The sequence below is a fragment of the Thalassophryne amazonica genome, chromosome 3, assembly GCF_902500255.1.
Source record: "Thalassophryne amazonica chromosome 3, fThaAma1.1, whole genome shotgun sequence".
In the NCBI taxonomy this organism is placed as follows: Eukaryota; Metazoa; Chordata; class Actinopteri; order Batrachoidiformes; family Batrachoididae; genus Thalassophryne; species Thalassophryne amazonica.
In genome coordinates, this window is record NC_047105.1 from 142,630,695 (window position 1) to 142,702,290 (window position 71,596).

The 71,596-nt window shown below is 43.4% G+C and overlaps 2 protein-coding genes across 2 annotated transcripts in view; one reads left to right on the forward strand and one right to left on the reverse strand.

Annotated features, from left to right (window-relative positions):
- Window positions 1-2,642: 2,642 nt before the first annotated feature.
- On the forward strand, window positions 2,643-58,704 carry ghrh (growth hormone releasing hormone). The gene is made up of 6 exons (XM_034167631.1): window positions 2,643-2,735; window positions 56,376-56,477; window positions 56,800-56,904; window positions 57,003-57,111; window positions 57,198-57,200; window positions 58,621-58,704. Exons 1-6 carry the CDS (start codon window positions 2,659-2,661, stop codon window positions 58,702-58,704), a joined length of 480 nt encoding a protein of 159 aa, XP_034023522.1. The 5' UTR covers window positions 2,643-2,658.
- Window positions 58,705-65,178: 6,474 nt separating this feature from the next.
- rpn2 (ribophorin II) overlaps window positions 65,179-71,596 on the reverse strand; it is a 34,936-nt gene continuing 28,518 nt past the window's right edge. Inside the window, exons 16-18 of the mRNA XM_034167496.1 lie at window positions 67,998-68,127; window positions 66,093-66,189; window positions 65,179-65,680 (exon numbers count right to left, since the gene is read on the reverse strand). Of these exons, the coding sequence (XP_034023387.1) occupies window positions 66,138-66,189; window positions 67,998-68,127 (182 nt within the window). The 3' untranslated portion in view covers window positions 65,179-65,680; window positions 66,093-66,137. The remainder of the gene's footprint in view (window positions 65,681-66,092; window positions 66,190-67,997; window positions 68,128-71,596) is intronic.

Sequence of the window (71,596 nt, forward strand, 5' to 3'; positions counted from 1 at the left end):
TGCGTGCTCACAGGCGAATGACGCAACCGACAGGCGTGAAAAAACTCACGCATGCGCACGAAGGTTCAAGCTTGGCTGATGCAAGCGCACATGATTCAAATCCATCTAGTTTTTGCAAAAAATAAAAAGGTCGGATAGTTTTCTAACAGACCTCGTATTTTACATTATATCTTAATCAAACATGCTCCAATCACTCTTGTATTTGAAAGTGAGGTGCAGACTGGCACTCACTGTCATCTCACAAAATTTGATTCGGTTCTGATCCAGATTATGGATTTAGCAGATATTTCATTTTAACATTAAAGCCCTTTTAAGCTATATTTTGTATTCTATTTTTGTTTTTGAAAACCCACTTCTAACAAGAATCTGATCTTGAATTTTTTTCCCCAAGTTAAAAATTTGTGGAATTGGAAACTAGTGTTGCCGGAGGTTTGTGCTCCACGAGCGCGGTACTCCTGTTGAGATAATGTAGTTGTTATTAAATACTGCAGGGTTAGTTTTGAAATATTTGTTTTAAGTTTATTTTCTGCACTTTTCAAATGCAAGATTTCAAATGTAAGCAGTCACTTTCTGTCTGTGTGTGCTGGAGTTGCGGAAGATAAGAAAATAGGCAGCCGAATAGTTCACCACGGCCGTAAAAATTCTTCTGGAGGAAAACAACGGGGCGTTTTGTCCTTCAGAGGCTGATAAGCCTGCCATGTTTATGGTTGAGCAGTGAAAACACATTTGCAGCTCTCATGAACAACCAGATCCAATTTATGAGTATTCCCTGGTTTCCGACATCTTCCTTTGCAAGGCATGCATTTGCTGCGAGATGTTATCCAACTTGCATCTGAGTTCAAGGGTTAACACAGTCTGAGAATGTATCGCCTTGCCAAACTCATTAATCATGACGGACAGGTGAGGGGTCGTAGTTCTGGTGGCAGCCGTCTTTCCAATTCTCCGGTAGGTCAGGGCAGCACATAAACCAATAAGTACCAGCCCTCCTACAGTAAAACCAAATATAAATAAATCCTTGACATCCTCCACAGAGAATGGCACAAAGCATGCAACACGCCATGTCTCCAAGGATTCAAGAACATAGCCTGCAGGGTAGGTTCCATCTGGGCATGCAGGGTCCCCCAGCCCTAATTTCCTTGTTGAAAAAATTGTGTCAATAGTGTTCAGAGACCAGCTGATCAATTCCATGGTTAATCCAATATAGTTTGAAGAATTCACAGTCTGGTGAAGTAGGGAACTTGAAGGTTGGAGCTTGGATAGAGCAGGAGGAGGAGATGCAACTGCCCTCACCGAAATACCAAGCTTTTTTTAGGGTTTTATCTGTACTCCTTGTGGTCCCCTACCACGGATGCTCTTTTACAGGGACAGGGTCTCAAGATTCCTTCCGTCCTGTTTCCTCTGCCTCCCTCCTGTGGTCATTTTGCCCATTGTGGGGTTTGGGGCGGGTTCTGTTGGCTGTTGGGGTTGGCTACTTGGGGGAAGGGTACTGTCAGGTTTCGGTCCTGTTTATGTTTCAGTCTTTGATTTTCTGTTGTCATATAATTGCCACTGGATTTGTTTTCTGTTCATCATTTATTTTTTGTGTGGTACTTTGTAGTCTCTGGTTTTGTTTTCTGTTTATTATGTTTTCTGTTTATCATACCTTAGTCATGTCTTTCTGTTTATTATACTTAGTCATGTTTATTGAGTTGTACTTTCTGTCCAGCTACTGTTTTTCCATTGTGTAATCTTTAGTCTTATTTTCTGTTACCTCTTTTGCCACTTGTGAGTTCCATTCTTGTATAGTTTTTTTTAACCTTTATTTTCATGTTGATCTTTTTCAGTTCTTATATTTGGTTTCTGTTTAATTCCTTGTTCGGGTATCTTTTCTTATGTATGAGGTCTTCAGTTTTGTCTTTGGTTTTGATGTTTTATTTTGATCAATGTGATTTTAGGTTCATCTCTTTGTCACATCCTTTTCACTTTGCATTTGTCTCACTGCACAATCCTGCACCTGCTTCCCTCAGCTTTGTTTCATCTGACCACACCACCTTACGGAATGTTCTACACACCTGTGTCTCGTTCCTCTAATTATCAACTCCCTTATTTAAGTTAGACTAACCCTCCATTACAATACTACAGTACTGTGGTACAGTATATGGTACAGTCATACAGTAATTCCTGTCAGCATTTACATACTATAATGTCAGAAAAGATAATTATCTGTTCTCTTCTCTAAATCTTGGGATTCTGGTGGACACAGTGATGTTTGGTTGGACTCTTTGTCCAGCCTCCCTCATGCTCATTTCGTGGACAAGAACATGGTCAATCACAGTAGCTCTGATTTCATCAGATATTACTGTTCTTTGTCTTTGCTGACCACCAGGAAGAGAGCGAGAGAAAGAGAGAGAGAGAAAGAAAGAGAGGAGGGGGGCTTCTCAGTTCTCTATAAAAGGTGTCCAGGTGATGTTCCTGCCGTCAGAGGTTTGGAGATGGGTAGCAACTACAGAGAAACCACACAGATGCTCTGAAGTCATACACAACATCTGGGTAACTTTCTCCTCACAGTTCTTACATCAGAATCTCACTTGAGCTGAGATCTTTCTGCAGATATGTGGATGGACAGAAGAAGTGATTTTTTTTTCTGAGGATTTGTGGTGTTTCTGCAGGATTGTGACGATGGAGAAAATTTCCCTGCTGCTGTTTTGTTGCCTGATTGTGTTGTTATCGGGATCTCCACTCTATCCATCACTTCAGTAAGTCTTCTTCTGCGTTTCTTTTCTTTTTCAGTTCTGTTTCTTTTTCAATCTGCAAGTCCCAAGTCAAGTCTCGAGTCAGCTTGGAAACAATTGGTGTTCATTATGACTTGAGACCTGACTTGGGACTTGCTGATTCATGACTTGAGAGTGACTTGATGGTGACTTCATCCCACCTCTGATTTTGGTACATAAACATAAGGTTTTTAATTTAATTTTAATTAAATAAGGAGAAATTTATAGAGGCACAGTCATAAATAAACACAGTCCTGCTCAGAAATATTCAGATCCCTAATTTTAAAATATGTTCAGAAATAAATACAGCCCAACCAAGTATCAAAAGATGACAAGAGAAAACACAGAACAGAGAAGTTCTTAAAGAGGAAAGTTTCAGCTCCTGTTGGCCAGACGACACACAGGTGAGTGGATTTGTTCTGTTTTCTTGGATGAAAACTTTTTTTTTTCCACCATTAAGTATAAAGTTTCTCCTCAGTATCTCCAGTCACAGCCACAGAAACCTGTAAGTCCTTCAGAGTTGTCTGTGTGTCTTTGGTGGCTTCCCTCACTCTTCTTCTTGTAGAGTTACTCAGTTTTTGAGGATTTCCTACTCAGACACGTTGACCGTACTGCCTACATTTCTCAATGTTTCAGGCAAATGAAGTCCAAGAAAATGTTCATGTGTCTATCACCTGACTGGAAAAGTGATAATTTCCTGTAAATTAATCAAAGGGTGCCAATAAATCACACAAGTACATATATTTTTAACTCTGCCAATGAAGTTGGAGGTTAGGTTTTTGCCCTTGTTTGTTTGTTTGATTGTCTGTGAACAGCCTGGAGCTCACAATCTTTCATACATCTTTATAATTTTTTTTTTTTTACTGAAGAAAAGTGGATTTACATACACCACCAAATTTGGATGGATGTTCCAATTTTATGCCTGTTTGCCTTCCAGTTATCAGTAGGAAACCAAGTGACAAAAGGCAACAACGGGTTGTGCACAGCAGAGATAACAATGTTCTGTGAAAATGAGCTGAAAAAGAATTCAGAAAACAGAAAACTAAAAAAAAAAAAAAAATGACACTACAAAAAACTTTGAATCGTGCATGAACTAAATATATACTAGTGATCACATCAAATTTAGTTTATGAAAAGACACTTCTAAAAGGACTTTAACCTTTAAAATTTTTCCAAGGTAAAGTTTTATGGAATTGGAAACTCGTGCTGGTGGAGGTTTGGGCTCTACGTTGGGGTGCCCAAATGTATGCACCTGCCTAATTTTGTTTAAATAATTATTGCACACTTTCTGTAAATCTGATAAACTTCATTTCACTTCTCAAATATCAGTGTGTTTGTCTGCTATATGATATATTTAACTGAAATTTTACATACTACTTTTACATACCACTGTACTTCACTTCAATTAGGTTGAACAATGTGTCCAGCAGGGTAGCACAGTGGCTTAATGATGAGCACTGCTGCCTCACAGAAAGATGGTCCTGGTCCAGACAACCAATGATTTATAAAAGGAAAATCAGGAAAATTATCAGGGGTGCCCAAACTTTTACATGTCCATGGTTTTATTTCACGATATGAAAGTCTTTCATTGTTCAATAACTTTGGATATTTTATTAAATAATCAGATTATACAAAATGATATTTATTTCTGAACGTATGGTGAATTGTGTCTTTAAAAATGGGATGTGTCTGTAATTCTGTGTGTAATTTAAAGCTAAGAACAGAAACAGCAGTGACAGAAAGTCAGAATATTAAAGTGTTCTTCTGGTGTGTTGAAGTGAGCCACGAGATGCTGAACACGCACGTACGTTCAGCTGACGGACAATAAGTTGATCTCTGTGTCACAAGTAAAAGAAGAGGGTTTTTGTGTGTCTGCTGTTTGTGCCGTGTTAGAAAGGGTCAAAATGTCTCAGTTAGTTGCCGTGTTCCAGTTCCACGGTTCCTTAATGACAGTGTTTATTATCAAAGCAGCACCTTTTACAGGAGGTGAGCAAGGACGTTTTCTCAGCCCAAAGTCTGCAGTCAACATGCAAATCTATGAAACAATTTCATGAATTTTCATACTACTGAATTTTCTGAATAATAAAATGTATTTCACCCTGAGACAGACTGGAGTCCTGTCCACTGTGAACCGAGGCTCACCCACTGACCACTGTGATCCTTCACTGGAATATCAATCAATCAATCAATCAATCAATCAATCAATCAATTTTTTTATATAGCGCCAAATCACAACAAACAGTTGCCCCAAGGCGCTTTATATTGTAAGGCAAGGCCATACAATAATTATGTAAAACCCCAACGGTCAAAACGACCCCCTGTGAGCAAGCACTTGGCTACAGTGGGAAGGAAAAACTCCCTTTTAACAGGAAGAAACCTCCAGCAGAACCAGGCTCAGGGAGGGGCAGTCTTCTGCTGGGACTGGTTGGGGCTGAGGGAGAGAACCAGGAAAAAGACATGCTGTGGAGGGGAGCAGAGATCAATCACTAATGATTAAATGCAGAGTGGTGCATACAGAGCAAAAAGAGAAAGAAACAGTGCATCATGGGAACCCCCCAGCAGTCTAAGTCTATAGCAGCATAACTAAGGGATGGTTCAGGGTCACCTGATCCAGCCCTAACTATAAGCTTTAGCAAAAAGGAAAGTTTTAAGCCTAATCTTAAAAGTAGAGAGGGTGTCTGTCTCCCTGATCTGAATTGGGAGCTGGTTCCACAGGAGAGGAGCCTGAAAGTTGAAGGCTCTGCCTCCCATTCTACTCTTACAAACCCTAGGAACTATAGAAAATGAATGAATGAATAAAAAGTATTTGTGTGTTGATAATATGTAGTACACACATACAGTCCTGCTCAGAATCACTGGCTCCCCTATTTCATATACATCATTTGAAATATGTCCAGAAATAGATGCAAACCAATTTTTGATCATCAGAATATTTCAAAATGATCCAAAGTCCCTGAACAGCAACAATGAAAAAAGACATATTTCATATTTCAAAACAAACCATCTAGAAAATTTGTCTGACTGATTGTGCAAGAAGAAGAATGGTGAGGGAAGCCACCAAGACTCACAACAACTCTGAAGGAGTTACAGGCTTCTGTATCTGACTGGAGAAACTGTCCATAGTCCAACTTTTGTCTGTTGCATTACAAGTGGCACAGCTTCAGGGCGCATTCACACCATGACATGAAGTGACGCTGGCAGACTTAGCAGGTTCTCAGAAATCTCTGTGAAATGCCAAAGACTCTCTCCAGGGGTCCAAATTTCCGGACTTCAGTGCTGCAGGGTGAAGCACTGCCAGAGCTGAACATTTGGAGACGGTCCACTGACTTACTATAGGACATACGTAATTCAGCTTTTGCTGTCAGAGGGCAGGTGCACTGATAGCACACGCCGTGGTGCAGTAACATAGCTTGGCAGAACTGAACATCAACGCAACGTTTGAGACATTACATGATGTAGCCGATATAAACTCGATGTAGCAATTGTTTCACGTACTCGTGGTGTGCCGTCGAGAGGGGTTCTGCATATTTCTTCATGCCCAAAGCATCCAGAGGGGGTGGTGCTTCCAGTCAATCAAGGGCGTAGGTTTGGTCTCAGCTTTGGTAGGGACAATACCACCCCCCCGGCCCCCCTGCCCACCACCCCCTAACCCACTCATACCATTAGACGCACAAGTACAGCATAATACATAACATATGACGACATAATGCTGAATAATTTAACACTTTATTTACAATATTAAGCGTGTAGGCAAACAAACAAATAGCTTAAATAACAAAATTGCACCCAAAATCACGAATCTATTCTATAGGCCTACACCTGAGAGAACAAGACAACAAAAAAATACTTGTGGAGCTAACAAAAAAAAAAAAAAGTTTTTGCAACCAAGATGTATAATTTATTCTCTTCATCAATAATGCAGTTGTAGGTATCTGGCAACCTAATTTAACAAAAAAAAAAGGGATTTCCAATGATATATGGTGTATTACGGTAAACGAAGCCTGTGATGTCATAACGCAGAGGAAAAACACGTAAGTTTCACACTAATGCGCTGCTGATTCTCATTACCGTAAGTTTTCATGTAAGCCCTCACTCTGAAAAATTTAACACTGACAGCAAGCTAAGAACCCGTGCTTAACAACAGCATGTGCTATATGTTGCATATATTACGGTAAAGTGCGTTCGGTGACTTTTGAAACGAGGCAAAAGTATGAAAAAGAGCGCAAAAGTGACAAAAAAGTACAGAGACAGACAGCAAACATAAATGTAGTAATTTCTGAGGAAAAGGCAGGATGTTAGTGTCATTTGTGAAGATGTGTTTGTGTGTGTGTGCAGTTTATTTTAAGTGTGGCGCACAGCATTGTTCGCAAGCCCCGCCCTTCTTGTTTTTCTGCACCGGAGCAGTGTTGCCAGATATGAAATATGAAACTATCGTACCAAAACCTCAAAATTATCGTATTTTGGGAGAAATGATCGTACACAAACAAAACGCATACAACGTAGCTATTTTAGCGTTTTGTTTTTGTTTTTTTAATTTCCAAAGAATTTTATGTCACATTTTTAAACAGTAATTATAGTAATGGGGAAACTAGAACGCACTACTAGAAAGATTTTTTTTTTCTGTGAAGGGACACAAACGTGTTAATTACCAGACTAGAAAGAGTCGAATTCAACCTCGAGGTCGCTGTCGTCATCCGATGCCACTTGTGCAGATTTTGTTGAACACAGAAAAAATGTTGACACCTCCATAAGGAACTTGAACTTTTTTTATTTTTCTTGTATATCTCTTTGCTCTTGTGTTTTGTTCGTTTGTTGTTGCATTTGTTGAAATAAAGTTAAAAAAAAAAAAGATGTTGGTTGGGGAATCTTCCTGTCACGGCAGAGATTGGATGGAACTCATTACTTTGTATGGGGAGGGGGCGGGCTTTCAAATGACGTTGTCCCGGGCGGCCAAAGCTGTGTGTGTTGTGTCTTTGATGCCGCCTGAGTGCAGCGCCTGGAAAATGATTCTTGGGTGTCAGAGAGAGATGCGTGTTTGGGCAACAACTGAAATTATCGTACATATTGGATTTTTTCCCATTATTGATCGTACATCGTACAGAGGGCAAAACTATCGTACAAATACGATAATTATCGTACATCTGGCAACACTGCACCGGAGCCACCCATCCTCTGCGCTCCGGGACCTCCCACTTTACAAATGAAGCGCTGCCTGCCACGAGATGCGCTTTGTTTATAGCCATGTGAGAAGAACGTGAGCTAATGAAATTGCAACATGGGTAACCCTGTCACTCTGGCACATCGAAAACACAAAACGTGACGACTAAAATTATAGTATCGAGTTCGCAAAAAAAAAAATAGTGAATGATTTTGTTATATAAACAAAAATGCTAAATATTGGTAGGGACTATTTTGCCATCCCAAAATAATGGTTGTGACTTGTCCATATTCAAACCTACGCCCCTGCAGTCAATCCTCCAGCATTGGCCAGCAGAGGGCAGTGGAGCTGAACAGAGCAGTAATGGTGCAGGAGTCAAAGTGACGTCGTTGTAGCGGATCTCCAACTCTTACTGGCATTTCAGGGTGAATGTTGAACATGGGACCACCCCACTAGACCTACGGTCCACTAGACGTAGTATTAAGGAGAGCATGTTGAAGTAGTTTTTATATTTATGAACTACTTTATGCACTAAAGTAGGTTAAATAATGTTACAAAAGTGTGACAGTTAAAACAAAACAACAACAACAAAAATTAATTATGGTGAATTACAATAATTTGCTGATTTTCAATTAAACAGATTTTGAGACAACAGTTCTGTTGTAATGGTGTATGTTAACAGAATAGTATGTTTTATTTTTGTAAATTGAACAAAACTGGATCTGGTTTTTTAGCCAAATATTATAATATTATATTATAATAGCTAAGTGGCCGATGTGTGTGTGCGTGCGTGCATGCGTACGTGTGTGCATGTGTATGGCTTCGATCACGCAAAAACTGGGGAGAGCTGACAATTGCTGTTTGGGTCAAGGATGAACGGTGCCAAAACTGAACGTTGATACGAGTAATATTTTTAGAGAAGCTACATATATTAGCGAACAACACTGAACAATATTTAATATTTAAATTCTGGACTCACAGGTCAATCCAACACAGGACGGTAAATTGTCTGTATTTAAAGCGTGAGTGCATGTTTGAATTTATTTAGTAAGTACAGTAGTAATTGTAAATACATTACAAATAGTACATGGATGACACAAGAAAGTGAAAACACTTGACAAATCAAATGACAACATAGAAGTATAATAATAATAATAATAGTGTATATATGGTAACAAGAACCTAAACAGTTTATAAATACATTAAGACAGTAAACTAACATTAAAAAATTACGTAATTAACAGGAAATAAAAGGGCTCAGTTCCTATTCTAAAAATTGTTTAAGGTTTAAGGTTCTAAAAACCTTCTGTACTCATGCACAAATTATTACCACCCTTGAAAAATGTCAGCTACCTATTTTATAAACACTACCTAATCTAGAACCTGTGGATTTCTGTTGGCAACACACTAGATACATGTATTTGTGAACCTTAAAATCAGCTTGGAGTTGTAATATACATAACCAAATAATATAGAGCGGTTAGGGCCATTGGACTTTGGTTAGGGCCTGTGGACTCAGGACCACTGGACCCTAGGACTAGTGGACCATAGGACCAGTGGAACCTTGGACCACTGGATGCAAGGCCAGTGGACTCTAGGACCAGTGGACCTCAGGACCACTGGATCCTACAACCAGTGGATCCTAGGACCAGTGGACCCTAGGCCAGTGGACTCTAGGACCAGTGGACTCTAGGACCAGTGGACCTCAGGACCACTGGATCCTACAACCAGTGGATCCTAGGACCAGTGGACCCTAGGCCAGTGGACTCTAGGACCAGTGGACTCTAGGACCAGTGGACCCTAGGACTAGTGGACCCTCCCCATGCACCATAATGATGGAGCGAAATAGAGAAGGACTTCATTTAAAGAAAAAAGATCAACTCTCAGCTCGGGCCCTACATGTGCTGCCTGAGAAACTAAGAGAAATCTCCCATCTTTAAAATAAAAAAAAGTCTTTCTCTGTTCCACTCCACCATGAAGCTGTGTAACTAACTGGTGATAAAATGTTCACGGAGCACAGTTTCCCCAGTCACAGCCACAGAAGCCTATAATTCCTTCAGAGCTGTCTGGGAGTCCCAGTGGCTTCCTTCACAAGTCTCCTTTTTGCAGAGTCATAGTACTGTACGTGTTTCTTCAGGACTGGTGGGAGTGAGTATGAGAGCACGCGGGCTTCTGGCCCTGACCGCTGCCCCCAAGAGGAGTTAGAGGGTGTGGCTGAGGTTAGGGAAGTGTGGGATGAGCTGCTGCTTAGTCTGCTGCCATCATGACCTGGACTCGGATACGCAACAGAAACTGAACAAGTGAATCTAAATGGAGTCAGAGACATATTCAGTGAGTTGTCCGTCCCCTGGACACTGGCTGTGAAACTGATGATTGTGTGGTACTGAAGGACGCACTGATATGAGCTTTTGTTGTTTTCACTTGGAGAGTAAATTGTAGATTCGTTTTTGTGTCATAAAAATAAAGTGTAATTGGATCATAAGTACACAAAACTTTTATATGGCAGAAGGTTAAAAAATGAAAAGGATCCAGCGATTAATATGACATCAGCCTGTGGATGAGTCCACTCGACCCTCTGAGGGAGGGGTCACAGCCAACGTCTCTGTGAGTCTGAGTCACTGTCCTCATGACGCGTCTCGCGCGCCCAATGGGAGCGCTCTCTTCTGGATGAAAATATCTCCGTCAATGGGGTTCAAGGGCTCACTGGATGTTTTGATGACCATGAAATGATGTCACTGACCCGCCCCTGACGACTCAGAGATACTCTGGACCAATGAACGCTGCCCGACAGCACATCATATAAAACACCACGTGAAGAGGAACCTCAGACTCCAGGAACCTCATGGACTGGACTGCATTTTATATGGCGTTTTTCCATCTGCATCAGATGATCAAAGCACTTTACAATGATGCCTCACATTCACCCATTCATACAAACACACTCACACCAATGTCAGGCTGCTGCCACGCAAGGTACTCATTACACACTGGGAGCAACTTGGCGATTAAGGACCTTGCCCAAGGGCCCGTAGTGATTTTCCGGTCAGGCTGGGGTTTGTGTTGGGCTTCAGACCAGAGGGTCCTCGGTTCGAACCCTTAGACCATCATCATCATTACTAATGAAGCTGTCATGCAGTTGTAACGGAAAGCTGCAGCAACCTTCAACATCCGAAGTTTGCATTAAGCAAAAGTCATGAAATTTCTTTAAAAAGGAGAAACTCAACACAGCAAGGCCTGGTGTATCTCCAGGTGTCAAAGGAAGACCTTCCGAGCTGACACGGGATGACTCAGTGTCATAAACCCCCACCCTTTCCAGGATTTAAGACTCCCCAAAGTGCAGTCCTAACGGAGCTGTGAATTACCTTATCAAGATCCCAAACCAGATGTTCTAGTTCCTCTCTCATAAAAGGAAACAGACCACAGGAAGACATACCTTCTTCCCAAAAGTCCTAAAATTATGTCTTCCCAACTAGACTCAAGAAAAAAACACTCACTAAAGAACTGCCATCAACTTGATCACAGTCCAGTTTCTCTGATTAAAATCGACCTAGTATTAACCTCGTTCACATTTTGTAAGGAAATCCAAAATCCAGTCCTTGGAACAAGAGTGACCCCTGTTGGACGAATTGGGGAAGGGCATGGGACCAATTCGTGCAGATTTAAATTGTAACCACGTTTTTTTTTTTACGTTTTTTTTTTTTTTTTTTTTTTAAAGTGCAGTGTATTGTTGTAACAGAAAAAAAAGAAAAGACAAGAAAAGAAAACAACATGTGACCATTTAACCTCATGCATGAGAGAAATATACCTGGTATGCAGTGGTGGGCACAGCTTTTTTTCCAAATTTCATTTACAAAAACTCTCAATGGGAGACATCAAAGTTTAAAAACAAAACAAAAACAACAAAAAATATTACAAGACAGGTCTGCGGTGTTTGCACATGCACAGTGCGAGTGGTTGGCGCTTGTAGCTCTTCAGCAGTGGGATACCCTCATGACGGCCGACCAGAATAATATAAATAAAAACAGGTTTGATTTTCATTCAACCATACGATCGGTGATCAGGAGGTGGTCGGGAGATGTTAAACGCAGCTCGTTACTCAGGGTCGGACTGGGAACAAATTTCGGCCCTGGCATTTTTCCTCTGGACCAGCCCACTATTGGCCCGATGAATCCACCCCCAAACACGCACACCCACCCGTCCATACCTAACCCCCAATGAACAAATACTATACACCTAAACACCATGAACACACACCTAAACACACACTTTCACTGTCATTTCACCTTGATCATAGTACAAAACGCGGACCCGGCGCCACGAGGGGGCGTCCTGATAACATTAAAGGCAATTACATATTTTGACGAAATTACAAGTTTAAATGACTATATATATATATATATATATATATATATATATATATATATATATATATATATATATATATATATATATATATATATAATAAAACATCATGAGGTTTATGTCTCAGAAATCCTACTTTACAATCACACTGCAGTCGTAAAATTATTTCCTTTTGCATTTATAATAAACACTTGTATTTATTTAGTGTTTGTTTTTCTGGTTGAAATAAGATATAAATAATCTACCAGACTTCAAAAAATATACAAGTTTCCATGTTATTTTATTTGTCTAAAAATAAATGTCTGAGGTTCCTTATGTTAAACAAGAAATTATCTAATCTGAAATAACAGGTGGTTTTAGTACAGATGAAAGGTTTCTAAAGAACCATTTATTGATTTATTTACCTGTTTTAATTACAACTGTTTACAAACTTTTTTAACAGTAATCAGAAATTTTGAGGTAACAACAACAAAAAAACATTTCCAATGATTTTTCTTCAGAAAACTGCTCTATAAATGAGCAGTCCTGTCACACGTTAATGTTTTGTACAGATCAGTTGTTTCTGCACCAATCGGATTGGTCCAATCCATTTTTTTAGAGATCAGTGGTTTCTGCCACGAGTCTTCCATGGTTTGGCCCGATGCGTCGTTCCTATTGGATAATGCCAAGGTACATCACAGCTCAGAGTGTCGAAAGTTGGCGCACCTCATCTCGACAGAACACCGGCTCTGTGGTATGCAGGAGATCACTTGACCGAGCGTCTATACGTTCAAATAATAATTTTAAAAAATACTGTCATCACTCTTCACTCTTGGTCAGTCTCTTACAACGGTGCAGCGTAAATACACGAGCTTTCCAGGAGCGCACGTCTCCTCCGGTGCGCACAATTTTTTTTGGGGGGGGGGGGCGACCCCGCCCCCTGTGATAAACTCATCACCCCCTTAATTTTTTTTTTTTTTTTTCTGGCGCCGGGTCTGACAAAACGGAAGCAAATGCACACAAGTGGAAAAAAGTTTTTGTGTCTCTAAAGTGTGTGTGTGAGTGAGTGAGTGAGAGAGAGAGAGAGAGAGAGAGAGAGGGGGGGGGGGGGGGATAATGTGTAACCACTGCTAGGATTCACACAGCAGCAAATTAAGGAGCTGAAGTCCGTAGCTGTTGCATTTAAAGATTAACAAAAGTAAAGCACAGTTAATTAAGATAAAAGAAATTATTCCAACCTTGTATCAGTAGAAGAGTGGAGAGAAGTCCAGGCGCCGAGAACTCAATCCATTCACAGGGGCGGGAGCGGCTGCCTGCTCTTCCTGCAATATGATTGGCCACCCTGTATGCTTCGCCATTGTCATTGGCTGTTGGTCATGTCAATCATTGTGCTCGATGTAAGTCTCCGTTGTGTGATCAAACGGAAACAAAACTGAAACCTAGAATAAGACTGCGCCGTGTATGAAACACTACAGAACTTTTATTTTGACACAAATTCAGGAAGTGGCTCTGCAGCTGCGCCGATTAAATGCTGTAGCTTCACCGATCACGGATTTTCCTAATGTTGACAGCAGCGCGCGGTTCGAGAACACTGTATATTTCCATAATCTCTATAAATATGGGACAGCCGGCCCACGCACGTCTAAACGTGCAGCGGCCCACCGGGCAAATGCCCAAAATCACAGATTATCAGTCCGAGCCTGTCGTTACTCCATGTACACTAAACGATGCAGGACGCGCGATTAACCTGAAACTTGGTGCGGTCCAAAACATTCTCGCACGAATGAAAAATCAGCTGAAAAAGGGCCAAAACTCACACAGTGTAAACCCAGCACTGAACGTCTGGCACCAGTAGATCATGGCAGTGTTCTATTATTTATTTTTGACACAGGTTATATCAGACGGTTATCTGATTACAACTTGGCTTTTTTTTTTTTTTGAAAATGCCTTTTTTACAAATAAAAAAATGGAATATTTTAAAAAAGCACATTTATCTGTAAACACTAACACACAGCACACGTCACATTAATGTGTTTGTTTACATAATGTGTGAGTCAAACCAATCAGTGTTAGCCGAGGCACATTTTACCCAGAATCCTTTGTGATCTGTCTGTGTTTGTTACAGAACTTCAGAATTAGTGCATTATTCAACATTAAAAGATATATGTTATATTTTAACTTTGTACAAATGACAGAATTGACAGTTATTCTATCAGTATTCATTTTATTTATACACCAAACCATAACTCAGCATTGCTTTATTTTCCAAGACCTCCGCCTGACGGAAGCATTGTGTTTGAGGAGAGAGTTGAGCTTCATAGCTTCTCTCAGCTTGCGTCTGTGCTGGAAGCCATGTAGTAAACAGGAGCTTCCAGCAGCGGGCAGGATGTTTAAAAACAGAAGTACTGACTCATTGTTTGGGTCTGTTGTCACTTCTGGAAGCAGCGATCATGGTGTTAAAATTCAAAATCAGGTTGTTGGTAGTTGCAAGTGTACCGGAGACAATACTGGAATTTATCGGTTATCTTTAACTTACGATACATTTTTGGGTGATTTATCGGTTTATCTTTATCAAAGATAACTTTTAAGTTATCTGATTATCTGTTATCAAAGTAAATTTTTTGGTTATCTGTGCCCACCACTGCTGGTATGTTATACTCTGTTCATTGTGGAAAGTTTACCTAATAATTAATATATAATTGTGTTGTCTGTGCATTTTCACGGAAAACCATTTACAAGAGTTATCCTACAGGACTTGTTTGCTTTCAAAGCGCAAATTTAGGAGCAGATGCTGATTTATATATATAAAACCAGACAAAGAAACTCAGAAAAAAACTACAGAACCCAGAATTCTTGGGGGAGGAGCTTTTAAACTTTAAAAGCCTGCGCCCCGGGAACTCTTTATTGGGGGGGCTGCTCTTTTTGCTCTTCTCTTTTGCCCTTCCCTTCTCTCTTTTTCTTGAGTCTTAAGACGCTACATAGCCGTCAAAATTTACGACTCTGAGACCACATGCTGCTTAAAACTTATTTCTTGTTTGTGCGCGCCAACAAGAAATTACTTTTCTTTTTTCGACAGATAACTTTTGCTCAACTTTTGTAAAGTTAAACGCACAGGCGCATTTAACTTCCTTTTTCGATTTTTCAAATTAAAACCTGTTTCTTCTTAAATTCCAAATTCCTCTCATGAACATTTTTCTCATAAAGTCTGCTATTTTTGTAGTGAGTTTTGATTTGACCCGGCTTCCAAAAGATGACGATGAAAGACTAATTTTTGATTTTTGATAGAGAATAAAGACGCTCAAACCCTTAATATGATGGCCCAGACAACACGTGCTGCAGAGATAAAAACACCCGGGTCAGCTGAGACGTCAACAGCGATTTGAACTGCCATCATAAGTTGCAGCATAACTGAGAGTGTCCCCGGTAACCAACGAAACCGGGCGGGTTGACCAGCAGAGTCTCTTTGTCAAAGTCCCTGAAGCAGCTGTGTGACAGACGGAGCGTCGAATGAAAGGAGACGATTCCAGCACCTGACCAACGGAGACCGAAGTAAGACTGGGCTACTATGTCAGTTAAACAGAGTGGCTTTATTTAACTCTATCCAACATTATTAATCTTACTAATCACGTTAATAAATACCAAAGTAAATTCCCTGCTGATTAGGACGAATTTAAATCCTAAACTCCCGCTACAAAACCAAATTCTCTGAACGTCATATTGCTCATTGAATTTGGTCATCATTAAATTGCTCACTGTGATATGTCCTGTTATTTAACTCCTGCCAGAGATAAATAAATATCTTAAACGTGTGGAGTTGTCTTTTTTGTTTTCATTTTTGTATGGTTTTATAGAGGTTGTCGGATCTGACCTGCAGAGCTTACTCCTGAAGTTTGAGACTGATTTTAATATTTCCTATTGACTGACCCTAAAATCAGCGATATTATAACCTTGTTCAGTCAAATAGGTGGTGCCCTTCTTTGAGGTAAAATTATCCACAAGTGATCATTTCAAATATCCTAAAACACATATTATATTCTTCCTGATTCTGCTACAGATTTATTGGAGCTGCCCATGAGAGGCGCATTTATCATGTCTGAACCTCTGTGAATCGTATAAAAAAACACAGTTAAGTTGGAAGCGTATAGAGCAACTTAATCTTTCTTTATTCTGAACTCTGTGTGTGGGTATAATAGAGAGAGAAAAAGTGCTGTGTTCTTTTCACATTAGAATTTCATGTTTAATGTGAGGCCTCTGTGACAGTTAAAATTCTGCGAGTCTCCAGGTTTAAACTGTTCACCCGGATACATACGTATTGCAAAACTGCGAGACTCCAATTTTTGTAATCACTGTATTCATGACTCCAAGGGATCTGGTTAAATTAGCTACTTAACCAGTCACAAACCTTGTGAGTCAGTCAGCACATTGTGCTTTGATTGTCCAGCCACGATTTGCGTGACCTAAGATTATGATGTTACACTGAGCCTATATTCCAGAAAAGGATTGCTAGTGGTTGCTTTCCTGACCAGGAGATGTTCTGATCAAAAGCTTGTTTGAGAGAAAATGGAGCGGAACCCCTGTGTCCACCATCTTGTGTGTTTTAAGGCGCTGTATTGTTCAAAGGATCGCCGTGTCTGCCATTTTGTGAGAAAAAGCAAGCACGTTTTTAAGAATTTATTGTTGTGAGTGGAAAGGTTTGAAGAGGAGGCGTTGCCTGCTTCAAACCCCCCTCTGTGTGCAAATTAGGTTACCACACACTGACGTCACGACGCTATCCACAGCTTGACGCACCGACGTCAACCTGCGCTACGTCACATGCTCGACGGAAACAGTTGCCATCTTGGAACTCCCACTCTGAGCTGCTTAGCGTCGACAAGCGGTGTTGAAAATCAAAACGATTTGTTTGATTAAGCATTACTTGATGAACCAAGCTGCTTCTAACAGTCACCAACTGCATGAAACCTGCATGTTAATCATTCCGTGTAATTTCGTTCAATTGATCTCAGCCGTCAGCGCTACGCATGACAGTACAGGCCTGCTAATAGAGCGCCAACATGTGCTAGCTTCTACAGCCGTGTTAACGGCCCCTTAACCCAGATTGAACACTAATCAGCCATCGGAAAGCCAGAGGCAATATCGTGCTAACAGGCCGTTAGCTGCTTTCAACCGCCGAGGCTCCGACCATTGAATTAACCCAGGTGCTTATCACCGCAACTAAAGCACCTAACCAGTTAGCCTAGCTTCCGCTAACAACCCAATAGCCTGCTACAGTAACCAGATAGCCTGTCGACTGCTGGTAGCTAGCCTGTATTGCATGCAAATAATTTCCAGGGACTTTCAACTGTTCTCTACCACTTAAAAGAATAACTACTTTTAACTGAACCATTTATTATCAAGTTTTATCTTGCATAATAATTTTTTAACTCTTTTTAATTACTTCTTTAACTACTTTTTAAATTACTAATTACTTCTCCAATTCTAATTGGAAATATTAGTCTTTTATTGTACTGTTTTGATACAAATCAAGTGTACACACATATTTAATCTTATTGTTTTCACAACTAGCTAATGAACTTTATAGTTTCAATCCTATTTAATTAGGATTAATCAGGAAATCATTTAATAATAAAGAAAAACATTTTTTATAACTCTCCTACCTCATTAAAAGAACATCTCGTTCAGGAGTGATTTCTTTTTACAGTGAAAGTGCTAAAGCTACTAAAGTGTAACCCATAGCAATTCTAAACAGAGAATATTGGTGTTACATCACAATAACTAAACCAAGAAAAGTTCAACTTGTGCGTACATAATACAAGGAATAACACTCCTCAAAAATTCCCTTTTGCATTCGTATGAATTCTCCACTGCTGATTTCACCTGCAGTTAACTCACTAATCCCTTTCACACTTCTGCAGCTGGTTCATCTGTAAATATTTTTATTATTGCTCATCTTATTATTTTGTTGTTGATTCTTTATCGTTTTGTTTCTGGTGGCCGCTGTCTAACTGCCACCCCAGAAAGCCAACTTGGCCACGCCCAGTGACAACAAACCAAGCGCTTCTACCGACCGGAAAAGCCAAAGTCGTATCGACTCAGGTGAGCTTTTAGAAGAGGTCTTATCCGACCTAATCGCCGAAATATTGCCTGGCTACTTACACAACATGCAACAAGCCACATGCAAAGGCGTAGTTGCGGAAATGTCTGAACTCCTCAGTCAGACATTAACAGCAACTGTAGAAAAGAAAACCCTGGCTACAGTGCTTTGCAAGTTAGCCATTGCCACGACCCTGAAGCTCAGACACGCAGAATCACTCATGGAGAAATCAGTTCTTTCTCTAAAGAGGCAGAAAGAAAAAAATGCAGAATTGTGTGAGGAGAATAAACTCCTGAGACAGCAATTACAAGAAAAACAACAGTCTTTGACCCTTGCTGAGGAAAAATTGAAAGAACTGCAGGAAAAGAACGGCAGGCTTCCCAAAATCAGACCTCGGAATCAAATACCACATCTGACCCCGGAGCTAAAGACCAAGCCTTACTCCTGAAAGAAACTCTTCAGGAATGTGACCATGAAACTGAGGAGTTACAAACTGAACTTAGTTCTGCGTGTCTGGAACAAGGAGAAGCTCGAGAACCTGAACCAAGAGTCATGTGGGAAAACGGAACGCAAACGTTCACCACCACAGACCGCAACAAATTGTACCCTGAACCTCTATCAGGACCCATGTCGCATCCTCGGGAGTTCCAACCTCCTTATCGTGGGTATCGAGAGACACCGTCTCTCCTTCCCACTCATATGTGTCCTACCACAGTCCTTAATGACAGAGAACTGGACAAGATCGCACAGCTTATTAGCTGTTTTGCTGTTTTGAGCCAACTCCAGGAGGCTCCCCTGACACAGGTGCGTATTTAATTGACATACACTATTACCTCAGGGATTTCACTCACGTGACCGGTGAACATTACATCTATCTCATCAAGTGGACTTCCAGCCGCGAGATTAGCCGGTTCATTGAGCGCCAGCCCATGGAGGTATGACAAGACTTTGCTAAACTTAGCATTAGAAAAAGAATATGTGGATCATTCTGTTCGGACAGGCCTAGCCGCTGCTATGGCCATCAAACAAGGCAGGCGTGAACTGCCCCAACAATATTATAACAGGCTCCTCTGTACCTATTTCGGTACCCGAAATGAAGCAGATATGGAAGAAGACCTTAATTTTAAAACCTTGTTCCTTGAGAACCTCCACCCTACCACGAGTCATCATCTGGGAATCCTGGGAGATCCCAATGAGGCTCCCATACAGTACCTGCGTGACCTTGCGGTGAAAGGTTTTGCTAAACAAATTAAGAGAGAGGGTTAAACCTGAGGACAAAATGATCCTCAGCCTTGAAGCACCTAGGCCTACCCTCGAGCTTGAAGGTCATGAAGGTCATTTAAACTCCATACCGGCTCTGTCACTACCTCCCCTTGACAGATGAAACCATCTGTTAGAGGCCGACCAAAGGATCGAGGTGGACCATGAGCAAAACCGCAGTGGTCCCCACAAAACCAAAGTGATTTCGGAACCAGAGAGGGCTCTGAAACTGGTGAAAATTGGGGTAATAAATTCAAACCCAGACAGTGGGAGAAGCCCAGCACATGGGAAGATCACCCCAATGACAAACGTGACTACCCAGGTGACCGATCCCAGGGATGGCAGTGTTCCAGACAGCCACATCAGGGACCATCTGGACGCAACAATAAGAGCACTTGGAACCATGAGTCCAGAGAAAGATACTGGTCCAAGCACTCAGGTAAGGATGTGGACTCAAGCCTCCATCAAGAAATCCTTAAGATCATGAAAGGCCTCCACCTGGAGTTTGAGGATGAAAAGGCCAAAAAGAAAGCTAATGTGCTGTGTGTAAACCACATAGCTCCAACTACCAACCTGGTGTCTTCACAAAATCCGCCAAAGGCATCTGAGGAAGACCTATACCGGAGTGTAGATAACCTGCAAGCGGCACCATCCCAGGACCCAAGTCCTGAGACGCGTACTTTTCAGATGGGGACCAAGAACCAAGAGAGACCAAGTCTGGTCCTCCCAGCACCATCTTAGTAGTCCAGGTTGATCAGGACAAGAGATCACATGCTGATCCAGTGTCCGTTATTCCTGGACAACCACCTGTATGGAAATTCTTGGGCAATCTCTCTGAGAAGGGGATTGCAAAGAAATTTTATTTGTCCCTAATCCTGGAAAACTCACTCAGACATGAGGCTCTTCTGGATACTGCTGCCGATGTCACCTTAATGTCTACCTCACTGTTTAAACAACTGCAGGTAGCAGCACGGCAGGCCAACAGAAACCTCAAACTATCGCCATGTTCGTTGGAGATCCAGCCCTACACGAACAACCTGGCAACTTTGTCCTCAATGGCTCTGGTCAACATCAGTGTCAGCCCCATGAGTCTGGTACACCCTGTGTACATATCAGCACTCGACACCATTCTCTTTCTCATAGGGAAAGATTTTCTCAACCGATTTGAACCCCTCATCAATTTCAAACGGTTAAAACTGTGGGCACAGGTCCGTCACCCTCACCCACCTGAGGTGACTCAACCAGCAGAGCCCCAATGTTATGCCATTAAGACTCTGATCCCAGATGACACAGAATCGACCCGCAACACGCTCACAGCAGACATGCCGTTGGCTGTTGACCCGCGGAATGCTTCATTGCCCCCAGATGCACTGCTGGCCGAGAAAGTCACTTTCTTCTATAAGCTATCAGAGGACACTGATGCGAGTGAGTACTGCCCTCTGGTAGTAGACGGTTTCCATTTGGAAAACACACACACTGCCGATGTAGCTCTGGCTCTTTGGGCCGAAAGATCAGCTATTAGTCAAAGTCTGTTTGACTCATTGAGCAAATCCAATCCAGACATTTTATATGTGGAGAAATCTTTTCGTTTTTCCAAAGGACCCTCTACCCCAGACCATACTCAAGGCAACTGGAATCTGCACGCTCAGAACATGCTGGAACCGATGAGAATTGAGCCACTCATTCTTAGTCGTTCCAAACTTACCACGCTCTGTCTACATAGGAGGCGACCTCCTTGTCCGATTGGAGGTACAGGTTGACAGAGTCAATCAGGTCCTCTGCTCTCTGACCAGAGCACATGACGACCCTGCTTACGCCAATCCGGAGTATCTGAAGTCTGGGCAGTTGATCCCTGATGAATGTCAGATAGTGAGTGATGGTCACATCACGATACCTGCCAATCTGAAAAATGCACCACTCCACCTCGTGATTCGTCCAGGACAATGACTCCAGCACTCGCAGGTGGCCTTCCAGCCATCCCAGCTCTTCACCAAACTGGGACTGTCTCTCGAAGCCACCCCACTACTGAGCCTAAGAAGTCGGACAACTCACTTGGCAGTGCATAACGACACTGGCAAAGACATCCTGATTCCCAAAGCCACCCCACTGGGCTGGTTAATCAGCACTGAATTCCTGGACTTTGAGCTGAACATCCCAGTTCTTAGCCAAGTCCCTCCATCGTTTCTTCCCTGTTCACATTGGGGGGTTGTCTTTTCCAAATCTTCAGGAGCGGTCGCTGTATTTCCAGCTATCATCTCTAAGGAAGACACTGTCGGCAGAATAGACCTTGATGACCCTGACCACATGGTCCTCCAGACCCTTACGGTCCTCACAGTTGACTCTCAGAACGAAACAAATGCTGGAAATTACAATAGATCTGAACCTTAACCAAGGTTCTGATTCTGAGTTTGCATCTCAGGTAGAACAAGTCTTAACACCTGCAGATGCTTGAAAGAATGATAAGGAACGAGGACGCCTAAGAGATCTACTCTATGAATACCGAGCATCCTTTGCCAATGATTCGCTGGATTGTGGACTCACACACATACAGTCACAGGATTTTCCCTCTTTTGAATCACAGTTGGTCAAGGTGGGTTTTTCAAATCCATTTTTCTGTGTGTTGGTTTATCACCCTCCTGGCCCTGCTACTGCCTTTCTTAAGGATTTCAGTGACTTTTTATCCTCTTTTATAACATTGGAATCTGTTTTAATACTTGGGGATTTTAACCTTCATGTTGATGACAAGTTATCTTGCCCTGCGATGGAGCTTTTATCATTGACTGAAGCTTTTAATTTTGTGCAACATGTTTCTGAGCCCACTCACCAAAAGGGTCACATTTTAGATTTAGTTTTTACGCTTGGCCTAGACATTTTAAACATGTCTATAAATGACGTCCACTTGAGTGATCATAGTCTCGTTTTGTTTGACCTGCATTTCAGCTCTGATCAGAAGCCCTTAGAAGTTAAGTCTCGGAGGCGTATCATCACTGCTGATACTGCAGAAAGATTTTCTTCTATGTTTAATCCTTGTATGTTCACTGATTTCCTTGATGTGGACAATTTAATTCAGTGTTTTAACCAACACTGTGAAACTATTCTTGATCAATTGGCTCCTGTTAAATACAATGTGTCTTTACAGAAAAATGAGTGCCCTTGGATAAATGAAGAGCTCTTAAGTCTTAAGAGACTGTGTCAAAGGACTGAACGCCTGTGGAAATCCTCTAAACTTGAGGTTCACAGGCTTCATCTCAGGGAGCTAGTTTCATCATATAACAAAATGGCTGAGAGTGCCCACTCTGTCTACATACATCAGCTGGTGTCTGTTAATAAGAAGAATCCCAGAGTGTTGTTTGATACAATCAACTCTCTTGTATGTCCTCTTGCTTCAGTTTCTCCTGTGTTTTCTGAAGCTGACAGCAATGCCTTTTTGAGTTTTTTCATTGACAAAATCAAGTTGATCAAGGATAAAATCCCACCCTCCCTGTGTGGTACTTCTACTGTTATTGAGCCTGTTCCCAGCATTTGGTCTTCATTTAGGGCTGTGACACTTGCTGATATTTCGGCATTGGTGAACAAGATGAAACCTTCCTCTTGCTCATTGGACATCCTTCCCTACAGGCCCTTCTCTAAAGTATTTGAGGTAATAGGTCCGTGTGTTACTAAAATGGTAAAATTTTCTCTGTCCACCGGTGTTTTTCCCAGTGCTTTCAAGCATGCCATAGTGTTACCTCTACTGAAAAAAATCAGGTTTAAATCAAATGGAGCTAAGTAGTTTTAGACCTATTTCTAAGCTCCCATTCCTGTCTAAGATCCTCGAGAGGGTTGTTTCAGACCAACTGACACTCTTCCTGGATCAGAATAACATTCACGACAGGTTTCAGTCCGGTTTTCGTAGACAACACTCTACGGAAACGGCTCTTCTGAAAGTGTCCAGCGACATGATGTCTGCTGATGCTGGGAAATGCACTGTGTTAGTACTCTTGGATTTGTCCTCTGCCTTTGATACTGTTGACCACCAGGTCCTGCTGAGTAGATTGAGGGATCATGTTGGACTGTCGGGGTCAGTTCTTCTGTGGTTTTTCTCATATCTGTCCGGGCGAAGCTTTAGCGTTTCTGCTAACCAGATAAGGTTAGAGTCTGCGGACCTGTTATGTGGAGTCCCTCAAGGTTCTGTTTTGGGCCCCATTTTGTTTTTATTGTATTTGATCCCTTTAGGGGTTTAGGGGTTTCAAAGATTCACTGATGTTTCTTACCAGTTATATGCGGATGACATCCAGCTTTACTGCTCCTTTAAGCCGTCTGAGATTAAGAAGCTTGATTCCTTCCTCCATTGTTTAGTGGAAATAAAACAATGGCTAAGGAATAACTTTCTTCAGCTCAATGCAGACAAAACAGAGACATTGGTTATTGCCCCTGATGCCCATATTCCAGGTATTCAACAGTACTTGGGTGACGTGGGCCAGTCTGCAAAATCAAGTCTTCGAAACTTGGGTGTCATCTTTGACAAAGATATGTCTTTAGTACAGCACTGTAAACAGCTGACGAGGAACTGCTTCTTTCAACTAAGAAACATCTCTAAGCTCAGGAAAATGGTGTCACAAAATGATTTAGAGCTTATTATTCATGCTTTTGTGTCAACACGTTTAGACTATTGTAACAGTTTGTTTTCATGTCTAAACAAGAAGGAGTTGCGTCGACTGCAGTTAGTACAGAACTCTGCAGCGAGAATTCTGACACAAGCCAACAGGAGGACTCACATTTCCCCAATTTTAAAGGAGCTTCATTGCCTGCCAGTGTCCTACAGGATCAAATCAAATCAAATCAATTTTATTTATATAGCACCAAATCACAACAAACAGTTGCCCCAAGGCGAGGATCAATTTTAAAATTTTGGTTTTAACCTTTAGAGCTCTACATAGTCAGGCGCCTTCCTATATCTGTGACCTCATCCAGCCTTATGCCCCTGCCAGGGCGTTGAGGTCTGTGGATCAAAATTTGTTGATGGTTCCACACACCCGTTTTTCAACCAGAGGAGAGCGATCCTTCCAGGCTGTTGCTCCCAGGCTTTGGAATGGTCTCCCACTCTCTCTGCGCTCACTGGACTCTGTTGACACTTTTAAAAGCCAACTTACGACCTTCTTTTTTATACAAGCTTTTGCTTAGGTTTTGGGCTGCTATGCTATGTTTTTAAATGTCTTGGCCACTGTGTGGTGTATTGTGTGGTGTATTGTGCTTTTTATGTTGTGAAGCACCTTGTGGCTCTTGTCTGTGAAAGGTGCTATACAAATAAAATTTACTTACTTACTTACTTACTTACATCCACTCTGTGCATATCCCAACTCCTCCAAATGCACCGCCCACCTTTGTGCGACAGTACAAATTTCCTTTGGCATCCTATGAACCTGTACAGGAAATCATAGATGACCTATTAGGAAAGGGGATCATAAGACTGTGCAAAAGCACCTATTCAGCCCCTGTATGGCTGGTAATCACACCAAACCGTAAGTGGAGACTTACCATCGATTACCGCAAGCTCAACCAACAGGTGTCGCTATCCCAATGGCTGATGACTCGGTTAGAGCAGGAACTTCCTAAAGTGAAAGACGCAAGATACTTTTCCACGTTTGACATGGCCTCCGGGTTCTGGACAATCCCTGTCCATGAAGACGATCAACACAAACTGGCATTTACCTTCGCCAACCGCCAGTACACTTTCACCAGGTGCCCATTTGGCTATGCCAACTCACCTGAAGAATTCAACATCTTCTTGAACAAGGCGTGCCGTGATGCTAACCAGTGATGCCGGTAACGCGTTACTCTAATCTGACCACTTTTTTTAGTAACGAGTAATCTAACGCGTTAATCTTTCCAAATCAGTAATCAGATTAAAGTTACTTCTCCAAGTCACTGTGCGTTACTATTATTTTTCATTGTGGGTCGATAGCAGCATTAAACTTGGTCCGTGGGCAGGAGGTCAGGGTTCGACTGAACTGCCCACTTTAAGTGAGCTGTGAGCTTTTCATCCGCGATTTTTTGCAGCTGCTCGACTCGTCCTCACCTCTTAAAGGGCGGTGATCAGCACACCTGCACTGAGCTTTACAAAGACATTTTTATACTTTTTTTCCTCCTTTATTTAGAATTCTGAGCTGAGCCACTCTGTATCTGCACGTTAAAACAGCTGATCCTCCGCGACGCGTCAACAACTAACACTATTTTCCACTCAAATGCACCTAAACTCTCTTTCTGAGGACCACATGATGTGAAAACGCAATAAAACTTTCTTACCTGTAAATCTGGTCACGTTTTCTGCATAAATAAATGTTATCCATTCTTTGTGCTCAAACGCCAAAGTAGGGGCGAATCCAGATGGAATGGGGGCGTGGGGGAGGGATGTGCCCCCCCCACAACACCCCTAGATTAAAGGTACAGTTTTGAAGCCTTTTTTTACTACAACTACTAATACTACTTAAAATAATATTAATTTTGACAAGTAAAATATTTAGAGAGAATTTAAATGTTAGAAAAATGCTAGAATGAATTTAATAGTTACATTTATAAACAATGTAGGTTCGAAATTGCAAGTTTTACTGTTACAGTGCTGTCAACAGTTAAATATGAGGTCAAGAAAGACGTCTTTATTTTACTTTTTATAAAACAAGTATTTATTTTCATTGAAGTCAAGAAAGGGTGACTATAAAGTAAGTTTTGGCAAAACAGGTATCATTGTCATGTTGAGGTGGCAGAGGGTTGTTGTCGGCAGCTGGGAAAAGTAACTAAAAAAGTAACTAGTAATCTAACTTAGTTACTTTTACAATTGAGTAATCAGTAAAGTAACTAAGTTACTTTTTCAAGGAGTAATCAGTAATCAGTAATTGGATTACTTTTTCAAAGTAACTGTGGCAACACTGATGCTAACGAGCGAGGCACCCTTATCTATGTTGACGACGTCCTAATGTGAAACCCCACATTAGACACACATTTGGAGGAGATAGATCACATTCTGGGCCAACTCACGACTGCTGGTGCTAAAATCTCACTCTCAAAGTGTCAATGGTGTCGGACCAAGGTCAACTATGTGGGCCTCCTTGTTGGACCAGATGGAGTGCAACCACAAGTTGGACAAGTCCAAGGCATTACCAACATCAAAATGCCTACGAACCTAACAGAAATGCACAGCTTTCTGGGAGTGTGCAACTACTCCCGCCAATTAATTGAAAACTATGCAGATTTAGTGAAACCACTGACAGACCTGCTCAAAAATGATACGCCGTTCCTATGGGGTGAAACCCAAGAACAGGCCATGCAGGCTCTGAAAGACAAACTCTGCTCAGCCCCATGCCTAGCATACCCCGATTGTAGCAAAGAATTCCACCTAGAGGTGGGATTCTCCAATCAATGCCTAAGCGCGGTACTGTACCAGATGTACTGATCCCTTGATCAGATCTACAAGTTGACTGAGTAGGACCCCTCACGAAGTCTGCAAGAGGAAACAAATATTTCCTCACTGTCACATGTGACTTCACCAAATGGCTGGAATGTCTACTGGCTCCAAACGATACAGCCTTGACGACAGCCTGTTTGTTGATGAATCACATCTTCTCATCATTTGGACTACCTATCCGCATAAACTCGGATAGAGGCACCCACTTCACCAGCGAAGTCATGCAACAACTCTGGCAACTGCTGGGGGTAAAGGCGAACTTCCACATCAGCCACCACCCTCAGTCGTCAGGACAGGTGGACAGGCCAAGCGAACGGTGTTGACCATCCTGCACAAGTATGTGGCAGACAACCACAGAGACTGAGATGTGAAACTTCCCTTGGTCCTCATGGCCATCCAGGCGACCCCTCAAGAATCGATGGGGTTTTCCCCTTTTCAAATGATGACAGGCCGTCAGATGACACTACCTCTCCACCTGCTGTACCAGCCAGGGGAGGCAAATATTGCGACAGCGTACATAGCTCAACAATACATGACTGACCTGACTGAACATCTGAGAGCCACTTTCTCCTTTGCTCAAAAACACTTGAACAAAAGCGCAGAAGGTCGAAAAGCCTACTATGACCAGAAGGCTTCCCACCATGAGATACAAGTGGGGGACAAGGTGTGGTACTACTCATTCGGGCAACCCAGCCAGAAAACAACCAGGTTGACTCGCAAGTTGCTACCCCGTTGGACCAGACCGTATTGACAAACTCTCTGCCATCGTATACCAAATCAAGGTCAGCAAGGGTCAAAGAGAACCAGTTTTCAAGTGGGTACACTGCAACCAAATTAAGCTTCACAAAACCCCCATGGGACTCGCTGGGGATGCCACAGTCACCGATAGAACCTAAAACCACTAATTAGGTCGAGAGGATGCAAAGAAGGAATATCAACACTTTCCGCGTCCCAAACAATTTAGTTACACCGATCGAGACAAATTAAGAAAGTAATTTTAACTTCCAACAGGACAAATAAAACAACTCAGGTGATCTCACCAACACCACCGTAGTGGGGGTGAAGCACCGCGTAACCTCAAAAGCTCTGTCCTTAACAACAACAAAAACAAGGAAAAGAGGCGATAGCCTAACGCTCTAACTGGGAATCAGTCAGATAATCTAAAATCTGTGCTATAAGCCAAGAAAGCAAAAGAAAACCTCTAACCATTTTAAGACAAACTTCTAACCATGTTTGTTGTGTTTGCCAGGATGACCTGGCTCGTGACCCTGCTGCTCCTCGGTGCAACCGTTGCCAACACCTCCCCAGACATGGTTGAATTCGGACCAGATCGGGCATCCTCCTTGAAGGACCAGCCTGGCTTATTGATAACGAACTGCCGCTTGCACACACAGAGGGTGTTCGTCAGGCTTGACCCCACAGAAGTGTACAGGGCCAACTTCACCAGCAGTACAGTGAACCTGGTCTCCTGGGCAGGTAGCCGGTGGACCAAGTCTGTCCTGAAGCATGCTGGGGCAGACATAGTCTACATGCTATGGCAGATGGAGAAGTTCACAGTAACGCAAGCAGAACTGAGTGAACTCAACAAAAGAGAGAAGAGGTTCATTGGAGGTCTGCTAATGGCAGCCTCAGCTGTAGGATCCCTCTTCAGTTTTGGCTTATCAGCAGTTAACACCGTCACAATATCAACAGTAAAGAGACACATTAGCAAGCTTCAAGAGGTAATCCCTGAAATACAGGCTCAGCTTAATGTAAAGAGAGAAGGTCTCGAGACCATCGGACAAACCGTATGAGACACCGTGGTAATTCTCAACACCCATACCAGCGTGCTCAAAAAGACTGTGGGCGTACTTGACCAACTAACGTCAGTGTTGCAGGAAGACTATGCACACACACAGATGTTGAGTATGCTCATGGCGGACATGACCAGGGACATTAGATCTTCAATTGACAGCCTCGCCATGGGTAGGATTCGACCCTACATTGTCCCTTTAATTCTGCTCCACCATCTTTTAGAGTCTGCAACCCATAGCATAGTCATGCTGCTACAAGCTCACCTCGCATACGCGCTGGCAAGCTCAAGCTTGTCACTACAGAAAACATCTACAGACTCAAAAGTGTCATGAAAGTAGGTCTCTGGCAAGGAGACAATCACCTCAAAATCCACACACCACCCGTGGTGGCTTTCAATGATGCTAACCCTAAGCTATACTTAGTGCCGAATCTCAAAATGTGCACTGTCACTAAAGCTATCCATTATTTGTGTCCCAGCAAACCTTTCATTCGAGATGACACCACCGGCATCTGCGGTCTCAAAACACTTACTGGGGCAATTTGCTGTCCAACGACTATCACACCATTCTGCCAAGTCACGGACACTCTGGTAGAGATACAGTAGTAGGACAACGCTGGTTAGTCAACACCTCTGAAAAATCAGCCCTATGAGTGTACGACCATCATGACACATCGACTCATATCAAACTCCCTCAAAAGACTTTGTGGGTCACAGTACCTGAAAACGCCCTGCTCCGCATTGGTGAGGTATCCCTCTACCACCTGCATCCCGACCAATACGAAGGAGCCATTGAAGTTTCCAATTTTTATAACCAAACCGCTATCAAACTAGACCAACAAACACTGGAGAAAATCCAGTATGAGGGCTCTCAAATCATCGACATGGTAGATAAAGTTTTGAAAGAGATTCGAGATCAAGATCTCAGACCATACCAAGCCCTATCATATGCTTGGTCTACTCCTGAAACCCTGTTGTTTGTAGCCACCATCATCGTCGGTTACTTAACTACCCTCGGCTTACCTCTGTGGGCGCGCAGATACACCAATACCCTTCAAAATGGTATTAACCAGGTGTTCTCGAGCCCTCGCCAGGCTAGCCTGAAGGAAAAGACGTGCGGCCGAACCGTCTGAAGACAAATTTAGACCGAGAACTCGAACCCGACCAGAACTCTGAGCTACTGAATTTGGATTAGCCAAACCTGCTGCGAATAGTGTAAATAAATAGGCAAATGTATGATGTGGTACCATAGTCGGACCACTTTAGTTATGTAGTAGTCACCCTAAGCCACTCTGCTAGTCTGACATTAACCCTTCTCAGCCTCACTGCCAGTGGAAGACATCACCCACCAACCTTCACAGCCTTCCTCCTCTTGGTGATTCAATGTTGGAGACCCAAAGTCGAATCGAGTGGGGGAATGTAATGGAAAGCTGCAGCAACCTTCAACATCCTCAGTTTGCATTAAGCAAAAGTCATGAAATTTCTTTAAAAAGGAGAAACTCAACTGAGCTGACACGGGATGGCTCAGTGTCATAAACCCCCACCCTTTCCAGGATTTAAGACTCCCCAAAGTGCATTCCTAACGGAGCTGTGAATTACCTTATCAAGATCCCAAATCAGATGTTCTAGTTCCTCTCTCATAAAAGGAAACAGACCACAGAAAGACATACCTTCTTCCCAAAAGTCCTAAAATTATGTCTTCCCAACTAGACTCAAGAAAAAACAGCTCACTGAAGAATTGCCATCAACTTGTTGATCACAGTCCAGTTTCTCTGGTTAAAATCGACCTAGTATTGACCTGTTCGCATTTTGTAAGGAAATCCAAAATCCAGTCCATGGAACAAGAGTGACCCCTGTTGTACGAATTGGGGAAGGGCATGGGACCAATTCATGCAGATTTAAATTGTAACAGAAAAAGAAAAGAAAAGAAAACAACATGTGACCATTTAACCTCATGCATGAGAGTAATATACTTGGGTATGTTATACTCTGTTCATTGTGGAAAGTTTACCTAATGTGTTTTCTTTCATATATAATTGTGTTGTCTGTGCATTTCCACAGAAAACCATTTACAAGAGTTATCCTACAGGACTTGTTTGGTTTCAAAGTGGAAATTTAGGCGCATATGCTGATTTATATATATAAAACCAGACAAAGAAACTCAGAAAAAACTACAGTACCCAGAATTCTTGGGGGTGGAGCTTTTATCCTTTAAAAGCCTGCGCCCTGGGACCTCGGGCTCTCTTTTTTTTGGGCTGCTCTTTTTGCTTTTCTCTTTGGCCCTTCGCTTCTCTCTTTTTCTTGAGTCTTAAGACACTGCATAGTCGCCAAGATTTACAACTCTTTTTTTGAGACCACGTGCTGCTTAAAACTTATTTCTTGTTTGTGCGCATCAACAAGAAATTACTTTTCTTTTTTTCGACATATAACTTTTGCTTTTAACTTAACTTTTTCTGTAATGGGCAGCTCTCCGTGTTATGTGGGCCGCTGAAGAGGAGGTACTGCTGGCCCACCATCACCAGAGGGCGCCCTGCTTGGAGTGCGGACTCCAAGCACGAGAGGGCGCCAGACCCAGAAGAAGTGACAGCTGTCATTCATCCCCTGCACCAGCTGTCACTCATTCATCATCATCACCATCATAAAAGCCGGACTGCAACTCCACCTCCTCGCTGATAAATCGACTACCATTAAAAAGGTAATTTCTCTGCTGACAGACACTTTGTGTGTTTAACCTGAACTTCTGTTACAGCCGTTTTCCTGGAGTGTTTCCTTATCTGAGGGATTGGCGTTTGGTGTGACAGCGACGGCTTCGCCTCACATCCCAACCCAGATAAGTGGTTAAACCAGGAGCTGTACGAGTGTGTGATTGGAGGTGGAGGAGCTCCCTCCTAACTGTGTATGGACTGTGAATTACTGAGTGTGCGGCCTCACACTCATACATCATATCTCTGCTTTCTGCCAGCAGTACCAGGGTCGACAGCCGAAGACAGAGTCCACCTGGGGACTCGGGACTTGGCGGCTCCGGTGTTCTTCAGGCCATTGGTGGTGGAAGCCATGTGGGATGCGGCTTCTCTCTCGTCAGGGGTCTTCTATCTTCGAGCCTGCCCACACGTCACCTGGTGTTTATTGACTGTGCAAATGTCTGTACATTTGGTTGTGTATTATCACAACATTAAATTGTTACTTTTTGGCTTACTCATTGTCCGTTCATTTGCGCCCCCTGTTGTGGGTCCGTGCTACGACACCTTCCCAACACTCCGCCCACTTCACGTGGAGTTTTTTCTCAATACGTAGCAGTATGTTGAGGGCTACGCGCGTAGGACGGAAGAAATTAAACCTGTTTAATTTTCTTTGGCATACGGCACAGCATGGAGCCTCCACGGGAGTCCACGCAGCGCCGTGCTACTGTCCGCTATTGTGAGGCCGCCCACGCTGCAATACGGACTGTGCACAACTTCACATCTGCCTGTTGTTCTTCTGGAGCTATAAATACTGCAAGATCATTGCTTCATTTTATCATACTGGATGAGGACTGTTTCAGTGTCGCATCATTTCATAAAACCGCTCTCTCTCTCTCTCTCTCTCTCTCTCACTCACACACACACACACACACACACACACACACACACACACACACACACACAGAGAGAGCTCGCGCTCCCCCCCCCCCCCCCTCTCTCTCTCTCTCTCTCTCTCTCTCTCTCTCTGAGAGAGAGGGGGGGACCGCGGGGGGGGGGGGGGGAGAGCGCGAGAAAATCTGTTTTATTTCATTTTAAGCAGTATGATAGGGGAGAGAGACCGCTCACCTGAACACACGTTAACACACACACTCATGATAAAATCCCACTGATTTTCAAGCGCAGCCGTCTAGAGAGAACTGAAAAAAAAGGGGAAGTGGCTTTTTATAGCGGCAAACGAAACACGTGCTGTGCACACATAAACACGCAGCTATACGAACGGAATAGACACTCGAGGTACGCGCGCACTCCAGGCGTACTAAAATAGCCACACACGCCGCAATACGAAACTCTACTAACGGAATGCACAACGGAAAAAACCGAGCACGCACGTATTTGGGGCGTATTTCAGTGACTCACAACGCCGCAATGAGCAGCTGTACGAATACGCCACTGTGAAAGCCCCTTAACCAACGAAAACGCGTGGGTTAACTGGCAGAGTCTCTTTGTCAAGGTCCCTGAAGCAGCTGTGTGACGGACGGAGTGTTGACTAAAAGGAGACGATTCCAGCACCTGACCAACGGAGACCGATCTGCACAGTGCCTCCAAAGTAAGACTGGGCTATGATTTCAGCTAAACAGAGTGGCTTTATTTAACTCTATCCAACATCATTATTCTTCTCTCACATTAATAAATACCAAAGTAAATTCCCTGCTGATTAGGACGAATTTAAACCCTAAACTCCCACTACGAAACCAAATTCTCTGAACGTCATATAATCATTGCTCATTGAATTTGGTCATCATTAAATTGCTCACTGTGATATGTCCTGTTATTTAACTCCTGCCAGAGTTAAATAAATATCTTAAACGTGTGGAGTTGTCTGTGATTTTTGTATGGTCGTATAGAGGGTGTCGGCTCTGACCTGCGGAGCTTACTCCTGAAGTTTGAGACTGATTTTAATATTTCCTATTGACTGACCCTAAAATCAGCGATATTATAACCTTGTTATAATATCATTCAGTCAAATAAGTGGTGCCCTTCTTCGAGGTAAAATTATCCACAAGTGATCATTTCAAATATCCTAAAACACATATTATATTCTTCCTGATTCTGCTACACAGTCATTCATCACTAATGTGTTTTAAAGCATTTTTTACATTATCTTTGATTTCTATACGAATGAAAATATGCGGTGTTGTGTGAAGAGGACAGACACGTTCAGAAAAACATTCACTTGGTTTCAAAGTACCAAAATCAATAAATTAGTTCAAAAATAAAACTGATAATCATATTTTGTGTAACCTGAAAAACATTCTTATGCTCACATGAGGTGGTTTTTCAACCTTATTTTACACTGTTTGAACATCGGTTCTGCTGTGAATCTGCAAAACTGTGCAAAAGTGTTGAAAGTCTGATAAGCAGTGGCAAAATGTTCAAAAGCACATAGTGTTCACACACCAGAAACACTCTTTAGTTACCAAACAAGAAAATGATGCCAAAATCAAAGTGTTTAATAAAGATTAAGATTTAGATAAAGAAAAAAAAAGATGTGTTACAGGTGCTGTAATTGATTCATTAATCTAAATAAAACACACTCACACACACACTCAGTTCATGGACTGGATGGAAATTAAATGACAACAGTTATGACGACTGATGAAGTATTGAAGTTGTTCACCTGGCAGCATGTCGTCTTTCCTTCGTGTCCTTCACTTTTTTTTTTTTTTTTTTTTTTAATATTTATTTCATTCATTTAAAAGAAAAACAGAAAAGCAAAAAACAAAAGCACCACAATACCAGAATGAAAAGGAGCAGAAAGAAGAACAAGTCTTATGATTTCTGCCCCTTTTAACAATACAATCTTTCAATATACAGCATCATAGTCAACATTATTTAACAGATTGCATTTCTTTAACTTGTCACATACCACTGACCCATTTCATAATTATGACCATTAATTAATAGATTACATCACTGACAGGTTACATTTAAACTTAAGACACTCCAAACATTATTAACAGTTTACTTTTTTTTTTTTTTGACTTTCTTGCAGCCCACTGACTTATTTCATAGTTTCATACTTACTTAATACATCTAATTTAATAGGTTTTTTAAATAATTTAAGCGACCTTAATTCTTTAATTTCTTTATTAAGATTGTTCCATAATTTGACACCATTTACTGCAATACTCCTTTCCTTTACTTTGGTTCTAAATCTTGGTTTTTTAAAGACTTCTATTCCTTTCAATTTATAACTACTTACTCTTTTTTCAAACATATTTTGAATGTTTGTTGGTAAAGTATTTTTATTAACTTGGTACATCGTTTGTAATATTTTCAAATCAACTAAATCATGAAATTTAAGTACCCTATACTTAATAAACAATGGATTAGATGAATCTCTAAAACCACTGTTACTAATCACTTTTAAAGCTCTTTTCTGCAAAATAAATAAAGGTTGTATATAGGTTGTATATGTTGATCCCCAGATTTCTACACAGTAAGTTAAATATGGGACAATCAATGAATTGTACAATGTTAATAAACCATAACTATTTAATGAATATTTTACTTTATGCAAAACAGCAATGGCTTTCGCTATTTTTCCTTTTATGTAATTTATGTGTGACTTCCATGTAAGATCTTCATCAATCATGACTCCTAAAAATTTCATTTCTTTTACCCTTTGTATATCCATTCCATCTATTTGTAATGACACATTATTTTCTTTCGCTCTATCATTAAACAATATGAAATTTGTCTTATTAATATTTAGTGACAATCTGTTTATATCAAACCAATGTTTAACTTTTTCCAACTCTGTATTTATCACTTGTGCTACTTCCTGTATATCTGATCCAGAGTAAAACAGCGTTGTATCATCAGCAAATAAAATGCTGCCAAGCACATTGGATACATTCACAAAATCATTGATATACAAAATAAACAGTTTGGGTCCAAGTACCGATCCTTGTGGTACTCCATAAATAATGTTACACAATTCTGATTTGGTATTATTTATCTGAACAAACTGTTTTCTATTTTCTAAGTAGCTTTTTACCCACTGATGTGCAACACCTCTTATTCCATATTGTTGTAACTTGTGGAGCAATCTTGAGTGGTCTATAACATCAAAAGCCTTTTTCAGGTCAATAAAAATACTTACAAAATAATCCTTATTATCTATTGTTGTTGATATTTTCTCTATTAGTTCCATAATTGCCATAGCTGTCGAATGTTTTGTTCTGAATCCATACTGAGCATTATTTAAAATATGATGTTTCTCAATAAATTTATCCAATCTTGTTACAAAAACTTTTTCCATAATTTTAGAAAACTGTGGAAGCAATGATACTGGCCTGTAATTAGAAAAATTATGTTTGTCTCCATTTTTATATAATGGGACTACCTTAGCAATTTTCATTTCATCTGGAAAAACCCCAGTTGACAGAGACAGATTACAAATATAAGTAAATGGTTCAATAACAATTTCTATTATACTTTTTACAGTCATCATGTCTAAATCTTCATGGTCAGTTGATCTTTTGCTTACACAGTTTTTTTTTACAATATTTCTTATTTCATCTTTTTCCACATTGTCCAGGAAAATACTATTGACCGTATTTACCAATGTACATAATTTATCTTCTATTATTGGTTTATTTCCCACCAGACTTGACCCTACATTTGAAAAATAATCATTAAACCCATTTGCAACTTCTTTTATATCATATATCTCTTTATTTTCCTTAACAAAGTAATTTGGAATAGTTTCTTTCGTTCCATCACTATCAATCACACTTTTTATAATTCCCCATGTTACCCTCATATTATCTTTACTCTTATTTAGTTTTTCACTGTAATAATCTTTTTTTTGTTTCCTAATTATTGTTAATAGTTTATTTTTATATTTTTTGTATTTATGTTCTGATTCCTTTGTTTGCAATTTTAAAAAGCACCTGTATAAATAGTTTTTCTTTGCACAAGCATTTTTTATTCCCTTTGTCAGCCATGGTTTATTTACTCTTTTCTTACTAATTTCAATTAATTTACAATTTTTATTGTATGATTTCATCAATATTTTCATAAATGAGTTATATGCTACATTAACATCACTGACATAAACTTCTTCCCAGTTTTGATTTTTAAGGTCATATTTTAATGCCTCTAAGGCTTTTACTGACTTATCTCTTTTAAAGTTTATATCAGTTTTTTTGTTGTACCTATTTTTATATTTAAATATTGAAAAAATTGGTAAATGATCGCTAATATCTGTCATGAAGATCCCATTCTTGATAATTTCATCTGTTCTGTTTGTAAATATATTATCAATTACCGTTGCACTTTGCGATGTAATTCTGGTTGGTTTTGTTATCAAGGGGAATAACCCCAAACTATACATTGTATTCACAAAATCACTTGATCTTTGGCAGCTGGAGCTTTCTATGTTAATATTAAAGTCCCCACACATAAAAAGCGTTTTGTTTTTAATTTGATGGAATAATTCAATTATTTTATCTGTAAATTTCACAACACAAGAATCTGGTGCTCTGTATACACAACTAACTAAAATATTCTTAGATGTTTCATGTACAAGTTCCACTGTTACAATTTCTATGACATCATTCATAATTGTCATTTCTTCAACAATTGTACACATCAGATCTGTTTTTGTATACAGAGCAATACCACCGCCTTTTTTATATCTTCTGTTTACAAAATACAGCTCATATCCCTCCATTTGAACTTCATCCATGAGATCATCTTTAAGCCAAGATTCAGTGATTGCAACAATACTAAATCTATTTTTAAACTGATTTAAATAATCTTTTATTTGTGACATTTTACAATACAAGCTTCGACTGTTTATATGTAAGAGTGACAGGGTATCTTCTGCAATTTTTTCACTATTCAGCTGTTCTACTGTATAATACTCACAACCAATCGTTTTTAAGTCAAATATACTTTCATCAATATTAGTGTCTATGTCATATATTTTATCCTCTGTTTCCATGTTTGATCTGATTTTTTGTTGGTCCAATTACCAACAGATGTTATATTTGATTGTCTATTCAGGTCTGTATTTCGTAAGGTCCTCCATGTTTTTGATTTGTATACTGTTTGTTCCTTCTTTCACTCTAATCCACACCCTACAATTCCAGACCCATGTAGCAACAATATGTTTCTGTTTTCTTAGTAGTCTTGCTTCCCTAGCAATATCTGCATTTTTTTTTGTTAGATGCTCATTTATATAGACACTCGTTCCTTTCAAATTCTTTGCCTGTCTTAATAACTCATATTTATATTTTCTGCTTGTAAATCGTATAACAATGTTAGATAGTTTATTTTTTCTATCTTTAGTTGGAATAGTATAACAGTCTGATATTGTATCTTGATGGATGACAACACCTTTTTGATATAAAAAGTTTGTAACTTGTTCCAATGATTGTCTTTCTTCAGGTGGTGCATTCTCCCCACTGGCTACACCAGAATCCACCACCCTTGCATATGTCCGATGCCTTGTTTCTAGTCCAGATATTATAACGTCATCTTTTCTAGTAAATTGTTCAAGTTCATCTACACGTTGCTCAAGTTTCTTAATGATCTTGTCCTTCTCTTTAACCAGATTTTGGAGTTCTTTAATTTCCACCATCAGTTTGTCTAGATTAGACATGTCTTTTGATATATGGTTTAATGAGGTCTTTATCTCCTCTATATCTTCCTCGAGTTTATCTGTTTTCCTGGGTGGTGCCATGCCGACTGTCGTGGCTCAGTATGGCCACTATTGATTACAAAAACAATTCTCACCAGTAGCCTCCACCACGGTGGCCGCACCCCAACCCTCCCCGTTGCTAACCTCGTTCACAGCCGCCCCAGCCACGGTCGTAGCCGCCGCCAGCCCTGGATGTAGCCGCTTTGAACGTCCACCTCCAGCCTTCTTTTCTTTTACCTCCATGCACGTCTTCTCATCATGTCCAAACCACTCCAGCCTTCATCCTCTTTCCTGCATTTCTTATTCTGTCCAGTTTTCTAACTCCACACCTTCATCGCATTTCTGTCGTTCAGCTTCTTCTCCTGCCCTCATGTCTCAGCCCCACACAGCTCACACCAGGATCAGTTCCATCATAGTCCTGAGAACCAGCAAGGTTGGGTAGGATTACTTTGAAAGAATACATGTGGATTACATGTATGTATGTACATACATTTGGATTACTTGTAATCTGATTACTTTTGGATTACATTTCAAAGTAATCCTATCCAACCCTGAGAATCAGACACGTGCTGTTTAGCCCACGTCCACATCCTCCTGTCTGCTGGGGATCAAACCCAACACCCTCCTGTCACAAGGCTGCTTGTCCAACCTTGAGGCGCCTCTGGACACTAATCCCACGGATTTAAACCCTTTTACTTTATCCTGCACACCTGAGCTGGGGCTTCACTGAACTTAATAACCACCAGCCTCCTCTGGACCTCCTCCCTCCTCCTGCCACAGTGTCATCTGCAAAAAGCTGCACCAGTGAGGCACGCACACACAAAACCAAGCATGTGTGTGCGCGCACGTGCATGAGGACATGCGCGAGTATGCACATGGGCACACGATCACATGTGCATGCGTGCACAAGGACGTGCGCACTTGTGTGTGTGTGTGTGTGTGTGTGTGTGTGCGTGTGTATGTGTGTGCGTGCACGCTTGCACGTGAGAGTGCAATGGTACCAAATTTGCACTCTAAATGCAATGCAACACAAATGGGATGAATTAATCCATGTTATGTGACATACAAAGCACCAATCAAATGACAAGGATCCACTCAGCCGTTATATAAATACCAATTAATAACAGTTTCTTAAACAGCCCGACTGTGTGCATACAATCAGTATGAATGCCCATTTAAATAATAGAAGAGAGAAAGAGAGAGACAGAGAAAGAGAGAGATAGACTTTTTGACTTTTAAAAATACATTTAATTAATTAATTAATTATTTTATACCAATTACGAGTTGAGACAATTAAATAAAAATCAACCACAACAAACTTGAAAAACTACAAATCCCAATAGTCCATAAGCAGCTGCCCCCCTTCTCATTTCACAGAGTGCTCCCCCCCTATCGTCCACACGGCCTCAAACTCCTCCAGTTCCCCCACCAATAAGCTGTATGCAAACTCCATCCTGAGGCGCGCCCTTATGAATCTCTTCAACAGGAGTTGAGGGTCTGTGCAGCCTGTGCCCACTCTCCGGTTCCTCCTTGTTATCCAAATACTCATCTTGGCCTGTCCCAAGATGAAATTGGTGACTGCTATATTCCTACACTGCACTCCTGAAAATTTTGGTCCAAGCACAAAGAGTTCTTCAGTAAAGTCTCGCCCAAGTCTCTGAAACCATAATCCCAGGGCATTAAAAAGGGATGTCAGATGAGGGCAGGTCAGCCACAAGTGCTCCAGGGTCTCCTCCGCTGAGCAGAAGTCACACTGACTGCTTGAGCCTGGGTCTCATATATCTCATATATATCTCATATATATATATATATATATATATATATATATATATATATATATATATATATATATATATATATATATATATATATATATATATATATATATATAATATGTATAATCTTGCAACAAGATTTGAGTGCAACTCCAAAAAGGTGTTTTTCCAAGGTGCGAATAATTGTTAACCAAATAAAAGATAATGAAATTTAACAAATAAATTATTTAAATATATGTACAACTAAATAAAATGTGGACCAAAGTAAAATGTAAAATAAGAATTATGTACAACTGTGGAATAATACTGCACAGGAAAATATTGCACATGGTTTACAGATATTGCACAAGAAACTTGAAAGGTGCAGATTAGAGTGATTGTTTTTGTTCAGTGCAGTGATCGCTCTGGGGAGAAAGCTGACCCTGAGTCTGTTTGTCCTAGTTTTGATTGACCTATACCGTCGGCCGGAGGGTAGTAGGCCAAACAGGTGGTTGCTGGGGTGGGATGTGTCTTTGCTGATGCTGGCAGCTCTGCTGAGGTAGCGAGAGCTGGCAATGTCCTCCAGGCTGGGCAGAGAGCAACCAGTGATCCTCTGGGCCGTTTTGATCACCCTCTGCAGCGCTCTCCTGTCTGCTGCTGAGCACCCCCCATACCATGCTGTGATGCAGTACGTCAGGATGCTCTCGATGGTGGCTCTGTAGAACAACACCAGCAGCTTCTCCTCCAGATTGTTCCTCCTGAGCACCCTCAGGAAGTGGAGTCACTGCTGGGCTTTCTTCAACATCACTGTGGTGCTGGCAGTCCAGGAGAGGCTGTCAGAGATCTGCACTCCCAGGAACCTGATGGAGCTGACCCTTTCCACACAGTCCCCCTTGGATGTAGAGCGGGGCTGGGTCAGCCCTGTTCTTCCTGAAGTCCAGGATTATTTCTTTTGTTTTTGTGGTGTTCAGCGGCAGGTTGTTAGCTGAACACCACGCTGTCAGTCGATTGACCTCGTCTCTGTAATCAGACTCATCCCCCTCAAATAGACAGCTAATTTTAAAAATTAATAAAACCATTCATTTTCACATATTTATAACAGCATAAATCTAAGTTCATTTGGGGTAAAACCCCAAATATTAACAATATTTGCATATAAAACCACTAAAAAAAAACTGATGCATTGGATGAACTCAGTTCAATTATGCATTCATCTTTCATGAATCCTGGATGAAAACCAGCTCCTCCATCTTTCATGGAGGTGATAGTCTAGTGGTTAAGGCATTGGGCTTGAGACCAGAAGATCCTCGGTTCAAATCCCAGCCTGACTGGCAAATCACGATGGGACCTTGGGCAATGTCTTTAATCCCTAGTTGCTCTCAGTGTGGCAGCACCCTCACATTGAGGTGAGCTCTGTGAACTTCAATAAGTAATAAAGCTTGTAGCAACAACGCCTAAAGCTCGTAAACTATGCACAGGTAGACCTAATAAATGTCTTAAAATAGTTCATCCAACACAAAACAACATGTTGTGTTAGTAAGCCACTTATTATTATTATTATTATTATTATTATATTTGTATACAGCTCCCCACCCGCACTGTTTACGGTGCGGGTGGGGAGCTGCAAAAACTCAGGTCTGGGAGGAATTCGGGGAGGCCATGGAGGAGGACTATCGGTCAGCCTCGAAGAAATTCTGGCAAACCGTCCGACGCCTCCGGAGGCAGAAGCAGCTCCCTGTTGACCCTGACTGGGGATGTTGTCGGGCGGTGGAAGGAGTACTTCGAGGATCTCCTCAATCCCATCGTCACGTCTTCCGAAGAGGAAGCAGAGACTGGGGACTCAGAGGCAGACTCATCCATTACCCAGGCCGAAGTCACCGAGGTGGTTAGAAAGCTCCTCGGTGGCAAGGCTCCTGGGGTGGAAGAAATCCGTCCTGAGTACCTTAAGTCTCTGGATGTTGTGGGGCTGTCTTAGCTGACGCGCCTCTGCAACATCGTGTGGCGATCGGGGACAGTGCCTCTGGATTGGGAGACCGGGGTGGTGGTCCCTCTGTTTAAGAAGGGGGATCGGAGGGTCTGTTCCAACTATAGGGGATCACACTCCTCAGCCTCCCTGGTAAGGTCTATTCCAGAGTACTGGAGAGGAGAATTCGACCAATGGTTGAACCTCGGATTCAGGAGGAGCAATGTGGTTTTCGTCCTGGTCGCGGCACACTGGACCAGCTCTACACGCTCCATCAGGTGCTCGAGGGTTCATGGGAGTTTGCCCAACCAGTCCACATGTGTTTTGTGGATCTGGAGAAGGCATTCGACCGTGTCCCTCGGCGCACCCTGTGGGGAGTGCTCCGGGAGTACAGGGTCCGGGGTCCTTTGCTAAGGGCTATCCGGTCCCTGTACGACCACAGCAGGAGCTTGGTTCGCATTGCCGGTAGTAAGTCAAACCTGTTTCCAGTGCACATTGGCCTCCGCCAGGGCTGCCCTTTGTCACCGGTTCTGTTCATTATTTTTATGGACAGAATTTCTAGGCGCAGCCAGGGTATAGAGGGGGTCTGATTTGGGAACCACAGAATCTCGTCTCTGCTGTTTGCGGACGATGTGGTTCTGTTGGCTTCGTCAAATCAGGACCTTCAGCATGCACTGGGGCGGTTTGCAGCCGAGTGTGAAGCGTCCAGGATGAAAATCAGCACCTCCAAATCCGAGGCCATGGTTCTCGACCGGAAAAAGGTGCTTTGCCCTCTTCAGGTCGGTGGAGTGTCCTTGCCTCAAGTGGAGGAGTTTAAGTATCTCGGGGTCTTGTTCACGAGTGAGGGACGGATGGAGCGTGAGATCGATAGACGGATTAGTGCAGCATCTGCAGTGATGTGGTCGCTGTATCGGACCTTCGTGGTGAAGACAGAGCTGAGTAGGGGGGCAAAGTTCTCAATTTACCGATCGATCTACGTTCCGATCCTCACCTATGGTCGTGAGATTTGGCTCATGACTGAAAGAACGAGATCGCGAGTACAAGCGGCCGAGATGAGTTTCCTCTGCAGGGTGGCTGGGCGCTCCCTTAGAGATAGGGTGAGGAGCTCGGTCACTCGGGAGGAGCTAGGAGTCGAGCCGCTGCTCCTCCACGTCGAAAGGAGTCAGTTGAGGTGGCTCGGGCATCTTTTCCGGATGCCCCCTGGACGCCTCGCTGGAGAGGTGTTCCGGGCACGTCCCACTGGGAGGAGGCCCCGGGGAAGACCCAGGACACGCTGGAGGGACTACATCTCTCGGCTGGCTTGGGAACGCCTTGGGGTTCCCCCGGAGGAGCTGGAGGAGGTGTGTGTGGATCGGGAGGTCTGGGCGGCTTTGCTTGAGCTGCTGCCCCCGCGACCCGACTCCGGATAAAGCGGAAGAAAATGGATGGATGGATGGATAGATTATTATATTTGCCTATATGCTGGAATAAGTGAGAGAACTCTTCAAATTATTGTTCATTACTTCCCATTTCAATCATACTCACAGGTGAAATGTTCGTCCACAGCCTTTGATCTGACGATTTGCACAGTTTATAGCTGCACATGAAGGTGTTTTTAACAAAATAGCAAAGAATAAAGTTATGTGCGCCTCAGGATTGGGACATTGGAGCGGTATATGGCGGCTGGTTTGCTTCAAAAATATTGGCCAATGAGCGATCTGGTGTTATATAGAGATCAGTGGCCTGGATGCTGAAGTTCTGCACAATGATTGGACAATCAGTCGAAAGGCTGAATCCCATTTTGATTGACAGTAATAGGAATGAGAATTAGTTTGCTTATTTTTGCACATTTTTGCTTATTTATGCATTTTAAATTTATGCCAAAGTGTTTTGCGAGTATTTACCGATCGATCTACGTTCCGATCCTCACCTATGGTCGTGAGATTTGGCTCATGACCAAAGAACAAGATCGCGAGTGTGGATCGGGAGGTCTGTGCGGCTTTTCTTGAGCTGCTGCCCCCGCGACCCGACTCCGGATAAAGTGGAAGAAAATGGATGGATGGAAGGAGCGAAGGAGCTGAAGAAGGAGTCCTACTTATCTTTGTTGGTAGGTGGGACCCCGGAGGCAGCTGACAGGTACCGGCAACCATAAAGCGGAAGAAAATGGATGGATGGATGGATGGATGGATGTTTTGCGTGCACTATAAATCAGTCTGTTTTAACGGTGCACAGAGAAGCATACTGGATTAGACGTTATGTGAGAAGGTCTTGGTGAGTTACTCTCTGCTTTGTTCTTCAGTAAGTGTTTAAAGTCATTGCACATTAATTAACGTCCCAGTTCGCAACACAACATCAAAGTATTCATAATTATAAGACTATCCGGGCATATGTGGTAATAATTACTGGTTTCTGATGTATTTTATTCATGAAAATTAGTGATGGTGAAACAGAAGCAATGTTTCAGTGTTTTGAACCTTTTGATACAATTAGATATGGCGAACGGGTCACGGGGACGGGTCAGACTAAGGGCAGTTCAGAAACTCCCGTGACCAGTATGAAATCAAGGACTGAGATGTCGCCCAGTACAGCGGAGCCGGGGCCCCACCCTGGAGCCAGGCCTGGTGTTGGGGCTCGCGCATGAGCACCTGGTGGTCGGGCCTTAGCCCACAGGGCCCGGCAGGGCCCAACCCGAAAGAGCGACATGGAACCGTCCTCCTTTGAGTTCACCACCTGCAGAGGGGGCCATGGGGGTTGGGTGCAGATAGGACTGCGTGGCAGTCGAGGGCGGGTGGCCCGGCAGCCTGGTCTGTGCTCACAGCCTCTGGCTGTCGGTACATGGAATGTCACCTCGCTGGGGGGGAAGGAGCCTGAGCTTGTGAGGGAGGTTGAGAGGTACCGGCTAGAGATAGTCGGGCTCACCTCCATGCACAGCTTGGGCTCTGGTACCCAATTCCTGGAGAGGGGCTGGGCGCTCCACTTTTCTGGCATTGCTCATGGGGAGAGGCGGGCTGGGGTAGCATTGCTTATTGCTCCCCAGCTCAGTCGCTATGTGTTTGAGTTCACCTCGAAGTACGAGATGCTCGCATCCCTGCCTTCGGGTTGGGGACAGGTCTCTTACTCTTGTCTCGGCCTATGGGCCGAGTGGCAGTGCAGAGTACCCAACCTTCTTGGAGTCCCTGGGAGGAGTACTAGATAGTGCTCTGACCGGGGACTCCATTGTTCTCCTGGGGGACTTCAACGCCTACGTGGGTGGCGATAGTGAGACCTGGAGGGGGGTGATGGGAAGCACGGCCTCCCCAATCTGAACCTGAGTGGTGTTCAGTTGTTGGACTTCTATGCTAGCCACAGTTTGTCCATCACGAACACTGTGTTTGAGCACAAGGGTGTCCATAAGTGCACGTGGCACCAGGACATCCTGAGCCGAAGGTCGATGATCGACTTTATAGTCGTATCATCTGACCTTCAGCCACGTGTCTCGGACACTCGAGTGAAGAGAGGGGCTGAGCTGTTGACCGATCACCACCTGGTGGTGAGTTGGATCTGCTGGCAGGGGAGGAAGCTGGTCAGACGTGGCAGGCCCAGACGTGTTGTGAGGGTCTGCTGGGAACAACTGGCGGAACCCTCTGTCAGCGAGGTCTTCAACTCCCAGCTCCAGGAGAGCTTCTCCCAGATCCCAGGGGAGGCTGGAGACATGGAGTACAAGTGGACCATGTTCTCGACCTCCATTGTCGATGCGGCCACTCGTAGCTGTGGTCGCAGGGTCTCTGGTGCCTGTCACAGCGGCAATCCCCAAACCCAGTTGTGGATGCCGGAAGTAAGGGATGCCGTCAAGCTGAAGAAGGAGTTCTACTTGTCTTTGTTGGCAGGTGAACCTCCAGAGGCAGCTGACAGGTGGCAGGCAAAGCGTGCTGCAGCCTGTATGGTTGCAGAGGCAAAAACTCAGGTCTGGGAGGAATTCGTGGAGGCCATGGAGGAGGACTATCGGTCAGCCTCGAAGAAATTCTGGCAAACCGTCCGACACCTCCGGAGGCAGAAGCAGCTCCCCACCAGCACTGTCTACAGTGTGGGTGGGGAGCTGTTGACCCTGACTGGGGATGTTGTCAGGCGGTGGAAGGATACTTCGAGGATCTCCTCAATCCCATCATCATGTCTTCCGAAGAGGAAGCAGAGACGGGGGACTCAGAGGTGGACTCATCCATTACCCAGGCCGAAGTCACCGAGGTGGTTAGAAAGCTCCTCGGTGGAAAGGCTCCTGGGGTGGATGAAATCCGTCCGGAGTACCTTAAGTCTCTGGATGTTGTGGAACTGTCTTGGTTGACACGTCTCTGCAACATCGTGTGGCGGTCAGGGACAGTGCCTCTGGATTGGCAGACCGGGGTGGTGGTCCCTCTGTTTAAGAAGGGGGACCACCAGCATGTTCTAACTACAGGGGGATCACACTCCTCAGCCTCCCCGGTAAGGCCTATTCCAGAGTACTGGAGAGGAGAATTTGACCGATAGTCGAACCTCAGATTCAGGAGGAGCAGTGTGGTTTTCGTCATGGTCGTGGCACACTGGACCAGCTCTACACCCTCCATCGGGTGCTCAAAGGTTCATGGGAGTTTGCCCAACCAGCCCACATGTGTTTTGTGGATCTGGAGAAGGCGTTTGACCGTGTCCCTCGAGGCGCCCTGTGCGGGGTTCTCCGGGAGTACGGGGTCCGGGGTTCTTTGCTAAGGGCTATCCGGTCCCTGTACGACCACAGTAGAAGCTTGGTCCGCATTGCCGGTAGTAAGTCAAGCCTGTCTCCAGTGCACGTTGGCCTCCGCCAGGGCTGCCCTTTGTCACCCGTTCTGTTCATTGCCTTTATGGACTGAATTTCTAGGTGCAGTCAGGGTGTAGAGGGGGTCTGGTTTGGGAACCACAGAATCTCGTCTCTGCTGTTTGCGGACAATGTGGTTCTGTTGGCTTCGTCAAATCAGGACCTTCAGCGTGCACTGGAGCGCGTTGCCCTCTTCAGGTTGGTGGAGTGTCCTTGCCTCAAGTGGAGGAGTTTAAGTATCTCAGGGTCTTGTTCACGAGAAGGAGACGGATGGAGCTTGAGATCGACAGACGGATCGGTGCAGCGTCTGCAGTGATGCGGTCGCTGTATTGGACCGTCGTGGTGATGAGAGAGCTGAGCAGGGGGGCAGAGATCTCGATTTACCGATCGATCTACGTTCCGACCCTCACCTATGGTCATGAGATTTGGCGAAAGAACAAGATTGCGAGTCCAAGCGGCCGAGATAAGTTTTCTCCGCAGGGTGGCTGGGTGCTCCCTTAGAGATAGGGTGAGGAGCTCAGTCACTTGGGAGGAGCTCAGAGTCGAGCCGCTGCTCCTCCATGTCAAAAGGAGCCAGCTGAGGTGGCTCGGGCATCTTTTTTGGATGCTCCCTGGATGTCTCGCTGGAGAGGTGTTCCAAGCATGTCTCATCGGGAGGAGGCCTGGGGAAGACCCAGGACACGGTGGAGGGTCTATGTCTCGCATCTGGTTTGGGAACGCCTCAGGGTTCCCCCGGAGGAGCTGGGGGAGGTGTGTGTGGATCGGGAGGTCTGGGCGGCTTTGCTTGAGCTGCTGCCCCTGCGACCCGATCTCGGATGAAGCGGAAGAAAATTGATGGAAGGTTCTATGTGCTTTTTGATGATATTTTTGTTTAAAAACATTAATAATAACCTTGTACAGGTAAGTCCCTTCAGCTGCTCCCTTGTTTTTACTCAGGGTCAGCACAGCAGATCCAAGGTGGACCTGCATGTTAAATCTGGCACAAGTTTTATGCCCTTCCTGACGTAACTCCACATTACATGGAGAAATGTGGTAGGGGTGGGGTTTGAACCGGGAACCTTCCGCACTGAAACCAAGCGCACTAACCATTTGGTAATTGTGCCATCATAAAATACTGTATGTCATAGAGATATAAATTGTGAAATGTTTGTGCAACATCATTTTGAGAACAAATAATTATCTGTACACCTGCAGTGTCTTTTGACTCATTCATTCATTCACTGAATCAGTTTACTGTCAAAATCAAAAGCAAAATGAGTATCATCATCATTGATGGATGGATGGATGGATGATGGATGGATGGATGAGATTTATTGTCATTGTCATTACAAGTGCAACAACAACGAGATTTCGTCCACACTCACATTTCCACAGAAAAAATACAGCAATTAATCCATAATAATGGCACACATCAGAATTAAGACAACACATATACATTTGACATTGTTTATGTGCACTAAACTTGAAACTGTTTTCCAAATTGAGGCGATGTGAGTGTGTGGTAGCCACTGCAACAGGAATCGTGCCGCTGCTAGACTGGGGGAACAGGGACCTGCAGCAGCTAAAACCACGCAGCCCCCGGAGGGGAGAAGGGGCGGCATGAGCGGTGGCCGGGATGGGGTGTGTGATGGGGGCAGGAGGGAAAGTGGATCATGCTTCAGTCTTTGTCCATGTGTGAGTCTATCTGTCCTTGTGTACTGGAGTAAGAGAGATAAGGAGGCAATCAATCTTCCCAAGGCCATAGAAATTCTTCTGGAGGAAAAACAGTGGGCATTTTATCCTTGATAAGCTGATAAGCCTGCAGTGTTTGTGGTTGAGTAGTGAAAAACACTTTTCCAGCTTCACATGAACAAACCAGATCCCAATTATGAAAAATTCCCCAGCCTCTGATATCTTCACCTTCTCCTGCAAGGCGTCCATTTGCTCCGAGATGTTATCCAGTTTGCGTCTGAGTTCAAGTGTTAACACAGTCTGAGAATGCATCGCTTTGCCCAACTCATTAATCATAATGGACAAATGAGGGGTCATGGTTTTGGCGGCAGCCGTCTTGTCAATCTTCCGGTAGGTCAGGGCAGCACATAAGCCAATAAGTACCAGCTCTCCTACTTTGAAACCAAATATGAATAAATCCTTGACGTCGTCCACAGAGAAAAGCGGAAAGTATGCAACCCGCCACGTCTCCCAGGCATTGAGAACATAACCCATCCGGGCACGCATGGTCCCCCGGCCCTGATCCTCTGTAGAAAAAATGGTGTCAATAGCATTAAGAGACCAGCTGATCAATTCCATGATTAATCCAATATAGTTTGAAAAATTCACAGCCTGGTGAAATAGGGACTTTGAAGCTTGGAGCAAAGACAGAGGAGAGAGGAGGAGATGCGACCACCCTCACCGGAGTCCCAAGCTGTTTATTGCTTGATGTCTGGGTTTACATTTTTTTTTCTTTCTTTTCTTCCAGTAATTGATTCATGTCTTTTGATAAAATTTCCATTCAATGACACCAAATGCATAACAGGATGTTTGCCAGTGTCGCACTGATTTACCTCAGTCTCAATATTCATCTAATGAAGGTCACCACAATAAGCTCCATAGCCAAGGACTTCATTATAACCCTGCCCCAGTTGCTGTCATGTAGCTCTGAAAGTAATCTGTTTTTCAGACTCTCAGGAATGATGACTCTGAATCCCCAAGTAAACAAATCAAATTTTTGTCTCACATACAGCTGAATAGTCTCATCAGACATGTTTTGGCCAACAAGACAAAACATATTGTTTCACCTTCGCTAGTTTGGGATCTCTGTTGGTTTCATGTGCAATCTGCTGAAATGTGATAGGCAGACTGTCTAGGTATGAAACTCAAAACAAAGGCCCTTATGGGTGTTGATTGTTAAGTACTGTTTTCAATCTTCATCCAGTTCTACTTGATATACTTGTGACAAAGTTTTGTGGTTTTAGAATGGGGTATTGCTCTACCTCCAACCAAGGGTTTATGGACACTTTGTGGTCACCACATATCCTGACAGTTATCCACTGTTGGTATGTTTACAATGGGTATAGCCCACTCACTATAACTAACAGCTGTAATAACCCCTTCTGTTTCCATTTTGGTTAATTGTGCTTCCACTGCTTTTTTTTAGTGCATAAGGCACAGGGTGAGGTTTACAGAATTTGGGAATGGCCCCTGGTGCAACATGTAGTTTAGCTCAGATCCCTTTTACTTTTCCCAGGTTAGGTTGGAACACCTCTGATATCTCCCACAAAGCTCTTCTACACTCTCTGGTGCCACTCGGTTTTACAAAAGACCAACGCAATTTTAATCTTTCAATCCAATCTCTTCCCATTAAGACTGGACCAGATCATTTTACCACAAACAAGGTTAGCGTACGACTGTTTCCCTTTCATCTTACCACCACTTGGATGGGCCCTTTAACCTGCAGTGTGTGTTTGCTGCAAGTTCTCAGCTTACAGCTGGAATGTACAAATTTTAACCTTTTTAAACCTGCATTTGTAGAGTGACTCAGATATAACATGTTGGGAAAGTGTAGTGACACGGACCCACAACAGGGGGCGTAAATGAACGGACAATAGAGGGAGTTAAATTAGAACACTTTACTGTTGTGAATGTCACAACCACACACAGCAGATTATAGAATAGATACAAGTCAATGAATGAAGGTGTCATGTGGGCAGGCTCGACGATAGGAGACGTCCGTCTGGAGATGAACCGGAACCACACGATTTCCACCGCCACCGAACCCGAAGGATACTGGAGCCGCCAAGTCCCGAAGTCCCCAGGTGGCCACCGTCTCAGCGTGTCGGATCTGGTACTGCTGGCGGAGAACAAAGACAGTCAAGTGTGGGTGTGTATACACCCCGTAACAATAACGGTGGGAATTCCACCTCCACCGCTAACACACACTCGTGCAGCGTCTGAGTACCACTTATCTGGTGGGAAGTAGGACGAAACAGTCGCGACCCACGCCGGTCCTCTGAGTAGACAGCTGCAACACAATAGCTCTTGGAATCAGTCAACGCAGGCAGAGAAAGTTACCTCTCAAAGAAGTGGATATCTCGGCGACGTGGTGGAGGTGTCATCCTGCTTTTATCCAGGGTGAAGTGCAGATGATCGGTGACAGCTGTCATGGTTGATGAGTGACAGCTGTCACCTCGGCTGTTCCTGTAAGGCGGCAGCGCCCCCTCGTGCCTGAAGCCCGCACTTCAGACAGGGCGCCCTCTGGTGGTGGGCCAGCAGTACCTCCTCTTCTGGCGGCCCACACAACAATAACAGATACATACACCTGCTGCAGTATCAACCATTTTCATACACTTACCATTCACCTGCACATAGACATAATAAGGTTTAATCACACCACTAGTCTCTCTTTCATACAGTTCCAGACCCTTTTTTTTTTTTTTTACCTTCCCTGTTTTTCATATTAGGGTCTGGTTTGGATGTGACCTCAGATAAATGAAGCTGAAGATCTCTCGCCTCCTCTTGTGAAGCATCTCATGTGATTCCTCCTGATCACGATCATCACTCTGCTTCACTGTCATCAGATGACTGGTCCACGTGGGCTGTCTGGCATGTCTTTTCTGATCAGAATGATCCACCGGGAACATGCTCTGGTGATCTGCCCTTTCTTGTATGAGATGAACTAATACTCATGAACAAGACCACGAGATACTTAAACTCCTCCAGGTGGGGCAGTAACTCTGCCCTGACCCAGAGGGGACAATCCACCCTTGTCCAACAGAGGACCATAGTCTCAGATTCAGAGGTGCTGATTCTCATCCCAGTCACTTCATCCTTGGCCTCGAATCTGCTCAATTGGAGGTCACTGCTTGGTGCAGCCTGTTGTGTGGGCCGCCAGAAGAGGAGGTACTGCTGGCCCACCACCAGAGGGCGCCCTGCCTGAAGTGCGGGCTTCAGGCATGAGAGGGCGCTGCAGCCACGGACACAGGGTGTCACTCATTATCTCTTGACAGCTGTCACCCATCTACACTACATCATCTCACTCCATAAAGACCGGACGTCATCTCCACCTCGTTGCCGAGATATCATCTACCTGTGAAGGTAATATTCTCTGCTGTGTCTGAACTTAACACTGACTTATAGTCTGAACTTCTTTGCAGCCGTTATCCTGTAAGTGTTGCCTTATCTGTGGGATTGGCGTTTTGGTGTGATCAGCGACGGCTTCGCTTCACACTCCAACCAGATAAGTGTTTGACAGGAGCTGCACAAGTGTGTGATTAGAGGTGGAGGTGACTTTCCACCTTCTGACTGTTTTTGTTACTGGGTGTGCACACACCCACATCTCACTGTTTGTGCTCCTCGCCAGCAGTACCAGATCCGACAGTCGGGGACGGTGATCACCTGGGAATTCGGGACTTGGCGGCTCCAGTATTCACCAGGTTCTGTGGCGGTGGAAATCGTGTGGTCCCGGCTCTTCTCAGGACAGACGTCTTCTATCCTCGAGCCTGCCCACACGTCACCTTGGTGTATTGACTGCTATCAGATTCTGTGATTGTCTGTATATTCGTTGTGCACATTCACAACATTAAATTGTTACCTTTTGGCTCATCTATTGACCGTTCATTTGCGCCCCCTGTTGTGGGTCCGTGTCACTACACTTTCCCCAACACAGCCAACACAACCACAACATCTGCAAAAAGCAGCACTTCCAAACTGGACACCCTCCGGTCCCTGACTGCATCTTTAAATCCCATCCGTGTACATCACAAACAATATTGGATTTGGATCAAGATGGCAGGGCGCACGGGTGCAGCGGCTTTTAGCTGTCCCATTTGGTGCTTGTTTTTTTACTTTTTCGCGTATATTCTTCGGGTTTTGTAGGTCAGTCTGAGGTACAAATTGTCAGTTACGAGCGATTTCCACCAGTACCACAGCATCCCGGAGGACATAGCGAGAACACCGGGCTCTTGGTGGACTACCAGCCTGCCCAGCAGGCGGAGAAGGCGGCGCAGAGACAGGAAACAGTAGCGAGAATGTCGGTCCGGCTCCAATGCTAGGCTACGTAAACAACCTCACAGGTCAGCATTACTGAGCCTCTTCCTCTCCAACGCTATATCCATCACCCACAAAATGGACAAACTGGAGCTCCAGATGGCCACAACCAGCTTTGTGCAGAACTGCAGCGTTATTTTCATCACAGAGACGTGGCTTCACCCACTGATCCTCGACGCTCCAGTCGAGCTAACAGGCCGCATGCAACACTGGCAGGACAGAACCATTGGCTCTGTGTTTATGTGAACCGCGAGGGGTGCTGTAGCAGCAGGGTCATTGACTCTCACTGTTCTCCTGATTTAGAGGTCCTGGCAATCACGTGCAGACCTTTTTATCTCCCAAGGAAGTTCACAGTAGTCGTCGTGTTTGCTGTTTACATCCCACCCGATGCTAACATTAGCACGGCCCTTAGCCTCTTGCTTACCTGTGTAAATAAACAGCAGCTGGCCCACCCGGATGGCGTTTATATTGTTGCTGGTGACTCCAACCAATCGTGTTTAAAGACTGTGCTCCCTAAGTTCATCCAGTACGTGAAGTGTGCCACCAGAGGGGAAAATACTTTGGACCATGTTTACTCAAACATTAAAAACGCATACAAAGTCACTCCCCTCCCCCATCTTGCTGGATCAGACGATCTCTGCCTGTCCCTCACCCCCCTGCTGAGGCGAACAAAGCCACAATGGAAGACAAACCAAACCTGACCTGAGGGAGCGCTCTCCCAGCTACAGGACTGCTTCTCATGGACTGTATCGGATTTATTCTCCAGCCACAACCTGCAGGAGTACACAGACATCGTACTCTCCTACATTAAGAACTGTGTTGACACTGTCACCGTCAACAAAAGGGTCAGGGTTTTTCCCAACCAGAAGCCCTGGATGAACAATGCAGCCCATTCCCTCTTAAAAACCTGCAACATCACCTTTAAATCAGGGGACAGGGCCCTGTACAGCGCGGCCAGGTCCAATCTGAAAAGAGGCATCAGGGAGGCCAAGGCTGCCTACAAGAAAAAGATAGAGGACCACTTCACTGTAAATGATCCCAGAAAGTTGTGGCAGGGAATAAATCATATAACCAACTACAGAAGCAGCAACCCAGGAAATGCTAGGTCTGACGCCTCGCTGGCAGAGGAACTGAACCGCATCTTTGCCCGCTTCGAAGCAGACAGACCAGCAGCAACTCCACACCCACCACCCTCCAGCACTAGCACGCTAACACTTCAGGAACACGAAGTGAGACGTGTGCTGACGGTGGTGAACCCCAGAAAGGCGGCCAGCACTGATGGTGTACCTGGCAAGGTACTCAAAGCATGCGCTGACCAACTGGCTGGAGTTTTCACCTGCATCTTCAACTTGTCCCTGTCGCAGGCCAACATTCCACCCTGCCCCAAATCCTTCACCATCATTCCAGTCCCGAAGAAGTCAGCAGTGGAGAGCATAAATGACTGCAGGCCTGTTGCACTTATGCCTGTGGTCATGAAGCGCTTTGAAAGACTGGTCTCTCAGCACATCAGAGCTTGTCTGCCTCCCACGTTGGACCCCCACCAGTTTGCCTACAGGGCAAACCGCTCCACAAAGGACGCTATCACCACAGATCTCCACACCGCGCTGAGCCACCTGGAGCACCAGGGGAGCTATGTGAGGATGCTCTTCCTGGACTTGCTCAGCCTTCAACCACATCATCCCGGAGATCCTGGTCCAGAAACTGACACATCTGGGCATCTCCACCCCCATCTGCCAGTGGATCAAGGACTTCCTCACACACAGCCCACAGTCCGTGAAACTTGGCCCCCACCTTTCCTCCACCATCACACTCAGCACCGGTTCCCCTAAAGGCTGTGTACTGAGCCCCCTCCTGTTCACCCTTTACACTCACGACTGCTCTCCAACCCATCCCACCAACACCATCATAAAGTTTGCAGATGATACTACCGTGATTTGGCTCATCTCAGGGGGAGATGAGTCTGATTCCAGAGATGAGGTCAATCATCTGACAGCGTGGTGTTCGTGGTGTTCAGCAACAACCTGCCGCTGAACACCACAAAAACAAAAGAAATAATCCTGGACTTCAGGAAGAACAGGGCTGACCCAGCCCCGCTCTACATCCAAGGGGACTGTGTGCTGCTGGTGTTGTTCTACAGAGCCACCATTGAGAGCATCCTGACGTACTGCATCACAGTGTGGTACGCGGGGTGCACAGCAGCAGACAGGAGAGCGCTGCAGAGGTTTGATCAAAACGGCCCAGGGGATCACTGGTTGCTCTCTGCCCAGCCTGGAAGACATTGGCAGCTCACGCTACCTCAGCAGAGCTGCCAGCATCAGCAAAGACACATCCCACCCCAGCAACCACCTGTTTGACCTACAAATAAATTATTAAAAAATCATACATTGTGATTTCCGGATTTTTTTTTAAATATATATATATGTTATGTCTCTCACAGTGGACATGCACCTAAGATGAAAATTTCAGACGCCTCCATGATCTCTAAGTGGGAGAACTTGCAAAATCGCAGGGTGTTCAAATACTTATTTTCCTCACTGTATATGTGAGGAATATCTTCTGATTCTTCTGAGTTTAAGACTAATCCAGTGAGGATGCTGCTTACAGTCAAGCAAAAAGGGAAACTGGCGGAATTCTGCTTTCAGACCAAATCAATGGTGCAAACACAACAACAATATCAAAGTCACTTTGCAGTTAGGAAAACTTCAGACAGAAAGACAATATGGAGGATTGTAAAGACATTTCAAACTGACAGAACTGTTCATAATGTTAACTATGGGAGATCGGGCCGAACCAGAGGAGTGGTGCACATCCTGTGAACGCCAAAACTCTTACAAACTGAGGTGAAATTAGAAATGAACATCAGAGATAAAATTCCCTGAGATATGCTTCAAGATGACATACATGACACATATCAGTATCGAAAAGTGTTTAGATTTTCTATGGCTTTTGTGGCACTTTTTTGGGGGGGGGACACCCTGTATTTAAAGTTATATATGCAATTGTGTTCCTGATGTTTTATCTCATCTTCTTGTGGTCTTTTTGCATAATGTGATAGAAGTAAGTCATTAGTGGGCGTCAGCCTCCAGGCTCACATGGTTCAGTTTTCATTTGGTTCTCGTCTTCTATTACTTATATCTTTTATTCAATGATTGTTCTAAATTCATTCAAGTTTGCTTGAAGAAATGTTTATAAATTGTTAAAAAATTCTTTTGTTTTCTGACATCTCAGTCAAAATAAATGCCAGAGAAGCTGAAAAGAAAAAAATGTATTCAATCTACCAACAGTTTGCTTTGTCAAAACGTGGTGAAACAGTTAGTTTTTATTCCCCCCCCCCGTCTTTGTAACAGTGTCATAAACGCGCCTGTGAATATTTTTGTGTGTAAACAGCAGAAAAACTCATCTTTTCCCAGGTTTTTCAGGTTTGTGGTGTAGTCACATGACACTGCACCAACACCCCCCCCACCCCCCCATCACACCTCAGCTTGAAACCAACAAGGTACAAAAACAAGTGGTTGTACTTGATACGTAGATGGCGCTGTCGTCAGGCGAGCGAGGAAATGGCTTTGGTTATATACGATCTAACATTTGCTGTTTGTGCTTCTTTGTTTTGGACCATCCTCTGTGTCAGGTTTGGACAGAGGGACACAACCATCCTGATGACATCATCCATAGACACCCCAGCTGAACAGGCCCAAGAGTCCAGGTCGCGGACAGAGCGTGTGGAGTCACGGTCAGCACGCTGACAGCCTGAGACACTCGTTTACAAATGTGTCCAAAGTCTGTCATGTGAGGAATCTGGTGATATATATAAAAACTTCAAAATATCAAGATTCCTGATCAGAAAGACAAAACGCATAAATGTCCCAAACAACATTCTCTCACCTTTTTAACCTGTAAATGCTGTATACACGTCGCACAGGGGGGATAAATTTCTTGACTTCCCAAAGAAAAAAATATAATAAAATGTGACATACTGTAAAAAAAATGGTGTATCAAAGTATAAATGTGATCCAGGATTCATGTTTTTGTGACTCAGTCCACTCTGATTTCAGTGCAGGACGCCACGCTGACGCCATCTTTACCAACAGCTACAGGAAAGTGCTGGGCCAGATCTCTGCCAGAAAGTTCCTTCAGACCATCATGGGCAAACGGACGGGGTAGGACCACGAGCCCACAACACCCCAAAAACAGAAAGACGCCCCATGAGAGTAATAATTTCTCTTGTTTTGTTTTTAAACAGAGGCGGCAGCCGGAGTTTTGGGAAGCAGTGGTCAGACGTTTATGAAGGAACATACAAAGAGGACCAGATGTCCACCCAGAGAAGACAGACCGAGAGCCACACGCAGACAAGTCATGAGACCCCGGTAAACATCTCCTTCATAGAAAGGAACCACTTGATGCCAAACTCAAAGTTTTTCTTGCTTTAAATCCATGTTGTTTTTGGATTCAGGATGTAAGAAACATTAAAGTATTTGTGGAACGTATGAGGTGCAGTTTTTCTTTCGCTCTTCTTTCAACCATAAAGTTTGTTGCCCTAATTTCAGTATTTGCTCTGTTTCAGGGTGAGGAGTTGAGTTGGCGGTGGTTTGGACATCAGTTCTTCACAGATCACAGTGACATTTCAATATCGTAATGAAAGATTAAAGGAGCGGCGCCACTCAAGTGGACAAATTTACATCCATGTGGACAGAATGCAAACACTCAAGTACAGTGCTGTGAAAATACACTTACAGTCTTATTATCTTAACCGAGCTTCAAATGTTAAAAATAAATTTAATGTGAAACAAAGAAACTTGGTGTCTCAGCCGGCTGAGTTCGGTGTAGTTTTGCGTTAAACAGGTGGATAGAGAAGCTCGGCGTGTTTCTACCTGAGCAGTGTTCACCTGTCTGTGTTCATCAGAGTCCTCTTAGACAGACCATCCACAGAGTCAAACTTTCAATCCACACTCCACTCATGACAGTGGGCCTTGCCACATGGTGACGGTCTGGGTGAACTCCACTTTACATGCCGGACTCCACCCAGGATGGCAGGCGGGTAACTTCCCATGATTAGTAGTGAAATCAGAGTAGCACTGAGCCACAAATGAGTAATAAAAACTTTCAGTTTAACTCATTTTCTGACTTTTCCTGAGCCACAAAGAGCAGCACGTCGAGCTGTCCTGATCCACGCAGATCACACTCAAAATTCTCCGCCAAACCCAGCCAGGTTTGAGAGCTGCTTTAGTTTGAAAAGGAAAAGGAAAGATCTGCTGTGGCGCCCCCCACAGCAGATCCTTCATCTCCTTCTCATCCTGTCCTCTGTCTCACCAACCACCTGCATGTCCTCCCTCACCACATCCATAAAGCTCCTCTTGGGCCTCCCTCTCCTCCTGCCTGGTGGCTCCAGCCTCAGCATCCTTCTCCCTATATAGCCTGGGTCCCTCCTCTGCACATGTCCATACCATCTCTCAATCTCACTGTCCCACCTGAGCTTAGGGTGGTCCTCTACAGTATGCCAAAAATAAGTGACTTTCTTAAGGTGCTTCCTGATAAAATTGTTCATCTTGATGAAAAAATGTTATGTGCAACACTGTATACGACTATTCTAACCACTACCACACACGGGGTGGAAATTGCAATGGTTGAGCATATTAGCACAAAGCAGTAATAGTAATGTACCTGTTCACGAATGAAATACAAATTGTAACGTTTTCTCCTTTAACTAACCATAAAAGGAGAGATTTTAAAAAAAAGTATCACGTCACTGTTCACCTGTTTGTTGAAAACAGTCATGGGGAGCTGTGTTTGGTTCAGATTTTCTTCACCTCCGGGAACTGACGCCGATGCCACGCAACAACTTGCAGCAGGTGGCGCTGCTGTTCATCCTTCATTAGGATCTGATTGTAATCCTGAATAAGTGCAACTCGTCGCTCAACAAAATCACTGACAGCAGCAACGTTATCCAGAACCTGCTGTGACGACTGGAATGACGGGTGGTCCTCCCACTCCGAGGGTCCTTGATGAGGACGTCCATGTTGATGTTGATGCCTCAAAAATACCACCTGAGGCAGATGTAGCAAAATCTGCCACTCATGAACTCATGTATCCAGTCCATAACTCAAAATGTGACTCGCTCAAAACAGGGGCCGGGCGGCAGGGGTTAATATTATTTAAATCTCATGAAATTTCACCAATTTATTTTTACCCCTAAAGGAACCAAAAAAAAAAAAAAAAAAATGAAGAAGCACCTTGAAAATTTTGAATTTTGTTTTTCTGGACCACCTCACTCTGATCTGTTCATTCCTAATCCTGTCTTTCCTCATCACTCCCAAAGAGAATCACATCATCTTCAGATCCAGATCTGCCTCTTGTCTCTTTGTTAGCGTCACCATCTCTAAGGCGTTCAACATAGCTGGTCTCACTACTGTCATAAACTTTCTCCTTCACTCTTGCTGATATTCTTCGGTCACAAATCACTCCCGCCACCTTTCTCCACCCTGCCTGCACTCTCCATTACTTTGGAGAGTTGACCCCGAGTATTTAAACTCATCTACTTTCACCACTTCTACACCTTGTATCTGCACTATTCTACTGGGCTCCCTCCCATTCACACATGCACTCAGTCTTGCTCCGACTGACTTTCATTCCCCTTCTCTCCAGAGTATATCACCACCTCTCCAAACTACAATTAACCTGCTGTCACGACAGATCATGTCATCTGCAAACATCATAGTCCATGGAGACTGTCTGATCTCATCTGTCAACCTGTCCATCACTGTTGCGAGCAAGAAAGGACTCAGAGCTGATCCTTGGTGTAATCCCACCTCCACTTTGAATGAGTCTGTCATTCCTACTGGGTATCTCACCGCTGTCACACTGTGGTTGTAAAGGTCCTGCACTACCCTCACACACCCCTCTGCTACTCCAGACTTCCTCAAACAATACCACAACTCTTCTCTTGGCACTCTGTCATAACCATTCTCTAAATCCAAAAACACACATTGTAACTCCTACTGGCCTTGTCTGTACTTCATCAATATTCCCACAGCAAACATTGCATCATAGTGCACTTTCTCAGCATGAAACCATATTGCTGCTCACAGATATTCACTGTTTTTCTAAGCCTAGCTTTTACTACTCTTTCCTATAACTTCATGCTGTGGCAGATCAACTTTATGCCTCTGTAGTTACTGCAGCTCTGCACATCACTCTTGTCCTTAAACATCGGAACCAGACCACTTCTGTACTCCTCAAGCATCCTTTCACTTCATAAGATTTTAATAATAATAAAAAAAGGGGTACAAAACTGCAGTGCCACCTTTCTTGAACATGCCTCCACTGGTATGCCATCTGGACCAACGACCTTTCCACTCTTCACAGTCCTCCTCCTTACTAATCTGTGGCACTTCCTGATTTACTCTCTCCACATCATCTGACCTTTTCTCTGTCATTTTCATTCATCAGCTCAAAACACCCCCTCCCCTCCTCAACACACCTTCCTGCACATCCGCTCAAAGTCGGTCAATTTGTCTGGCCAAACGGTACAAGTCCTCTTCTCCTTAGTGTTCAACTTCATGTCTGCCTTTACCGCACCTTGAACTTGAACTTATTGATTTGGCACACAAACTCGACAATAACAAAAACTGATACACAAGACAATTCCACAGTGACATGTGTGACCAAAAAGGGGGTGAGCAGAAGCAAAGCTTATAAACGCCCACCACATATATACATACATACATACATATATACACATTACCAACCCCCAGAGCAAGCACACAGGTGACAGTGGTAAGGAAAAACTCCATCTGATGTATTGAGGAAGAAACCTCAGGCAGACCAGACTCTAAGGGGTGACCCTCTGCTTGGGTACAAACACATTTAACAACACAAACTCAAATTCCATTATCATAAACATATCTAGTGAACACCATGTCTTTGTCTACATACATATTTACATACATATATACACACACCAACATACACCTACACATACAGTGAGGAAAATAAGTATTTGAACACCCTGCGGTTTTGCAAGTTCTCCCACTTAGAAATCATGGAGGGGTCTGAAATTTTCATCTTAGGTGCATATCCACTGTGAGAGACATAATCTAAAAAAAAAAATAAATAAAAAAATCCGGAAATCACAATGTATGATTTTTTTAATAATTTATTTGTATGTTACTGCTGCAAATAAGTATTTGATCACCTATCAACCAGCAAGATTTCTGTCTCTCACAGACCTGTTAATTTTTCTTTAAGAAGCCCTCTTATTCTGCACTCTACCTGTATTAATTGCACCTGTTTGAACTTGTTACCTGTATAAAAGACACCTGTTCACACACTCAATCAATCACACTCCATCCTGTCCACCATAGCCAAGACCAAAGAGCTGTCTAAGGACACCAGGGACAAAACTGTAGACCTGCACAAGGCTGGGATGGACTACAGGACAACAGGGAAGCAGCTTGGTAGAAGACAACAACTGTTATGATTATTTATTAGAAAGTGGAAGAACCACAAGATGACCGTCAATCTCCCTCGGTCTGGGATTCCATGCAAGATCTCACTTTGTGGGGTAAGGATGATTCTGAGAAAGCTCAGAACTACACAGGAGGACCTGGTCAATGACCTGAAGAGAGCTGGGACCACAGTCACAAAGATTACATTAGTAACACATGATGCTGTCATGGTTTAAAATCCTGCAGGGCAGCAAGGTCCCCCTGCTCAAGCCAGCACATGTCCAGGCCCATTTGAAGTTCACCAGTGACCATCTGGATGATCCAGAGGAGGCATGGGAGAAGGTCATTAGAGGTGTTAGTTTTGGGGATGAAAATTTACAGGGTAATTCCATAATTTTTTCCTCAGAATTGAGTGATTCCATATTTTTTTTCCTCTGCTTGGTCTAAAAAAAGTAACCGTTACTGACTGCCACAATCTTTTTTTCTTGATTTCTTATAGTGTTTCTTAAAGCCAGAAAGTTGCCATTTGAAATGACTTTAGTTTTGTGTCATGTCTATGATCTGCTTTTTTTCTACAAAATTAAACAACTGAATGAACATCCTCTGAGGCCGGTGATTCCATAATTTTTGCCAGGGGTTGTATCTTGGTTCCAAACCAACAAAATTAATACCTCACAGATGTGAAGAAATCATGAAAAACTGTGGTTATACAACTAAATACTCATTTAGTGATTCACAGGATTGCTAAAAAAGCAGTTTGAACATAAGTTTTGAGTTTGTAGCGTCAACAGCAGATGCTACTATTATTGTGAACACCACCTTTTCTTTTTTACTAATATCCCAATTTCATAGCCTTAAGAGTGTGCATATCATGAATGCTTGGTCTTGTTGGATTTGTGAGAATCTACTGAATCTACTGGTACCTTGTTTCCCATGTAACAATAAAAAATATACTCAAAACCTGGATTAATGTTTTTAGTCACATAGCACTACTATTATTTTGAACACTACTGTATGTTTTCAAATTCTGAATATGCTAAATTTGCATCTTACAATCCTGTAAAAGTAAATCATTTTTTAAGGCAGTAATAGCGTTTTCAGATTGCAGGTGCTTGCAATATTGTTTTTTCTCGGTACATTTTTTATTAAACTTTAAATCAGTTACTATAAAAATTGGTAAATGGTCACTAATATTAATAAGCCACTTAGTGTTTTGGTATCTATATCATTTGTAAATATATTAAAGAGTAGCTGAATGAAGTGATTCTTGAAGGCCTAGTAATTTTTGGATATAGATTTAGACTGTACATAGTGTTAATGAAATCCTCAGTTACTACATGCTGATACGGGTTTAAGAGATCAATGTTTATATCTTCACAAATACTCACTTATTACCCATCTGTGTAAACAATTTCTGTCCAATTTTGAAATTCTTTAATTTTAGAGCCAGGAACTGTATGTTTGTCAGTCTTTGTGAAAGTTGGTTGCGTTCACTTATGTTTTATTCTTATTTTGCCAATTCCTTCATGCTTCTGATCAGCAACACTTTGGCTTCTTCTGGGGACCCGTTCAGTTTGATGAATACTTTGCAGTTTGTAGTCCATGTGTTTTGAATCTTTTGTTTTCTCAAATATCTTGACTTCTTTGCAATATCTGCGTTGTTTAGTGAGATGTTCGTCTATGTAAACATTGGATCCTTTAAGTTTATATCTTTGTTTGAGCAGAGTTGTTTTGTCTTTCCTGTTAAACGTCATGACGACTGTAGGTTTGTCTGCTGAATTCTTCCTGGGTAACGGGTGACACGCTTCACTAGTGTTCATATCCAGATCCATCCCCTTAGTTTGTAAAAAAGCAGCAACTTGTTGCTCTGTGGAGCGTTCACCTCTTTTCACAGTATGCTGCATCACCTTGTAGTCTTACTTACATTCTATGGCTATCCCAGCTCTTTTTCTACCACTTTCTCCTTATATTTTCCTGAACATCTTCATTCCACCACCAAGTCCATCTCATCTTGAATCATATTTGTCTAATAGATTACAGTTTGTTCATGTAAATGGGGAACCTTCTTCACAGACTAAAGTTAATTATGGAGTTCCACAAGGTTCTGTGCTAGGACCAATTTTATTCACTTTATACATGCTTCCCTTAGGCAGTATTATTAGACGGTATTGCTTAAATTTTCATTGTTACGCAGATGATACCCAGCTTTATCTATCCATGAAGCCAGAGGATACACACCAATTAGCTAAACTGCAGGATTGTCTTACAGACATAAAGACATGGATGACCTCTAATTTCCTGCTTTTAAACTCAGATAAAACTGAAGTTATTGTACTTGGCCCCACAAATCTTAGAAGCATGGTGTCTAACCAGATCGTTACTCTGGATGGCATTTCCCTGATCTCTAGTAATACTGTGAGAAATCTTGGAGTCATTTTTGATCAGGATATGTCATTCAAAGCGCATATTAAACAAATATGTAGGACTGCCTTTTTGCATTTACGCAATATCTCTAAAATTAGAAAGGTCTTGTCTCAGAGTGATGCTGAAAAACTAATTCATGCATTTATTTCCTCTAGGCTGGACTATTGTAATTCATTATTATCAGGTTGTCCTAAAAGTTCCCTAAAAAGCCTTCAGTTGGTTCAGAATGCTGCAGCTAGAGTACTGACGGGGACTAGCAGGAGAGAGCATATCTCACCCGTGTTGGCCTCTCTTCATTGGCTTCCTGTTAATTCTAGAATAGAATTTAAAATTCTTCTTCTTACTTATAAGGTTTTGAATAATCAGGTCCCATCTTATCTTAGGGACCTCGTAGTACCATATTACCCCATTAGAGCGCTTCGCTCTCAGACTGCGGGCTTACTTGTAGTTCCTAGGGTTTGTAAGAGTAGAATGGGAGGCAGAGCCTTCAGCTTTCAGGCTCCTCTCCTGTGGAACCAGCTCCCAATTCAGATCAGGGAGACAGACACCCTCTCTACTTTTAAGATTAGGCTTAAAACTTTCCTTTTCGCTAAGGCTTATAGTTAGGGCTGGATCGGGTGACCCTGGACCATCCCTTGGTTATGCTGCTTTAGACGTAGATTGTGGGGGGGTTCCCATGATGCACTGTTTCTTTCTCTTTTTGCTCCGTATGCATCACTCTGCATTTAATCATTAGTGATCGATCTCTGCCCCCCTTCACGGCATGTCTTTTTCCTGTTTTTTTCCCTCAGCCCCAACCAGTCTCAGCAGAAGACTGCCCCTCCCTGAGCCTGGTTCTGCTGGAGGTTTCTTCCTGTTAAAAGGGAGTTTTTCCTTCCCACTGTGGCCAAGTGCTTGCTCATAGGGGGTCGTTTTGACCGTTGGGGTTTTTCATAATTATTGTATGGCCTTGCCTTACAATGTGGAGCGCCTTGGGGCAACTGTTTGTTGTGATTTGGCGCTATATAAGAAAAAAGTTGATTGATTGACTGATCTTCCTTCATCTGTCCAGACGTTACATCCAGTAACTTGTGTCTCCCTCATAGTACCATAATTATTCAGTGAACTGAAGCTTAAACAGGGTTAAACAGCCTGACAAGGACCCAAAGCATGAGACCAACAACATCCTGTGCGATTGTCTGAAAAGGATAAATTCAAGTCTTGGCTTTTAGACTCTGGAAGAAGAGCCTTTACACACTGTTTGTACTATGTAGGATGAATTTAGCTCTCTACATTTAAAGTTAAAACATAATCCAAACACAAGGACCAGTGTGCACCCCGGTACTAACTCCACCAGCTGAAGGGGCAGGTTTACTTCATATTTAAGTTGGAAGGAAACCCCCACAGGTTATTGGTTTGTGGTCTTGAACCCACAACCTTCTTATTGTGGGGCAGCGTACAAGCTGCTGCGATGTCATCCCACCAAAGACCTTTCACAGCACTGTACTGTAAAACTCTGCTGAAGCAAATACTCCACATCTGTCAACCGTCTTCATTCATCTACTCAAGAAAAATGAATAAACAAGATATTTTAATTTCTTTATTTCCTCCTCTTCATTATAAAAACAAGTTCGGTAAATGGCCCAATGTGTGAGTGTCTTTTTCTGGGGGATGTGAAATCAGGGCTCAGTGCTTCTCCACAAACACATTGGAATGATTCAGCTGCGAGACACCGACCACAGGCTGAGACGGGCAGCAGCAGGAAGTACCAAAAAGACAAAAATAAAACCCCACCAAGTCCACCAAGAAAATCCCATCAACTAAAAAAACAAAAAACAAAGACCTGATGTGGAGAGAGGAAAAAAAAAAAGAAAAAAAAAAAAAAGGATGAAGTGCAGTGAACAGAAGCTCTGCAGCACCTGTCGACTTCTCTGGACCACCGCACACAACTTCACAAAGTAAAATTTTAACTTGATAATAAGAATCAACACTAACGGCCAAACCACAAATCAAAGGATTGATCTGATGTCCGGGGGGGCAGCTCCATCAACATCCTCTCAAATGTCCTTGGGATTATTTTTTCTGAGTTCTGTGGAAAAAGAAAAAGCAGCAGCTTAGTTTAGTTATGATCAGCTCGTGACACACACACACACACACACACACACACACACACACACACACACACACACACACACACACACCAGGTTTAATAAATAATGATGTGGGGGCCAGACATGCACCCACAGACACATGAAATCTCAAAAACACTCAACGCCACAATCATCGAGCGCGCAACACCAAACACCTCCCTAAAATAACGGCAGCACAACCGCGGCCTGAGGTGGAGGAGGGCACCAATGTGACGCACATGGGATGGGTGAGAGGCAAACCTTAAGGGGGGAGGGGAGGAAGACATGTCAACACTCTTGATGAGTCAGGACCACACAGCCATGCACGCTGCCAGTAAACAAACTGTGTGGGAACACAACTGGAGCGCTTACTTCAGCCGGAAAGCACCATCAATCCTTTAGTTACAAAGGCAGACTTTAGCGCAGGCTCCTATACTTTGCCAACCTACTACTCTGCTCTGCAGCGATCCTGGAAGAGGAGGAAAGAGAAAAGGAAAAGGAGGTGTGGACAGAGGAGGGACAAAGACACACAGGACAGCAGGAAAACAGAGCGCTGGCTGGAAAGAGACATTTGTGCTGATCAGTGAGATGTCTGTCCGCTGGTGATCGATGGCACAGGCGGCGTAGACTGAACACCAGGGACAGTTCAAACAAACACTCCGGTCCAGCAGATGGCGCCGCTGTCAGCTTTTAATTTACTGCATGCTCTCAGAGACACTCGAGACAAGAGGTCACCTTCCAGCACCTCGACCCAGCCTCAGGGGTGTGCTGTTCTTCAAGACTTAATCTGTGCTTTATTACGAAGAACAGACAAGAACAAGAGCAGCACTGAGCGTGGAGCCGCTCGTCTGTTAGCTGCACACTAGACATCAAACAAAGAAAGGAGGCCAAGTCCTCACCCGTACACACACAAAACCTTGTTTCTGATCCACACCTCCAGAAGACATTTGTCCTGACGTGTCCCCTGCTGAGGACATACGTTTACATACACCTCAGCTCAAACTCTGAAGCACAGTTCACCACACTGGACAGATTTTAATCAGCATGCTGCAGCAGGTCAAGGACTCAAATCCCACCAGTGCGGTGTTCACCGTGTACATCTGGAACAGTGTCAGGAAGACACCCAGCATAAATCAACAAGCAGATCCATACCAGATCCACCGTGGAGACCCAGAGTTAAAAAAACACACACACACAAATCAATAACAATATCTCGTTTCCATGTAATGTTCATTAAAGATAAGATTTATTTCAGTTTTTACGGCACAGGTTGTGGGAGGTTCCACATGTCAGAAGTGCATGTTTTTACTACAAATGTACAGAATTGTGATTCTTGTGCCATCTCGCGGCCCGTAACTCACACGAGACGTCAGTTTCAGCAGTGTTCCGGTGTCAGGAGCTCAGCACTCACAGTGTAAACACACCTCATGAAGTTTGGACAATAAGACAACATCAGGGCACAGCAGACATCCATCACAGGTGCTCCTCTAGATAACCCTCTCAACTCCGGAGAACGTGTCATCATCATAATCGCCTGTGAACTAGCTAAAATCAGTGCCATCCACATCCTCACTTTGCCATTGTTTTCATGCTCTGTGAGACAGCGGAACTCTGCTGGCATCGCGGTGCATTCTGGGAAGCACAGGAGACCACCAAGGGGATTATGGGAAACACTGAAGTACTGATTGTGCAGATCACCTTGGTGAGGACTGTCTCAGTGAGATGAGACCACAACACTGCACCTCGAGCACAAAGGTTCTGTGATTACACTACAGTGCACACTGCGTGGGGCAACACAGCAAAGACACACGGACAGGTGCACAAACGTGCACATGGTCCAAAGACTGAGGAGGAGATCCATGTTTGTGATGTTGAAACCTCAAATAAAAGCAGCTGAAGGAATGTTTTTAAAAAGTTGAGCTGTGCTCATTTAAAAAGGACTCAATTTCCAAAGTGCACGTGAACTAAATACTGTCTTTTGCACAGAACAGATTTTATTTCTTTCTCTAAACGGAGCTCGTCATCAGCCCCAGGAGGGAGAATCTGTGCGGCGTTACACCGAAGAGGCACGAGCGCATCGTGTCATCACGTAGGGAGCAGCCAGCTGGTTTCTCCTCATAACTCAGAGCCTGACACTGTACTTAGCAGAGGATGACCTATGACAGACATTTTACTTCAGTACAGACTCCAACAACCCCCGCCACTCTCACACAGCAAGGAGAGTGGCGGGGGTTGTTGGAGTCGGCAACGCTGCACGGCGTTTATAGCACCACCTACCTCTTCACTGCTTTCTGGGCCAGCATGCGGTTCCCGGCAAGGAAAGTGACACCTCCAATAATAGCCAGGTACTTCAGGGTCTGGAACATGTTCAGGTGGGTCCAGTAGACGTACATCAGAGCCAGCATGGCTGGAAGAAGAAGATGAAAGAGGAGAAGAATCAGACCCATCAGAAAACTGCTGCTGAACACTTTTTCAATACACCAAATACAGCCAAGTCTGTATACATCTGGAGAGTGTTAGTTTAAGATGTCTCAGAGTTTAATTTCAGGAAAATCACAACTAAACCATGAGAGTGTTGCAGGAACTACAGCAGTGTGTGTGTGTGTGTGTGTGTGTGTGTGTGTGTGTGTGCGCGCGCGCGTGGGGTTTTAAAAGATCTAAAGTAATAATGAGGCAAATCGTTGAATTGCTCCACGTTTGATTCCTTCTTCATTTCACCCAAAGGTCAGGAGAGAAACTAGAGACATTCGTCACAAAATGCCCCTCACGCAGTACTATTTTCCATGTAAAGTGCAGTAATATGTACATGTGTGGGGTAGGTATTTATTTGGTTGAACCCTCATGTGTTTGATGTAAACTGGGATACACAGTGGAAAAATTGGAGATTGACACTATATTTATTTAGAGGATGTGGCCAACAGTGACCACAAAAAGTCTGTAGCCTTCAAACAAATGAAACTATTGTTAATTTTTTTAAATGCAGGTCAAGGTCACCGGCCTTCGAACCCATGCGAAGTACTCCTCCAAGGCATGTACCCACCAAATATGACGTTTTTGCAAGCAATAGGTACCGAGGTACATTGTGGCGAACAAATTTCAGGTGAAGGATTTGACAGTTGTGACCATTGGTGACCTTGAAAAATAGGTCAAGGCCACCGACCTTCGAACCCATGCAAAGTACTCCTCCAAGGCATGTACCCACCAAATATAAAGTTTTTGCGAGCAATGGGTGCCGAGCTACGCTGCGACGAATGAATTGAGGCCGGACAGACGGAAGGACGGACAACCTGGATGCTATATGCGCCGCACATAAAAAAAACAAAGCCTACAGACACTGAGGAAAATAAGTATTTGAACACCCTGCGATTTTGCAAGTTCTCCTACTTAGAAATCATGGAGGGGTCTGAAATTTTCATCTTAGGTGCATGTCCACTGTGAGAGACAAACGGAAATCACAAAAAACGGAAATCACAATGTATGATTTTTTTAATAATTTATTTGTATGTTACTGCTGCAAATAAGTATTTGAACACCTGTGAAAATCAATGTTAATATTTTTATATTATATATTTTTATGTTATTTTATAATATAGTACAGTAGCCTTTGTTTGCAATTACAGAGGTCAAACATTTCCTGTAGTTTCTCACCAGGTTTGCACACACTGCAGCAGGGATTTTGGTCCATTCCTCCATACAGATCTTCTCTAGATCAGCCAGGTTACTGGGCTGCCGCTGAGAAACACGGAGTTTGAGCTCCCTCCAAAGATTTTCTATTGGGTTTAGGACTGGAGACTGGCTCGGCCACTCCAGAAGCTTGATATGCTTCTTACAGAGCCCCTCATTGGTTATCCTGGCTGTGTGCTTCGGGTCATTGTCATGTTGGAAGACCCATCCACGACCCATCTTCAATGCTCTAACTGAGGGAAGGAGGTTGTTCCCCAAAATCTCACAATACATGGCCCCGGTCATCCTCTCCTTAATACAGTGCAGTTGTCCTGTCCCATGTGCAGAAAAACAGCCCCAAAGCATGATGCTTCCACCCCCATGCTTCACAGTAGGGACAGTGTTTTTGGGATAGTACTCAGCATTCTTCTTCCTCCAAACACGGCGAGTGGAATTAAGACCAAAAAGTTCTATTTTGGTCTCATCTGACCACATAACCTTCTCCCATGAGTTCTCTGGATCATCCAAATGGTCATGGGCAAACTTAAGACGGGCCTGGACGTGTGCTGATTTAAGCAGGAGAACCTTCCGTGCCATGCGTGATTTTAACCCATGACGTCTTAGTGTATTACCCACAGTAACCTTGGAAACAGTGGTGCCAGCTCTCTTCAGGTCATTGACCAGCTCCTCCCGTGCAGTTCGGGGCTGATTCCTCACCTTTCTTAGGATCACTGATACACCACGAGGTGGGATCTTGCATGGAGCCCCAGTCCGAGGGAGATTGACAGTCATGTTTAGCTTCTTCCATTTTCTAATAATTGCTCCAACAGTTGATCTTTTTTTCACCAAGCTGCTTGGCAGTTGCCCCGTAGCCCTTTCCAGCCTTGTGGAGGTCTACAATTTTGTCTCTGGTGTCTTTGGACAGCTCTTTGGTCTTAGCCATGTTAGTAGTTGGAGTCTTACTGATTGAGTGGGGTGGACAGGTGTCTTTATGCAGCTAACGACATTAAATAGGTGCTTCTAATTTGGATAATAAGTGGAGTGGAGGTGGACTTTTTAGAGGCGGACTAACAGGTCTTTGAGGGCCAGAATTTCTGCTGACTGGCAGGTGTTGAAATACTTATATGCAGCAGTAACATACAAATAAAATAAAATAAAAAAATCATACATTGTGATTTCCGGATTTTTTTTTTTTTAGCTTATGTCTCTCACAGTGGACATGCACCTAAGATGAAAATTTCAGACCCCTCCATGATTTCTAAGTGGGAGAACGTGCAAAATCGCAGGGTGTTCAAATACTTATTTTCCTCACTGTAATTTAATGTTACATACAAAATATGCTGCCAATCATTAGGAAATGTAAAGACAATATAGTATGTCTGAGGATGGCAGACCAACAAATGAGTGATAAAACATTAAAGACTTGTGAGGAAAGTCACCAAGAACCCCCCTGTCAGCTCTCAGACTAACTACAAAAGTCACTGAAAACCCCCCTGACAGCTCTGGCAGAGTTACAGGCTTCTGTCGGCCTCATCCAGTCACAGCTTAATGCTGGGGTTGTCCAGGCAAAGGATCAAATCACAAAGATGGTTATGGTTTTAATTTTATGAATAGTTTCAGTTTGTGTCACCCTGAACACATCCTAAATGACTGCGTTTAAAATGGCCTTCAGTGACGATAACCGAGACACACAGGAAATGATGAACTCATTAATATGCACGGAGGGGGTCAAGACTCAATGCTGTCTCAAAAAACAGAATTAAACTAACAGTTTAATAACAGATTCATCGGTGAGTCACTGCAAAGCTCTGCGGCATGTCTCTGCTCGCAGTCCATGACATAAAAGTTGAAGACCAGGATGACGTGCTCTTGACCTTTGACCCTTCTGACAGTACTGCATTAAAATCCAGCAGGCTGAGAACACTTAAACCAGTCATCACTGTATCCACAAACACAGGTCATGACCTCACTGTGAACACCAGGAGGCACACAGAAACAGTGTGTCCCCCTCCCCCCCAACACTCAGTCGACAGCAGTTGAACATGTGTACCTAATAAAGTGGCCACTGTCAGTGTGTGTGTGTGTATATACACACACACACACATATACACACACACATACACACACACACACACACACACACACACACACATATACACACACACACACATACATACACACACACACACACACACACACCACACACACACATA

Coding starts and splice junctions, on each gene's coding strand:
- ghrh (XM_034167631.1), top strand. CDS start 2,659: ATGGAGAAAATTTCCCTGCTGCTGTTTTGTTGCCTGATTGTGTTGTTA. Junction 56,478..56,799: donor ACAGAGCGTGTGGAGTCACG/GTCAGCACGCTG, acceptor CTCTGATTTCAG/TGCAGGACGCCACGCTGACG. Junction 56,905..57,002: donor ATCATGGGCAAACGGACGGG/GTAGGACCACGA, acceptor CGGCAGCCGGAG/TTTTGGGAAGCAGTGGTCAG.